This window comes from Lithobates pipiens, unplaced genomic scaffold (assembly GCF_037356315.1).
Source record: "Lithobates pipiens isolate NorthernLeopardFrog02 unplaced genomic scaffold, aLitPip1_a1.2 Scaffold_28, whole genome shotgun sequence".
NCBI lineage: Eukaryota > Metazoa > Chordata > Amphibia > Anura > Ranidae > Lithobates > Lithobates pipiens.
The window spans coordinates 81,729,452-81,782,605 of record NW_027507789.1 but is presented as its reverse complement, the minus strand read 5'-3'; the positions used below and the strand labels follow the sequence as shown (position 1 = coordinate 81,782,605).

The following is a 53,154-nucleotide window of genomic DNA, read 5'->3' as shown; positions in this document are numbered from 1 at the left end:
TCCACTGGCTGGTCTGCCTTGGGCGGGGAGGCCATTGGAGCCCTGTGTGACTACTCACCCGTTAATTGGCCCCTCGCTCGCCGAGATGGATAGTTTTTTTCATCTTTCCCACCTGACTAACTTCCCTTCTCCTATGACCCCAATTATTGGACATCCTAGATTCCCTCCGGGCCTGTCTGACCAGGCCTTTACCAGGCAAGCCCCGAAAGGGCTTCTGAGAGCAGCCCTATTTCTTGGACCCACGGGCTTGATTCCCATGGGGACCATACTGCTAGAGCAAGTACCTGTTGCATTGGATAGCTGGAGAGCTAGACAGCTAATCCATTTCCTCAGATCACTACCTAACCATTCGTTCTTCTCTAGCCAATTCCACCCCTTCGAGGAACTTTGCCTGGATGATGGCCCAATTCGTGGTTCCCTCTCTAGGTCCTACCAAATCCTGACAGACGCACAATCCTCCACGGATCCACCCTTCCTAGCTAAATGGAAAAGGGACTAACAAACTACATTCTCCAAACCACAGAAGGACAGAATACTCTTTTTCGCCCATAAGTCGTCACTCTGCAGTAAATATCAGGAGATCTCATATAAGCTGATCACACGCTGGTATCGTACACCGGTGGTGTTGGCCAAAATATTCCCCGGTCAATCTGACCGCTGCTGTCGCTGTGGGCAACAGATTGGCACCATTCTCCACATTTTCAGGGAATGCCCTAAATTACAAACATTCGGGCAGCCTGTCCTGAGACTCATCCACAAGTTCACAGACATTTCCTTAGCCAATGATCCCGCAGCAGTTCTTCTCAATCTAACTCCTATGTCGAGAAAGCGTTATCATAAGTCCTTACTTAAACATCTCCTCAATGCAGCTAGGGCCTGCATCCCAAGTCAGTGGAAAGAGCAATCTGCTCCAATGGTGACCCAGTGGTTCGCAAGGGTAAATGATATTGAACGAAAGGCAGACCTGACTGCCACAATGAGGGATAAAACGGAGGAGCATGGGAACAGATGGTTCTACTGGACCCAGTTTCGCTTTTCGGAAGAATACCTCCGCGAGACATAGCAAGCTCATGGTGATCGTTGGAGATCGCTGTTCCAAACGTTGGACAGCTGATGAGCTGGTGAGCCGAGGGCGTCTCTTGCTCCCTGGGAGGGGACCCCACCCGACCACACCCTATCCACTCTACCCAAGACACCCCCTTACCCCTTCTTTTCCTTTTCTGCCATTTCCTTCCCCAATCTTCTCTTTCCCCTTCTCCCTCCTTTCAGTTCTACTATTTCCCTTCTTAACTCAAAAAAGGGAAAAGAAAATGGTATGTTCCGACCCCATTTGACTACTACACAATACTCTTCCCCTATCTATGGATATCTAAACTCTTCGAGGGTAGCAGGGCTAGTATCAATAATATTTTAAGTGGTAGAGGATCCCAACGAGATGGAGCTTTAATCTCATCTTGATATGACCGCAAAGCTGTACACGTGCTATTCTCCTCAGACTTCTTACCATTGGCTCTGATATCCATGCAATATGATCGTTTGTTTATAACTATTTGTATCACACATTCTGTGAAGTTGCCTTTGCATTGTATGTCGCATACTACTAAATAAAAAAACAAAAAAAACAGAAGCCTATGGCACCTGGTATTCCCAGGCGGTCTCCCATCCAGGTACTAACCAGGCCCGACACTGTTTAGCATCCGAGATCAGACGAGATTGAGCGCTTTCAGGGTGATGGGGCCGTAGGTGATCTCTTCGGGCACTCTCAACCCTCTTGACAAATGCCAAGATGGTCACCTTGGGAAACAAGTGAAAAAAAAACAGGTCAATGTCAACAACATAAAAAGAAGAATACGGCACCTGGTATTCCAACGCCATCTCCCATCCAGGTACTAACTAGGCCCAACCCTTCTTAGCCTCAGAAAAGAGAAGAGATAGGGCTCTTTCAGGGTGATGCTGCTGTAAGCGATCTCTTTGGGCACTCTCAACCCTCTTGACAAATGCCAAGATGGTCACCTTGGGAAACAAGCAAAAAAAAGAAAACGAATCAACGCCAACAACATAAAAGAAGTCTACAATAACTGGTAATCCCAGGTGGTCTCCCATCCAGGTACTAACCAGGCCCGACTCTTCTTAGCCTCCAAGATCAGATGAGATTGGGTGCTTTCAGAGTGATGTGGCCATAGGCAATCTCTTCAGGCACTCTCAACCCTCTTGACAAACACCAAGATGGTCACTTTGGGAAATAAGCGAAAAAAAAACAGGTCAACGCCAACAACATAAAAAGAAGTCTACGACACCTGGTATTCCCAGGCGGTCTCCCATCCAGGTACAAACAAGGCCCGACTCTATTCGCCTCCAACATCAAACGAGATCGGGTGCTTTCAGGGTGATGTGCCCGTAGGCAATCTCTTCAGGCACTTTCAACCCTCTTGACAAATGCCAAGATGGTCACCTTAGGAAACAAGCAAAAAAATAAAAATAAGTCGGAAGCTAGAGACAATACGGCCCGAGTCCTCAATTTAATCCATGCGGCGCATGTACAGGGAGGGCCCTTGCTTATGCTGTCAACGGACGCGGAGGAGGCCTTTGACAGGGTGGCCTGGAACTTTATGCAGGCCACCCTGGAACATATAGGTCTTGGCCCCAACATGATGAGCTGGGTAATGTCGCTTTACTCCACGCCATCGGCAGCGGTACGGGTGACCGAGTGGTGCTCGGACTCTTTCCCCATCACTAATGGGACGAGGCAGGGGTGCCCTCTGTCTCCCCTAATTTTTATTCTGACACTGGAACCACTTATGTGTCACGTTCGGAATGACCCGAATATTACTGGCATATCCAAACCCTCGGCACAGCACAAAATTGCGGCGTACGCTGATGATCTAATTTTTTCCATCTCCAATCCACACATTTTGCTTCCCAAAATACTTGCGTCTCTACAGCGACACGGCAGCCTATCAAACTATAAAAACAATTGCGCCAAGTCGGCTGTATTGAATATATCGGTCCCGGATGGTGAGGCCAAGAGGCTCCGCTCCTCTTTTCCATTCTACTGGGCTGAAAAATCTATACGTTAACTGGGCGTTGACATCGCAGCCGATTTAGCGCAATTGTACCTGCTTGATTTTGTCCCTCTCCTGGATAGACTGAAATCTGATTTGGGAAACTGGCATGCTTTAACACTGACCTGGTTCGGGCGCTGTAATGCATTAAAAATGATGGCCCTCCCTCGGATCTTATACATGTTCCAGACATTACCGATCCGGTTACCCCCAATTTTTTTCAGACAACTGCAGGTGCTGCTCCGGGACTTTATTTTGGCGCGCAAACCGCCCAGAGCCCGTTTGCAATTGCTTGCCAGACCAAAGGACAAGGGGGGTCTGGGTCTCCCAGATCTCAGACAATACTACAGAGTGACTCTGCTAGCGAGAGTCGTTGATTGGCATTGTAATGGCCCACACAAGCAGTGGGTGGAGATGGAGATTGAGGATGGATCCATTCCCCTATTGACCTCCCCGTGGCTCCTGTCCTCCCTACCAAAAGACCTCAGAGGTCACCCCGTAGTGGGAGCTACGTTGGCTGTTGTGCGGAGGTTGTTCCGCTGCACACACATTGCTCCCCTGTCATCACCAATGACTCCGGTTATAGGTAATCCAGACTTCCCATCGGGATTTACCAACAAGAAACTGCGACAGTTGACACTGGTGGGGAAACAGCGTCTGGGAGAGGTGTGGCCCATGGGAAGGCTCCCGACCACGCAAACTGTCGCCGAGCTTTCTGACCCTCCGCTTGACTTGTTTAGTGCTTATCAACTTCGTCACTTTCTTCTGGCCATACAAAGGGCCCCCTACACTCCTAGAGACCTGACACCCTATAAATCCATCTGTCACAAAAGGGAACCTGTGCGACACACCCTCTCCCTTCTGTACAACCTATTGAGTAGTCAGGAGGAGGAGTCGACCCCCACCATTTATCCACAAATGGGAGAGGGACTTAGGCATCACATTTACCCCACAACAGATAGGGAAGATCCTGACCTTAGTACATAAAGCTTCCATCGCAAACCAATATCAAGATACAAGATAGTCTCACGCTGGTATAGAGTCCCATACCTTCTGAATAAAATGGATAGATCGATCCCGGATGTTTGTTGGAGGTGAAATTCAGATATGGGGACCATGGGACACCTTTTCTGGGCATGCCCGACCTTGAGGAACTTTTGGGTTCCCAGTAGCGTGCCTTCTACACTTGACCGAACAGCCTGTTCGAAAATACAAAAAAAACCCTCACGATGCAACTCCTGAATGCCGCCCGGGCCTGCATTCCCGCACTGTGGAGGCAGCCTCAGCCCCCATCCAAGGTGCTGTGGTATTCCAAAGTCAATCATATTCTCCGGATGGAAGAATTGACCGCCACCCTTCACAACACTGAAGAGGCATTTAGTGTTACATGAAGGCCCTGGAGGTATTTTACTGGTACTCGAGACTACATTCGGGAGGTGAGCAGTGCCTCCGTCCCAGAAAACGACTGAACATCTAACGTTTACCTACGTAGGCCATGTCTGCCCTGGGTGGCATTCCCCCCCTCCTTTTTGTCTTTATTTTTCTTTTTTTCCCCGTCGCCATCCCCCCACCTCCTCTCTCTCCGTCTTTGCACTCTCTTCTTCCCCCGTCCTCCCTTTTGACTATGCCTTGTCTCCTTACTAGCCTTCGGGACCCAGAAGAACCCCAGGGTTCTGGACATGACCGGCTCATATTTTACTCTGGTTCACGTAGGTCATGATAAGCTGGCTCGCTGTGGTCCCAGTTGTTCTCCATGATTACATTTGTCCGAACGGAGCTGCACTAGTTATACTGTACTACATGTCGGAGGTGGGGTTTCTCTATTTTCTGCATGAAACTGTAGGACTCCCCTCTGAGAACCCAGAGTTATTTGGCTGCCTATTTTTTGTTAGCATGTAATTGTGACCCTGGGTCATGCTGTATGGTTGACTGTTATATTTATGTTGTTCTACTTAATAAAAGAATAATAAAAATAAAGAAAATAAGTCAATGCCAACAACTTAAAACTAAAGCCTATGGCATCGAGAAATCCCAGGCGGTCTCCCATCCAGGTACTAACCATGTCCCAACCCTGCTTAGCCTCTGAGATCAAATGCATGCTCAACCCTCTTGACAAACCCAAAGATGGTCACCTTGGGAAACAAACAAAAAAAACAAGTCAACGCCAACAACATAAAAAGAAGCCTGCGGCATCTGGAAAACCCAGGCGGTCTCCCATCCAGGTACAAACCAGGCCCAACCCTGCTTAGCCTCTGAGACCAAACGAGATTGGGCGCTTTCAGGGTGTTGTGCCCATAGGCAATTTCTTTGTGCACTCTCAACCCTCTTGACAAATGCCAAGATGGTCACCTTGGGAAACAAGGGAAAAAAAACAGGTCAAAGCCAACAACATAAAAAGAATCCTACGGCATCCGGTATTCCCAGGCGATCTCCCAATCAAGACACTAACCAGACCAGATCCTTCTATGTCACCTGGTCTTTCCAGGCAGTCTCCCACCCAGGTACTAACCAGTCCTGATGCTCCTAAGCCTCTGAAATCAGACGAGATCGGGTGCTTTCAGTGTGATGTGGCCGTAAGCGTTCTCTTCAAGACACGCCCAACCCTCTTGACAAACGCCAAGATGGTCGCCTTGAGAAACAAGCGAAAAAAACAGTTCAAAGCCAACAACAAAAAAAGAAGTCTATGGCACCTGGTATTTCCAGGCGGTCTCCCATCCAGGTACTAACCAGGACCGACACTGTTTAGCCTCTGAGATCAGATGAGATTGGGCGCTTTCAGGGTGATGGGGCCGTAGGTGATCTCTTTGGGCACTCTCAACCCTCTTGTTAAACACCAAGATGGTCACCTTGGGAAACAAGCGAAAATAAACAGGTAAAAGCCAACAACATAAAAAGAAGCCTACGGCACCTGGTATTCACAGATGGTCTCCCATACAGGTATTAACCAGGCTGTACACTGCTAGGCCTCCGAGATCAGATGAGATTGTGCACTTTCAGGGTGATGTGGCCATAGGTGTTCTATTTAGACACTCTCAACCCTCTTGACAAATACCAAGATGGTTATCTTGGGAAACAAGTGAAAAAAAAAAGGTCAACGCCAACAACATAGACCCTGGCGGTCTCCCATCTGACCCAGACCCTGCTTAGCCTCTGAGATCGGGCGCTTTCAGGGTGATGTGACCTCAGGCGAACGCTTTGGGACATACTCAAAACTCTTGACTGATGCTAAAATGGTCACCTTGGGAAACAAGCGAAAGAAAAACAGGTCAAAGCCAACAATATAAAAAGATTCCTACGGCACCTTTAATTAGGTACTATCCAGGCCGGACCCTGCTTAGCCTCTGAGATCAGATGAGATCGGGCACTTTCAGGGGGATGTGGCCGTAGGAGATTTCTTTGGGCTCTCTCAGCCCTCTTGACAAATGCCAAGATGATCACCTTGGGAAACAAGCGGAAAAAAAAAACCATGTCAACGCCAACAACATAAAAAGAATGCTACGGCACCTGGTATTCCCAGTTGGTCTCCCATCCAGTTACTAATCAGGCCCGACAATGCTTAGCCTCCGAGATCAGACAAGATCAGGCACTTTCAAGGGGATGGGGCCATAGGCGATCTCTTCGGGCACTCTCAACCATCATGACAAACGCCAACATGGTCATCTTGGGAAACAAGCGAAAAAAAACAAGTCATTGCCAACATTGGAGGCTAAGCAGGGTTGGGCAATCAGTTTCCTTGCCTGAAATAGGCATCTCAGAACTGCCATCTGGCTACTTCCCGGGTTTCCAACTCCTTCAACTAATCCCAGGAGACAATACTTCGCCTCCATCCTGGTGGAGGTTCCAACCACCCGATCAATGGTTCCTGTCACCTCTGTCCAGTAGCGGATCAACTTCGGGCATCTCCAAAACATGTGCATCATGTCTCCCCCCATGTTCCCGCACCGGGGGCAACTTGCGTCCGGCCGTTCGGCCAAACTGAAAAAGTTTACGAGGAGCATAATAGGTTCTATATAATAAGAACAGATGTGACATCCTGTGTGAGGAGAGCCACAATTCACCACAGGCAGGATTCCTGTGGCCAATTATAGCTCAGGGGGGTTTAGTACACACCCCACACTATATAAGGCCGCCAGCATGGCGGCCTTGTATAGTGTGTTGCGGTGGTCAGGGAAAGAGGACGCTCTTTACTGCTTGGGAACCTAGCACTGTTACAGTGGGTGTTATGTGCCTCCTGCACAGTACACACCTGAAGCTACCCTTTATTACTGGTGTTCAATTTCTGCAATACATGCATCTGCAGTGCAGAAGTTAGAGTCGGTGTTGTGTGCCTCCTGCACAGTATACACCTTATTGCTGGTGTTCTGTTTCTGTAATACAGGAACCTAGTACTGTTACAGTGCTAGGGTGTACAGAGAAGCTGGTATATATAGAAGACTACAGCATACAGCAGAAAGGCTAGTGAATACAGAATACAGGTTTCGTGTATGTAGAGAGGCTTGAGTATACAGAGATGCTAGAGTAAACAGTGAGGCTGGGGTACACAGAGAGGCTAGTTTAAAGACAAATACAAAGATGTTAGTGTATATAGAGAGGTTAGTGTATAGAGAGAGTCGAGTGTATACAGAAAGGACAGTGCATATAGAGAAGCTAGTGTATACAGAAAGGGTATACATGAAAGCTGACATTCTATACAGAAGACTGGGTAGTGTATACAGAGAGTCTAGTGGGTACAGAAGACAGGCTGGTGTATTCTAGCTAGTTTTTACAGTCTAGTGTATACAGAAGACAGGCTGTGGTATACAGAGAGTTTAGTGTATTCAGAGAGTCTAGTGTATACAGTCGGCGAGTGTATACATAAGACTGGCTAGTTTACACAGTGTTTACAGAGATGCAAGGGTGTACAGAGAAGCTGGTATATATAGAAGACTACAGCATACAGAAGAAAGGCTAGTTAATACACAATACAGAAGACTCGTGTATGTAGATAGGCTTGAGTATACAGAGATGCTAGAGTAAACAGTGAGGCTGGGGTACACAGAGAGGCTAATTTAAAGAGAGGCTAGTATATACAAAGATGTTAGTGTATATAGAGAGGTTAATGTATAGAGAGGGTCGAGAGTATACAGAAAGGACAGTGCATATAGAGAAACTAGTGTATACAGAAGACAGGCTTGGGTATACATCAAAGCTGACAGTGTATACAGAAGACTGGGTAGTGCATACAGAGAGTCTATTGGGTAAAGAAGACAGGCTGGTGTATTCTAGCTAGTTTTTACAGTCTAATGTATACAGAAGACAGGCTGTGGTATACTGAGGGTTTAGTGTATTCAGAGAGTCTAGTGTACAGAGATGCAAGGGTGTACAGAGAAGCGAGAAGCTAGTATATATAAGGCTAGTGAATACAGGCTAGTGAATGCAGATAGGCTTGAGTATACAGAGATGCTAGAGTAAACAATGAGGCTGGGGTACACAGAGAGGCTAATTTAAAGAGAGGCTAGTATATACAAAGATGTTAGTGTATATAGAGAGGTTAGTGTATAGAGAGAGTCGAGTGTATACAGATAGGACAGTGCATATAGAGAGACTAGTGTATACAGAAGACAGGCTTGGGTATACATCCAAGCTGATAGTGTATACAGAAGACTGGGTAGTGTATACAGAGATTCTAGTGGGTACAGAAGACAGGCTGGTGTATTCTAGCTAGTGTTTACAGTCTAGTGTATACAGAAGACAGGCTGTGGTATACAGAGGGTTTAGTGTATTACAGAGATGCAAGGGTGTACAGAGAAGCTAGTATATATAAAAGACTACAGCATACAGAAGAAAGGCTAGTGAATACAGAATAAAGGCTGGCTTCTACGGAGAGGCTACCACTACGGAGATGCAGAACACTATCTAGGGTATATAGAGAGGCTAGATTATACAGAAAGGCTAGTGCATAGAGTGAAGCTATTGTATATAGAAGCCTGGTTAGTGTATACAGAGAAGCTAGTGTGTACAGAAAAAAGGCTAGACAGGCTATAAAGAGAGACAAGTTTTTACAGAAGACAGTTTGGGATGCAGAGATGCAGAAGACAGAGATGCTAGTTTATACAGAGAGACTAATGTATACAGAAGACAGGCTAGGGCATACAGAAGACAGAAGACGGGCTAGTGTATTCAGAACATAGGCTAGTGTATATCGAAGACAGGCTATTGTATGCAGAAGACCGGCTAGTGTAAACATGCTGGTGTATATAGAGTGGCTAGTGAATTTAGAGGGTAGGCTAAGTGATAACAGAAGACAATCTGGGCTATACAGAGACATTTCATCATTTCATCTAGCTCACATCTCTAATGGAGTTTGTCTCATTGCCATGTTATGCCTTTTCATTCACTTGATCGAACAGCCTGTTCGAAAATACAAAAAAAACCTCACGATGCAACTCCTGAATGCCGCCCGGGCCTGCATTCCCGCACTGTGGAGGCAGCCTCAGCCCCCATCCAAGGTGCTGTGGTATTCCAAAGTCAATCATATTCTCCGGATGGAAGAATTGACCGCCACCCTTCACAACACTGAAGAGGCATTTAGTGTTACATGGAGGCCCTGGAGGTATTTTACTGGTACTCGAGACTACATTCGGGAGGTGAGCAGTGCCCCCGTCCCAGAAAACGACTGAACATCTAACGTTTACCTACGTAGGCCATGTCTGCCCTGGGTGGCATTCCCCCCCTCCCTTTTTGTCTTTATTTTTCTTTTTTTCCCCGCCGCCATCCCCCCACCTCCTCTCTCTCCGTCTTTGCACTCTCTTCTTCCCCCGTCCTCCCTTTTAACTATGCCTTGTCTCCTTACTAGCCTTCAGGACCCAGAAGAACCCCAGGGTTCTGGACATGACCGGCTCATATTTTACTCTGGTTCACGTAGGTCATGATAAGCTGGCTCGCTGTGGTCCCAGTTGTTCTCCATGATTACATTTGTCCGAACGGAGCTGCACTAGTTATACTGTACTACATGTCGGAGGTGGGGTTTCTCTATTTTCTGCATGAAACTGTAGGACTCCCCTCTGAGAACCCAGAGTTATTTGGCTGCCTATTTTTTGTTAGCATGTAATTGTGACCCTGGGTCATGCTGTATGGTTGACTGTTATATTTATGTTGTTCTACTTAATAAAAGAATAATAAAAATAAAAAAAATAAGTCAATGCCAACAGCTTAAAACTAAAGCCTATGGCATTGAGAAATCCCAGGCGGTCTCCCATACAGGTACTAACCATGTCCCAACCCTGCTTAGCCTCTGAGATCAAATGCACGCTCAACCCTCTTGACAAACGCCAAGATGGTCACCTTGGGAAACAAACAAAAAAAACAAGTCAACGCCAACAACATAAAAAGAAGCCTGCGGCATCTGGAAAACCCAGGCGGTCTCCCATCCAGGTACAAACCAGGCCCAACCCTGCTTAGCCTCTGAGACCAAACGAGATTGGGCGCTTTCAGGGTGTTGTGCCCGTAGGCAATAGGCAATTTCTTTGTGCACTCTCAACCCTCTTGACAAATGCCAAGATGGTCACCTTTTGAAACAAGGGAAAAAAACCAGGTCAAAGCCAACAACAAAAAAAGAAGCCTATGGCACCTGGTATTTCCAGGCGGTCTCCCATCCAGGTACTAACCAGGCCCGACACTGTTTAGCCTCTGAGATCAGATGAGATTGGGCGCTTTCAGGGTGATGGGGCCGTAGGTGATCTCTTTGGGCACTCTCAACCCTCTTGTTAAGCGCCAAGATGGTCACCTTGGGAAACAAGCGAAAATAAACAGGTAAACGCCAACAACATAAAAAGAAGCCTACGGCACCTGGTATTCACAGATGGTCTCCCATACAGGTATTAACCAGGCCGTACACTGCTAGGCCTCCGAGATCAATGAGATTGTGCGCTTTCAGGGTGATGTGGCCATATGTGTTCTATTTAGACACTCTCAACCCTCTTGACAAATACCAAGATGGTTATCTTGGGAAACAAGTGAAAAAAAAAAGTTCAACGCCAACAACATAGACCCTGCCGGTCTCCCATCTGACCCAGACCCTGCTTAGCCTCTGAGATTGGGCGCTTTCAGGGTGATGTGACCTCAGGCGAACGCTTTGGGACATACTCAAAACTCTTGACTGATGCTAAAATGGTCACCTTGGGAAACAAGCGAAAGAAAAACAGGTCAAAGCCATTAATATAAAAAGATTCCTACGGCACCTTTAATTAGGTACTATCCAGGCCGGACCCTGCTTAGCCTCTGAGATCAGATGAGATCGGGCGCTTTCAGGGGGATGTGGAAATAGGAGATTTCTTTGGACTCTCTCAGCCCTCTTGACAAATGCCAAGATGATCACCTTGGGAAACAAGCGGAAAAAATAAACCATGTCAACGCCAACAACATAAAAAGAATCCTACGGCACCTGGTATTCCCAGTTGGTCTCCCATCCAGTTACTAATCAGGCCCGACAATGCTTAGCCTCCGAGATCAGACAAGATCAGGCACTTTCAAGGTGATGGGGCCATAGGCGATCTCTTCGGGCACCCTCAACCATCTTGACAAACGCCAACATGGTCATCTTGGGAAACAAGCGAAAAAAACCAAGTCATTGCCAACATTGGAGGCTAAGCAGGGTTGAGCAATCAGTTTCCTTGCCTGAAATAGGCATCTCAGAACTGCCATCTGGCTACTTCCCGGGTTTCCAACTCCTTCAACTAATCCCAGGAGACAATACTTCGCCTCCATCCTGGTGGAGGTTCCAACCACCCGATCAATGGTTCCTGTCACCTCTGTCCAGTAGCGGATCAACTTCGGGCATCTCCAAAACATGTGCATCATGTCTCCCCCCATGTTCCCGCACCGGGGGCAACTTGCGTCCGGCCGTTCGGCCAAACTGAAAAAGTTTACGAGGAGCATAATAGGTTCTATATAATAAGAACAGATGTGACATCCTCTGTGAGGAGAGCCACAATTCACCACAGGCAGGATTCCTGTGGCCAATTATAGCTCAGGGGGGTTTAGTACACACCCCCCACTATATAAGGCCGCCAGCGCGGCGGCCTTGTATAGTGTGTTGCGGTGGTCAGGGAAAGAGGACTATAGGCAGGGACAGTGTCTTTACTGCTTGGGAACCTAGCACTGTTACAGTGGGTGTTATGTGCCTCCTGCACAGTACACACCTGAAGCTACCCTTTATTACTGGTGTTAAATTTCTGCAATATATGCATCTGCAGTGCAGAAGTTAGAGTCGGTGTTGTGTGCCTCCTGCACAGTATACACCTTATTGCTGGTGTTCTGTTTCTGTAATACAGGAACCTAGTACTGTTACAGTGCTAGGGTGTACAGAGAAGCTGGTATATATAGAAGACTACAGCATACAGAAGAAAGGCTAGTGAATACAGAATACAGGTTTCGTGTATGTAGATAGGCTTGAGTATACAGAGATGCTAGAGTAAACAGTGAGGCTGGGGTACACAGAGAGGCTAGTTTAAAGACAAATACAAAGATGTTAGTGTATATAGAGAGGTTAGTGTATAGAGAGAGTCGAGTGTATACAGAAAGGACAGTGCATATAGAGAAGCTAGTGTATACAGAAAGGGTATACATGAAAGCTGACATTCTATACAGAAGACTGGGTAGTGTATACAGAGAGTCTAGTGGGTACAGAAGACAGGCTGGTGTATTCTAGCTAGTTTTTACAGTCTAGTGTATACAGAAGACAGGCTGTGGTATACAGAGAGTTTAGTGTATTCAGAGAGTCTAGTGTATACAGTCGGCGAGTGTATACATAAGACTGGCTAGTTTACACAGTGTTTACAGAGATGCAAGAGTGTACAGAGAAGCTGGTATATATAGAAGACTACAGCATACAGAAGAAAGGCTAGTTAATACACAATACAGAAGACTCGTGTATGTAGATAGGCTTGAGTATGCTAGAGTAAACAGTGAGGCTGGGGTACACAGAGAGGCTAATTTAAAGAGAGGCTAGTATATACAAAGATGTTAGTGTATATAGAGAGGTTAATGTATAGAGAGGGTCGAGAGTATACAGAAAGGACAGTGCATATAGAGAAACTAGTGTATACAGAAGACAGGCTTGGGTATACATCAAAGCTGACAGTGTATACAGAAGACTGAGTAGTGCATACAGAGAGTCTATTGGGTAAAGAAGACAGGCTGGTGTATTCTAGCTAGTTTTTACAGTCTAATGTATAAAGAAGACAGGCTGTGGTATACTGAGGGTTTAGTGTATTCAGAGAGTCTAGTGTACAGAGAAGCGAGAAGCTAGTATATATAAGGCTAGTGAATACAGGCTAGTGAATACAGAATACAGACTCGTGTAAGCAGATAGGCTTGAGTATACAGAGATGCTAGAGTAAACAATGAGGCTGGGGTACACAGAGAGGCTAATTTAAAGAGAGGCTAGTATATACAAAGATGTTAGTGTATATAGAGAGGTTAGTGTATAGAGAGAGTCGAGTGTATACAGATAGGACAGTGGATATAGAGAGACTAGTGTATACAGAAGACAGGCTTGGGTATACATGCAAGCTGACAGTGTATACAGAAGACTGGGTAGTGTATACAGAGATTCTAGTGGGTACAGAAGACAGGCTGGTGTATTCTAGCTAGTGTTTACAGTCTAGTGTATACAGAAGACAGGCTGTGGTATACAGAGGGTTTAGTGTATTACAGAGATGCAAGGGTGTACAGAGAAGCTAGTATATATAAAAGACTACAGCATACAGAAGAAAGGCTAGTGAATACAGAATAAAGGCTGGCTTCTACGGAGAGGCTACCACTACGGAGATGCAGAACACTATATATAGAGAGAGGGTATATAGAGAGGCTAGATTATACAGAGAGGCTAGTGCATAGAGTGAAGCTATTGTATATAGAAGCCTGGTTAGTGTATACAGAGAAGCTAGTGTGTACAGAAGAAAGGCTAGACAGGCTATAAAGAGAGACAAGTTTTTACAGAAGACAGTTTGGGGTATACAGAGATGCTAGTTTATACAGAGAGACTAATGTATACAGAAGACAGGCTAGGGCATACAGAAGACAGAAGACGGGCTAGTGTATTCAGAACATAGGCTAGTGTATATCGAAGACAGGCTATTGTATGCAGAAGACCGGCTAGTGTAAACATGCTGGTGTATATAGAGAGGCTAGTGAATTTAGAGGGTAGGCTAAGTGATAACAGAAGACAATCTGGGCTATACAGAGACATTTCATCATTTCATCTAGCTCACATCTCTAATGGATTTTGTCTCATTGCCATGTTATGCCTTTTCATTCTTATGCTAAATATAGATCACTACACGATTTTAATCATCCACATCAAGCATGCAATAAAACTATCATACATCAAAATAAACCATGTACTCTTTTGCTCTATTTTGCATATTTGTACCGGGACTGTATGTGTCATAGAGTAAGAATATAAAAGAATATAAAAGAGCCGAGCGCAGCGAGGCCAAGCCCGAAGCTCGCCTGCGAGGGGCCCTCTAATATTCACAACCCTATGTCCACTTGGATGGTGGGGCTACCACCTCCACTCACCGCGCATGAAAATCTCCGAAGCTTCGTCTGCTCCGTACTGCGCATGCGCAGTACGGCGCAGACACTATATCATGGCCGGACAGTATATGGCAGAACACCGGCACCAGTCAACCACCGGTGTCATGTGCGTCGCTGTGTAATATAGAGCAGGGTCCGGGAAGCCAATACCTCCCCGCAATTTCGGTCGCAATAGCATTGCCCTACCAATACGCATATGTTTTCCGCGCCAGAGGAACTTGATAAAGATTGAGCGAACCGCATGAAAGAAAGTCTGGGGTATTTTGATAGGTAAGGCTTGTAGTAGATACAGAAGTCGTGGCATTGCGTTCATCTTCAACACATTACAGCGTCCGAACCATGACAGAGCTAGTGGGTCCCATCTTTTAGGGTCCGCTGTAAGCCCATAGGCTTCTTTTTATGTTGTTGGCTTTGACCTGTTTTTTTTGCTTGTTTCTCAAGGCGACCATCTTGGCGTTTGTCAAGAGGGTTGGGCGTGTCTTGAAGAGAAAGCTTACGGCCACATCAACCTGAAAGCACCCGATCTCGTCTGATTTCAGAGGCTAAGCAGCGTCAGGCCTGGTTAGTACCTGGATGGGAGACTGCCTGGGAAGACCAGGTGCCACAGAAGGATCTGGTCTGGTTAGTGTCTTAATTGGGAGATCGCCTGGGAATACTGGATGCCGTAGGCTTCTTTTATGTTGTTGGCTTTGACCTGTTTTTTTTAGCTTGTTTCCCAAGGTGACCATCTTGGCCTTTGTCAAGAGGCTTCAGAGTGCCCAAAGAGAGTGCCTACGGCCAAATCACCCTGAAAGATCCCAATCTCATCTGATCTCGAAGGCTAAGCAGCGATGGGCCTGGTTAGTTCCTGGATGGGAGACAGCTTGGGAATACCAGGTGCCGTAGGCTTCTCATTATGTTGTCGGCGTTGACCTGTTTTATTTTCCCTTGTTTCCCAAGGTGACCATCTTGGCATGTGTCAAGAGGGTTGAGAGTGCACAAAGAAATTGCCTACGAGCACAACACCCTGAAAGCGCCCAATCTCGCTTGGTCTCAGAGGCTAAGCAGGGTTGGGCCTGGTTTGTATCTGGATGGGAGACCGCCTGGGTTTTCCAGATGCCGCAGGCTTCTTTTTATGTTGTTGGTGTTGACCTGTTTTTTTCGCTTGTTTCCCAAAGTGATCATCTTGGCATTTGTCAAGAGGGTTGAGAGTGCCTAAAGAGATCGCTTACAGCCACATCACCCTGAAAGCACCATATCTCTTCTGATCTCAGAGGCTAAGAAGGGTTGGGCCTAGTTAGTACTTGAATGGGAGACGGCCTTGGAATACCAGGTGCCGTATTCTTCTTTTTATGTTGTTGGCGTTGACCTGTTTTTTTTCGCTTGTTTCCCAGGGTGACTATATTGGCATTTTTCAAGAGGGATGAGAGTGCCCAAAGAGATTGCCTATGGGCACATCACCCTGAAAGCGCCCAATCTCCGCTGATCTCAGAGGCTAGAAAGGGCCGCGTCTTGTTAATACCTGGATGGGAGACCGCCTGGAAATACTAGGTGCGGTAGGCTTCTTTTTATGTTGTTGGTGTTGACTTGTTTTTTTTGTTTGTTTCCTAAGGTGACCATCTTGGCATTTGTCAAGAGGGTTGAGCGTGCCTGAAAAAATCTACTATGGCTGCATCACCCTGAAAGAGCCAAATCTCATTTGATCTCAGAGGCTAAGCAGGGTTGGGACCTGGTTAGTACCGGGATGGGAGACCGCCTGGGATTTCTCGATGCCATAGGCTTTTTTTTTAAGTTGTTGGCATTGACTTTTTTTTTTTTTTTGTTTTATTCTTTTATTAAGTATAAGTAGAACAACATAAATATAACAGTCAACCATACAGCATGACCCAGGGTCACAATTACATGGTAACAAAAAATAGGCAGCCAAATAACTCTGGGTTCTCAGAGGGGAGTCCTAGAGTTTCATGCAGAAAAGAGAGAAACCCCACCTCCGACATGTAGTACAGTATAACTAATGCAGCTCCGTTCGGACAAATGTAATCATGGAGAACAACTGGGACCACAGCGAGCCAGCTTATCATGACCTATGTGAACCAGAGTAAAATATGAGCCGGTCGTGTCCAGAACCCTGGGGTTCTTCTGGGTCCCAAAGGCTAGTAAGGAGACAAGGCATAGTGAAAAGGGAGGACGGGGGAAGAAGAGAGTGCAAAGACGGAGAGAGAAGAGGGGGGCGGGATGGCGGCGGGGAAAAAAAGAAAAATAAAGACAAAAAGGGAGGGGGGGAATGCCACCCAGGGCAGACTTGGCCTACGTAGGTAAACGTTAGATGTTCAGTCGTTTTCTGGGACAGGGGCGCTGCTCACCTCCCAAATGTAGTCTCAGGTACCAGTAAAATACCTCCAGGGCCTCCATGTATCACTAAATGCCTCTTCAGTGTTGTGAAGGGTGGCGGTCAATTCTTCCATCCGGAGAATATGATTGACTTTGGAATACCACAGCACCTTGGATGGGGGCTGAGGCTGCCTCCACAGTGTGGGAATGCAGGCCCGGGCGGCGTTCAGGAATTGCATCGTGAGGGTTTTTTTGTATTTTTGAACAGGCTGTTCGGTCAAGTGTAGAAGGCATGCTGCTGGGTTGTCTGCGATATCTACATTTCTGAGAGTTTTTATCGTCCCGGTCACCTCCACCCAAAAGTTCCTCAAGGCCGGGCATGCCCAGAAAATGTGTCCCATGGTCCCCGTATCTGAATTACACCTCCAACAAACATCCGGAATCGATCTATTCATTTTATTCAGAAGGTATGGGACTCTATACCAGCGTGAGACTATCTTGTATCCTGATTCTTGATATTGGTTTGCGATGGAAGCTTTATGTACTAATGTCAGGATCTTCCCTATCTGTTGTGGGGTAAATGTGATGCCAAATGCAATCTCCCATTTGTGGATAAATGGTGGGGTCGACTCCTCCTCCTGACTACTTAATAGGTTGTACAGGAGGGAGAGGGTGTGTTGCACAGGTTCCTTTTTGTGACAGATGGATTCATAGGGCGTCAGGTCTCTAGGAGTGTAGGGGGCCCTTTGTATGGCCAGAAGAAAGTGACGAAGTTGATAAGCATTAAACAAGTCAAGCGGAGGGTCAGAAAGCTCGGCGACGGTTTGCGTGGTCGGGAGCCCTCCCGAGGACCACACCTCTCCCAGACGCTGTTTCCCTACCACTGTCAACTGTCAACTGTCGCAGTTTCTTGTTGGTAAATCCCGGTGGGAAGTCTGGATTACCTATAACCGGAGTCATTGGTGACGGCAGGGGAGCAATGTGTGTGCAGCGGAACAACCTCCGCACAACAGCCAACGTAGCTCCCACTACGGGGTGATCTCTGAGGTCTTTTGGTAGGGAGGACAGGAGCCACGGGGAGGTCAATAGGGGAATGGATCCATCCTCAATCTCCATCTCCACCCACTGCTTGTGTGGGCCATTACAATGCCAATCAACGACTCTCGCTAGCAGAGTCGCTCTGTTGTATTGTCTCAGATCTGGGAGACCCAGACCCCCCTTGTCCTTTGGTCTGGCAAGCAATTGCAAACGGGCTCTGGGCGGTTTGTGCGCCCAAATAAAGTCCCGGAGCAGCACCTGCAGATGTCTGAAAAAGATTGGGGGTAACCGGATCGGTAATGTCTGGAACAAGTATAAGATCCGCGGGAGGGCCGTCATTTTGAATGCATTACAGCGCCTGAACCAGGTCAGTGTTAAAGCATGCCAGTTTCCCAAATCTATTCAGGAGAGGGACAAAATTAAGCGGGTACAATTGCGCCAAATCCGCTGCGATGTCAACGCCCAGGTAACGTATAGATTTTTCAGCTCAGTAGAATGGAAAAGCGGAGCGTAGCCTCTTGGCCTCACCATCCGGGACCGATATATTCAATACAGCCAAAGGTGCAATTGATTTTATAGTTTGATAGGCTGCCGTATCGCCGAAGAGTCGCGAGTATATTGGGAAGCGAAATGTGTGGATTGGAGACGAAAGAAATTAGATCGTCAGCGTACGCCGCAATTTTGTGGTGTGCCGAGGGTTTGGATATGCCAGTAATATTCGGGTCATTCCGAACGTGACAAATAAGTGGTTCCAGTGTCAGAATAAAAATTAGGGGAGACAGAGGGCACCCCTGCCTCGTCCCATTAGTGATGGGGAAAGAGTCCGAGCACTCTGAAAGCACCCAATCTCATCTGATCTTGGAGGCTAAGAAGAGTCAGGCCTGGTTAGTACCTGGATGGGAGACCACCTGGGAATACCAGTTATTGTAGGCTTCTTTTTATGTTGTTGGCCTTGATTTGTTTTTTTTTTTTTTCACTTGTTTCCCAAGGTGACCATCTTGGCATTTGTCAAGAGGGTTGAGAGTGCCCAAAGAGTTCGCTTACAGCAGCATCACCCTGAAAGAGCCCTATCTCTTCTCATCTCTGAGGCTAAGAAGGGTTGGGCCTAGTTAGTCCCTGGATGGGAGATGGCTTTGGAATACCAGGTGCCGTAGTCTTCTTTTTATGTTGTTGACATTGACCTGTTTTTTTTTCGCTTGTTTCCCAAGGTGACTATCTTGGCATTTGTCAAGAGGGTTGAGAGTGCCCAAAGAGATTGCCTATGGGCAGGGCCAGATTAAGAACATTGTGGGCCTGGTGCTGAGGATTTTGATGGGGCCTTTTATAAACAATAAATAAATAAAAATGCAAACTATTTTTTGTTATAACAAATTAAATGAAAGAGAGAGAGGGGATGAAAGAGGTGTGAGGGGTAAGGGAGGGAGGATGAGAGAGAAAGGGGGGGATGGGAGAAAGAGGGAATGACATCAACGCAGCCTGGCCAAGGCAAATGACGGAAGGCACAGAACCCAGAACGAAGACCGGGTGAAGATGGAAGTGCCCGGGCCCCGCCGGACTGATCACAGCACAGCACTGGAGGTCTGACAGGTAAGTGTACCCTAATGTGCTAATATGCTGGGCACACTTGTACATTATGGCATAACCTCCCCAAGGGCCTCTAAAAAGTAGTAATGTTAGAAAAGTTTACTACCGCTTTACTATCACCGGAGCCTCTCATGGGGCCCTACTGACCCTGTGGCCCTTGGGCAGTGCCTAAGTACATGGTTGTCAACATTTCAAATATATTTTAGGGTTGCTTTTTTTACAAGTGCTATATTTAGAGTAGCTGACATCCCCCGTGTTCCTCTATACATCACAATAGTCATTACAAAATAAAATAAGTACTAATAATGGGGCAGAACAAATATGAGGACTGTGAGATTTCCTTTAGTTGAACTGACAAAAGTGCCCATTCTAGAGCTGGTAACATTGAGGAACATATAATTTTAACATATAATTTTAAAGAACAGTTTTTTGTGGGTAAGAGGCATAAGGGAGGAGTGTGGATGGTATAAAAGTGGGAAGTATGTGCAGGTGAGGGAGAGGAATGTGGAAGTTCTAACAGTGGGCACTATGTACATGAGAGGAGTGCAGAGGGTATGGCAGAAGGCACTATGTACAGGAGAGGAGTGTGAAGGGTAAGACAGTGGGCAGTATGCACAGCAGAGGAGTGTAGAGGGTATGAAATTGGGCACTATGTATAAGAGAAGAGTGTGGAGGGTATGACAGTGGGCACTATGTACAGGAGAGTAGGACAGTAAGCAGTAATTACAGGAGAGGAGTGTGGAGGGAGGATATGACGGTGGGCACTATGTATAGGAGAGGAGTATGGAGGGTATGAAAGTTAGTAGTATGTACAGGAGTGGAGGGTATGATAGTGGGCACTATGTATAGGAGAGAAGTGTTGGAGGTATGGCAGTGGGCACTATGTATAGGAGAGAAGTGTTGGAGGTATGACAGTGGGCACTATGTATAGGAGAGGAGTGTGGAGGGTATGACAGTGAGTAGTATGTACAGGAGAGGAGTATGGAGGGTATAGCGGTGGGCACTATGTATAGGAGAGGAGTATGGAGGGTATGGCGGTGGGCACTATGTATAGGAGAGGAGTATGGAGGGTATGTCGGTGGGCACTGTATAGGAGAGGAGTGTGAAGGGTACGACAGTGGACACTATGTACAGGAGAGAAGTGTATGACAGCGGGCACTATGTATATGAGAGGAGTATGGAGGGTATGATAGTGAGTAGTATGTACAGGAGAGGAGTGTGGAGGGTATGACAGTGGGCACTATGTATAGGAGAGAAGTGTTGGAGGTATGGCAGTGGGCACTATGTATAGGAGAGAGGTGTTGGAGGTATGACAGTGGGCACTATGTATAGGAGAGGAGTGTGAAGGGTATGACAGTGAGTAGTATGTACAGGAGAGGAGTATGGAGGGTATAGCGGTGGGTACTATGTATAAGAGAGGAGTATGGAGGGTATGGCGGTGGGCACTATGTATAGGAGAGGAGTATGGAGGGTATGTCGGTGGGCACTGTATAGGAGAGGAGTGTGAAGGGTACGACAGTGGACACTATGTACAGGAGAGAAGTGTATGACAGTGGGCACTATGTACAGGTGAGGAGAGTGTAGGATATGACAGCGGGCGTTATGTATAAGAGAGAAGTGTGGAGGGTATGACAGTGAGCAGTATGTACAGGAGAGAAGTGTGGAGAGTATGACAGTGGACACTATGTATAGGAGAGAAGTGTGGAGAGTATGACAGTGGGCACTATGTATAGGAGAGAAGTGTGGAGAGTATGACAGTGGGCACTATGTATAGGAGAGAAGTGTGGAGAGTATGACAGTGGGCACTATGTATAGGAGAGAAGTGTGGAGAGTATGACAGTGGGCACTATGTATAGGAGAGAAGTGTGGAGAGTATGACAGTGGGCACTATGTATAGGAGAGAAGTGTGGAGGGTATGACAGTGGGCACTATGTATAGGAGAGAAGTGTGGAGAGTATGACAGTGGGCACTATGTATAGGAGAGGAGGATGAAGTAATCTGGGAAGGAAAAATGTAAAGGTTTGTGGAAGGATGTTTAGGGGCTGTGTAGTGGTTAAGCGGGCCAGACATGGATTGAAATTACACCAATTAGGCAGAGACCAGCCATAGTCGATCTATGTATGGGCTAGCTGGTTTTACACAAGTCAACCTATTAACCGACTTGAGTGCAACCAGCCTGTCAGGTTTTCCCCAAAATAATCAGTGCTGCCACCTATAGTTAGCAACACTAATCATTGTATTCACTGGCAGAACACAATAACACTGCGGGAGTGATTGAATAACACTGCGGTAGTGATTGCCCCATTCACAGGGCAGCAGGTAAGAGGGTGTGTGGGGACAGGCTGGGAGAGATACTAGTCAGTCCCTGGGTAGGCACCGGTTAGTATCAGAGCCAGATACACACAGGTTACATACGCCAAGATCATTAGAGCGAGAGCAATAATTCTAGCACTAGACCTCCTCTGTAACTCTAAACATGTAAACTGTAAAAAAATGTAAAGCATCGCTTAGTACACAACAAAAAATCGTCCTAACTTTAGTGTTTTTTTTTATGAATGAAACAGTTTCTTTCCAACATAAAAAGTTGCAAATACCACCATTTTATTCCATAGGGTCTCTGCTAAAACAATATATAATGTTTGAGGGTTCTGAGTAATTTTCTAGCATAAAAAAATGATGATTTTTACATGTAGGAGAGAAGTCTCAGAATGGGCCTGGTTGCCAAGGGGTTAATTATCATAAGTAATATACAAATAATTATTATGAGCTCTGTGAGTTCATCCTCTCAGTCTGCTGCAGAGTGTTCCAGCTTGTATTTATACTGCCGCTCTGTATGTAGCTTCTGACAGGCTGCGCAAGGAACCCTGTATCTCCGGAACCATAGATGATAGCAGCCCCATATTTTAACCAGTGCTGGGGTGGGTCTTTAGCTACATACCCACCAAATATGGGGTCTCTGTGACTCCTGGTCGCCGAGCTAAAATCCTCTAGGTCGATCTTTTTTTTTTTTTTTGATTTTTTTTTTTTTTGGGCAAATGGGCCTATCTTGAGAAAGGGGCCTGGAGCTGCAGCTCCAATAGCCCCTATGTTAATCCGGCCCTGCCTATGGGCACATAAGCCTGAAAGCGCCCGATCTCCTCTGATCTCAGAGGCTAAACAGGGTCGGGCCTTGCTAGTACCTGGATTGGAGACCACCTGGGAATACTAGGTGCTGAAGGCTTATTTTTATGTTCTTGGCGTTGACTTGTTTTTTTTTTTTGTTTGTTTACCAAGGTGACCATCTTGGTGTTTGTCAAGAGGGTTGAGAGTGCTTGAAGAGCTTGCCTATGGCCACATAACCCTGAAAGCACCAGATCTCGTCTGATCTCAGAGACTAAACAGTGTCGGGCCTTGTTAATACCTGGATGGGAGACCACCTGGGAATACTAGGTGCTGCAGACTTCTTCTCATGTTGTTGGCGTTGACTTGATTTTTTTGTTTGTTTCCCAAGGTGACCATATTGGCGTTAGTCAAGGTTGAGAGTGCCTGAAGAAATCTCCTACGGCCACACCACCCTGAAAGAGCCCAATCTCATCTGATCTCAGAGGCTAAGCAGGGTTGGGACCAGTTTAGTACCTGGATGGGAGACCGCCTGGGATTTCCAGATGCCGTAGGCTTCTTTTTATGTTGTTGCCGTTGACCTATTTTTTTCCGCTTGTTTCCAAGGTGACCATCTTGGTGTTTGTCAAGAGAGTTGAGAGTGCCTGAAGATATTGGCTACGGCCACATCACCCTGAATCTGTTCCATCTTGTCTGATATTGGAGGCTAAGCAGGGTCGGGCCTGGTTAATGCCTGGATGGGAGACCGCCTGGGAATACCAGGTGTCGTAAGCTTCTTTTTTTTTTCAAATATAATTTTTTCTCCAAATAGGGGAAGACGGTCCCCCGAGTACATAATGCAACAGAGAAATACAGAGCAAAAAGCAGCTGAACAATACTTGATACAGGTATATTCGCAACTGTGAGTCTGCCTTCCATCAATCACAATGATTCGAGGCACGGATAAAGTACTGTACCAAGATCCAGGGTCACACAAACCCCAGGTCCCTCCGGCATAATCCATCCAGAGGGGGGTGTGGGGCCGTCATTCCCAATTTTCCACTCTTTCCAAAAGAGAGAGGGGGTGGAGGGGGTGAGAGATAGGGGAGGAAGGCAGAAAAGAGAAGGGTTGAAAGATCAGAAAAGGAGAAGGGGGGACGAGACACGATGGCAGCCACTGTCCAAGGGGCCAGTCAAGGAAAGCTCAGAGCACTAAGGCGATAGCAGGCGACATCCTTCCAGCGAGAATATAAAGGTATTCCAGATGTCTCAGGTTTGTTTAAAAAATTCTTGTTTACCTTGTGATGTGAGGATCAAGTCCTCCATTTTTTTTAATGTCCTCTATTTTCTTAAGCCAGTGGGTAATGAAAGGGGGGGAACATTTTTTCCAATAGAGAGGGATGCAGGATTTCGCCGCATTTATCACATGCCGTAAAATTGATTTTTTTGTACTTCTTAATGGGAATCTGTGAATGGTGCAAGAGAAAGAATGCAGCCTCTTCCTGGATGGAGAAGTCTGTGAATTTTTGTGTTATGCATCGGAGCTCTGTCCAGAAGTCCACCAAGCTGAGGCAGGACCAAAATTTGTGCAGCAACGTGCCCTCTTCTTCTCCACACCTCCAGCATATGTTCGAGGAAGAGGGGAAACATTTCTGCAGCTTTGATGGTGTCAAATACCACCTGGTGAGAAGTTTAAAATTCGTCTCCTGTATCTTCGTGCACAGCGACATTTTGAGAGCCAAAGTGATAATGTGTTGTCTCTGTGCTGGGGAAAATTAGCAATTAAGGTCCTTTTCCCAGTTGGACAGACAGGTTAAGTGTGGGTAATCTGTTTGAGAGAGAATGTGGGCCAAAGGGCCTTTGCTCCTGCATAGAGTCTCAAACTCCGTCTGAGGGCGGGCGAACGTTTGAGGATTGGGGATGGAATGGAGAAAATGATGTCGTTGCGCAGCTCTCCAAAAAGGCAGTTGGAAAAGCCCTGTCGGATCTGTTAGGGTTGAGAAAGAAGGCCATTTTCCATCAATGACGAATTTAGACGCATTGTCAAGGTTGGAATTTCTAAGTGGGTCCCCAGTTCAAAGGTTGGATGGCCACGTATAGGGAATAGGGGGAAGTCAAAGACGTGAGTGTGTTTTGGGTAGCGATCAGGTGACTGACTTTCAACTAAGCCCCTATAGTGGGATGTGACATAAATTCTGTGGGTAAATACTTATAGCACCACATGGTGCTTCTTATCGGAATTTGGGAGTGAGCTTAGAAAGTTTGTTTCGATTCCAGTCCAATACACGCCCCAGATGGGAGGCCAGGTAGTAGCGTTGCAAGTTAGGGAGAACCAACACTCCCTGTTGTTTAGACAATGTCAGCTGTGACCGCTTAAGTCTGGGATTTTTGTGAGCCCAGTTAAATTGAGTGAGCAAGGATTGAACTTGCTTAAAAAACAGGACTGGAATCTGGATCAGGAGAGCTTGGAAAAGATAAGTAAATTTAGGGAGTATGTTCATTTTAATGAGATTGCATCTGCTGAACCAGGAATGGAGGCCAGAATGCCACCCGTGAAGCAAACTGCGGATCTTAGTGACAAGGGGTGGGGGGAAGTTCAACATAAACGTACGCGCGATGTCCGGTGGAATGTAAGTACGTGAGTATATTTTACTTATCCATGCCAGCATCCGTTCACTCAGACCTATATGGCGAAGGACCGAGAACATTAATGTCCATTTGACCCGATCAAAAGCCTTCTCGGCATCAGTACTCATGAAAAGACAAGGGGTCCCAGATGACTTTGCTTTACGGATCAGGGTAAGCACCTTAGTGGTGTTGTCCCTATTTTCCCTGGTGGGAATAAAACCTAACTGGTCAATATGTATAAGGGACTACAAGTGATGTGCCAATCACGTGGCGAGGAGTTAGAGAATAGTTTTAGGACCGAATTTTGGAGGGAAATGGGTCTGTAGCTCCCACATAGGCCCGGGTCTTTGCCCTCCTTAGGTATCAACGAGATGTGGGCTCTAAGAGTATCCTCAGGAAAATCCCCATTCGAGCTCAGAGTATTAAATAAATTCACCAAGCGCGGGCCGAGAATAGGGAGGAAGGTCTTAAAGTATTGTGCGGTATATCCGTCAGGGCCCGGAGCCTTACCCACCTTCGGAGGTCCCACAGCCGTCTGGACTTCTTCCAGTGTGATCGGGTCCTCCAAGTACTCCCGTGATTCCGATGAGAGGGTTGGTAGACCAGAACCGGTTACATATCTGTCTATATTGTCCTGTCCAGACCCTGAATCGGGCAGGTTGTAGAAAACAGAGTAACATTTTTCAAAGACTTCGACTATTTGGGTTGGGGTAGAGCCCTCTGGCCATTCTCATCTATCAACTGTGGTATGTAAGAGCCAGATTTCAACTCCTTTACCGACCTGGCTAAGATTTTTCTGCATTTGTCCTCTGACTCCTACGCCAGTTTACGACAAAACTGGAGTGCCGCTTTCGCTTTATAATGGAGTAGGACAGCAATATGGGTATGGAGTGTCCCCAATTCAATCTCTAAGGTCCGTAAGGGGGTATGTTTATGTTTCGCTTCCACAGAGGCAAGTTCACGAAACAGATTAGCAAGCTGTTCCTTCCGTGTTCGTTTGATGCGCGCCCCGTGCCTGATAAGTACCCTGCGGAGTACTGACTTGTGAGCCTCCCAAATTATCCCCGGGTCACAGTCCTGCTTTAGTTTTCTTGGAAATAAAGGTCCAATTCCCTGGTCACATCTGCTAAAACTTACGGTATCTGGAGGAGGCTCTCATTAAGGTGCCAGAATAGAGACCTAGGTGAGGGGTAGGGAGCGAGGAGCAAGAGGCAGAAGTATCAACCGATGGCGAAAGGGGACATTAAAGTCCCCACCTAATATCAATTGGCCCTCCCGAAAGTCACATAATCTGTGCAGGGTAGTTCTGAGGAACGTGTCTTGGTGATCATTGGGAGCGTACACAGTGGCAAATGTAAAAAGGCGCTCTCCAATGTGGCCCCTAAGAAAAAGATATTGGCCCCCAGGGTCCACCAGAGAATCCTGGAGAACCCAGGGGAGCCTGCTAGAGATCAGAATGGAGAGGAGGGGTTAGTAGAGTGGTAGACCTTAGGGAAGGATCTCGACCATAGAAAGGGGAGGCTAGTATTTTTAAAATGTGTTTCTTGTATAAAGGCCACATCAGTACAGGATGTGTTCAGTTCTCACAGGAGGATCCACCATTTTTCAGGGGAGTTCAGTCCCTTAACGTTTAGAGAGGTGACCTTGACTGAGTCTCCCATCGCTCCTCGGGGAAGGGGAGGGGGACGTCAGAGAAAAGCAAAGAAAGTTGAACCAAGGTAGGTTTTGGGTAGGTAATGCATGGCGGGAACTAAGGGGGAGAAAGGAAGGGCAAATGGAAGGAAAGGTAAAGGGAAAAAGAGGCCGGGCACCTCAACCCCAGGGGGAGAGGGAAATTAAGGGTTGTCCGCACTCAACAGTACAGGAAGGGTATACTAAAACAGCACAATTATGCTATAGCGCTTACCAGATGTACACTGGGTTTAAAGCGCTGTCCTACTTGGGTTATTGGGTAGACAGGTCGGAGAGGGAGCCCCCGAATCCTAGTCCCCCCAGTCCCGGCAGTGGTAAATGTCACGTCTGATACCGGTATGCAAATAAAAGACAATCAGTAACATCAAAGAAACAAAAAACAGTAGTATAACCAAAACAGAGGTAGAGCATATAACTGTCAGCACTGAGGGGTCTCCTCGGCTCACCCTAAACATAGGCATGCACGAGGGAGCCCGTCACAACAGAAAAGGCATCACAGAATGGGATTCAACCACCCCCGTCCCATACCCCTAAAGTACATGCAGTCCCCGAACAAATGCATTTCTCCCTTTGGCAGATTGTCCTCTCCTTACCCCCTCTCCCCCGTCCACGCCCCGGGGGGAAAAGGGGCAGGGAAGGGGGGAAAGGGGGAGTGGAAGGGGGAAAGGGGGAGTGTAAGGGGGAAAGGGGGAGGGAAAGGAGGGAAGGGAAGGGTGGTAAGGGAGGGAAGGGAGGGGGAAACAGAGGAGAGGGGACAAACATGCAGAAATGTCAAGTCCTTTAGCGCACTCCCACCAGCAAACACCCGGACCCCATAAATTTCAACTCCTCCCCTCCATGGTCACCACATCAAGATGAAAGAGGAGCAGCCCTGGTCGGTGCATGGAAAATCCGGCAGGCAAGGGGCTAGGGCCACCATCCCTCCATCCAATGGGAGACTTCACCCGAGCAGCAGTCCTGGGGCCCGCCAATTAGTGTCTCTCCTGCATCGCCATCGGGGGCTGTGTAGAGCATCCAGAGGGAGGCTGGGACCGCCCAAACAGTAAGGGGTAAATCCTCCAGGGGGGTCCAGAGTCACCCTGGAGGGAAGCAGTGTCTCGTACCAATAGGCTCAATAAATAAGTCATCCAGGGTCCCCGAAAGCTGCAGAAGGCAATGTCGGCAAAGAGTAGGTGGGAGCCAGAGGGGGGGACAAGGGGCGCATCCAGGGGGAGGGGACACATATGCGGGAATGTCAAGCCCTTCCAGTACAGCGCATTAGGTATCACTCAGACCCCCCAAAGTGCAACTCCCCCATCTAAGGTGAAGACTCCAGAAGGGAAGATGAGCCGCCCTGGTCTGTACATGAAAGAACCTGCTGCCAAGGGGTTGGGGCCATCATCCCTTCCTCCAATGGGAGATGCCACCGGAATGACAGCCCCGTGTCCTGTCAAGTGGTGCCCCTCTGACAATGTCGTTGTGGTATATGTGGAGCATCCAGGGAGAGGCAGGGACCACCCACACAGTGAGGGGTAAAGCCTCCAAGGAGGACCGGTGTCAGACAGGAGGATAGCGGTGTCTTGTACAAGTTGGTTAATTAGACAAGTCATCCAGTGTGTTCCTGTGAGCAGCGGAAAGAAAGGTCAGTAAGGATTATGAAAGGGTGGGGGCCAGGGAGTGCATAAAACTGCCACCAGATGACCGGGGCAAAGAGGGCAAGGGGATGAAACTCAGATCTGGTAGGTGGGGGCGGGGGTGAGGAGTGTCCCTCATATTACTCACGTTGGCCATACCTTGAAGCTGAGCGCTCTGCATACCCAGGACGTTCTTCTGTATAATCTAGCCTATCTGTATACATTAGCCTGTCTTTTGTACACATTAGTCGGTCCTCTGTATACACTAGTCTGTCTGTATACACTAGTGTATACAGATAAGCTAGATTATACAGAAGAACGTCCTGGGTATGCAGAGATGGAGGCTAGGGTATACAGAGAGAGAGGCTAGAGTATGCATACTTGCTAGTGTATACAGACGGACTAGTGTATACAGTAGACCGGCTAGTTTATATAGGGAGGCTAATGTGTGCAAAAGACAGGCTAGTGTATACAAATAGGCTAGATTATAGAGAAGAACATCTTGGGTATGCAGAGAGAGAATCTGGGTTACACAGAGAGGCTGGTGTATGCAGACTTGCTAGTGTATACAGACGGACTAGTGTATAGAGAGGCTTGGGTATACAGAGAGCTAATGTATAAAGAGCAGCTAGTGTATACAAAAGACATCCAAGGGTATACAGAGAGACTCGTGTATGCAGAAGACCGGCTAGTTTATACAGAGAGGCTAAAGTGTACAAAACACAGGCTAGATTATACAGAAGAACGTCCTGGGTATGCAGAGATGGAGGCTAGGGTATACAGAGAGAGAGACTGCGTTACACAGAGAGGCAGGAGTATGCAGACTTGCTAGTGTATACAGATGGACTAGTGTATACAGTAGCCCGGCTAGTTTATACAGAGAGGCTAATGTGTACAAAAGACAGGCTAGTGTATACAGATAGGCTAGATTATACATAAGAAGGTCCTGGTTATGCAAGAGATGGAGGCTAGGGTATGCAGAGAGAGAGGCTTGGTTACACAGACTTGCTAATGTATACAGACGGACTAGTGTATACAGAGGACCGGCTAGTTTATATAGAGAGGCTAATGTGTACAAAAGACAGGCTAGTTTATACAGATAGGCTAGATTATACAAAAGAACGTCCTGGGTATGCAGAGATGGAGGCTAGGGTATACAGAGAGAGAGTGAGGCTGGGTTACACAGAGCGGCAGTAGTATGCAGACTTGCTAGGGTATACAGAGAGAGAGGCTAGAGTATGCATACTTGCTAGTGTATACAGGCGGACTAGTGTATACAGAAGACCGGTTAGTTTATACAGAGAGGCAAATGTGTACAAAAGACAGGCTAGTGTATACAAATAGGCTAGATTATAGAGAAGAACGTCCTGGGTATGCAGAGATGGATGGCTAGTGTATACAGATAGGCTAGATTATACAGATAGGCTAGATTATACAGAAGAACGTCCTGGGTATGCAGAGATGGAGGCTAAGGTATACAGAGAGAGAGGCTAGAGTACGCATACTTGCTAGTGTATACAGATGGACTAGTGTATACAGAGGACCGGCTAGTTTATACAGAGAGGCTAATGTGTACAAAAGACAGGCTAGTGTATAAAAATAGGCTAGATTATAGAGAAGAACGTCCTGGGTATGCAGAGAGAGAAGTTGGGTTACAAAGAGAGGCTAGTGTATGCAGACTTGCTAGTGTATACCGGTGGACTAGTGTATACAGAGAGGCTTGGGTATACAGAGAGCTAATGTATAAAGAGATGCTAGTGTATACCGACGGACTAGTGTATACAGAGGACCGGCTAATTTATACAGAGAGGTTAATGTGTACAAAAGACAGGCTACTTTATACAGATAGGCTAGATTATACAGAAGAACGTCCTGGGTATGCAGAGATGGAGGCTAGGGTATACAGAGAGAGAGAGCGAGGCTGGGTTACACAGAGACGCAGGAGTATGCAGACTTGCTAGTGTATACAGATGGACTAGTGTATACAGTAGACCGGCTAGTTTACACAGAGAGGCTAATGTGTACAAAAGACAGGCTAGTGTATACAGATAGGCTAGATTATACAGAAGAAGGTCCTGGTTTATGCAAGAGATGGAGGCTAGGGTATGCAGAGAGAGAGGCTTGGTTACACAGACTTGCTAGTGTATACAGACGGACTAGTGTATACAGAGGACCGGCTAGTTTATACAGAGAGGCTAATGTGTACAAAAGACAGGCTAGTGTATACAGATAGGCTAGATTATACAGAAGAACGTCCTGGGTATGCAGAGATGGAGGCTAGGGTATACAGAGAGAGAGGCTAGAGTATGCATACTTGCTAGTGTATACAGGCGGACTAGTGTATACAGAAGACCGGTTCGTTTATACAGAGAGGCTAATGTGTACAAAAGACAGGCTAGTGTATACAAATAGGCTAGATTATAGAGAAGAACGTCCTGGGTATGCAGAGAGAGAAGTTGGGTTACAAAGAGAGGCTAGTGTATGCAGACTTGCTAGTGTATACCGGTGGACTAGTGTATACAGAGAGGCTTGGGTATACAGAGAGCTAATGTATAAAGCGATGCTAGTGTATACCGACGGACTAGTGTATACAGAGGACCGGCTAGTTTATACAGAGAGGTTAATGTGTACAAAAGACAGGCTACTTTATACAGATGGGCTAATGTGTACAAAAGACAGGCTAGTGTATACAGATAGGCTAGATTATACAGAAGAAGGTCCTGGTTTATGCAAGAGATGGAGGCTAGGGTATGCAGAGAGAGAGGCTTGGTTACACAGACTTGCTAGTGTATACAGATGGACTAGTGTATACAGAGGACCGGTTAGTTTATACAGAGAGGCAAATGTGTACAAAAGACAGGCTAGTGTATACAAATAGGCTAGATTATAGAGAAGAACGTCCTGGGTATGCAGAGATGGATGGCTAGTGTATACAGATAGGCTAGATTATACAGATAGGCTAGATTATACAGAAGAACGTCCTGGGTATGCAGAGATGGAGGCTAAGGTATACAGAGAGAGAGGCTAGAGTACGCATACTTGCTAGTGTATACAGATGGACTAGTGTATACAGAGGACCGGCTAGTTTATACAGAGAGGCTAATGTGTACAAAAGACAGGCTAGTGTATAAAAATAGGCTAGATTATAGAGAAGAACGTCCTGGGTATGCAGAGAGAGAAGTTGGGTTACAAAGAGAGGCTAGTGTATGCAGACTTGCTAGTGTATACCGGTGGACTAGTGTATACAGAGAGGCTTGGGTATACAGAGAGCTAATGTATAAAGAGATGCTAGTGTATACCGACGGACTAGTGTATACAGAGGACCGGCTAATTTATACAGAGAGGTTAATGTGTACAAAAGACAGGCTACTTTATACAGATAGGCTAGATTATACAGAAGAACGTCCTGGGTATGCAGAGATGGAGGCTAGGGTATACAGAGAGAGAGAGCGAGGCTGGGTTACACAGAGACGCAGGAGTATGCAGACTTGCTAGTGTATACAGATGGACTAGTGTATACAGTAGACCGGCTAGTTTACACAGAGAGGCTAATGTGTACAAAAGACAGGCTAGTGTATACAGATAGGCTAGATTATACAGAAGAAGGTCCTGGTTTATGCAAGAGATGGAGGCTAGGGTATGCAGAGAGAGAGGCTTGGTTACACAGACTTGCTAGTGTATACAGACGGACTAGTGTATACAGAGGACCGGCTAGTTTATACAGAGAGGCTAATGTGTACAAAAGACAGGCTAGTGTATACAGATAGGCTAGATTATACAGAAGAACGTCCTGGGTATGCAGAGATGGAGGCTAGGGTATACAGAGAGAGAGGCTAGAGTATGCATACTTGCTAGTGTATACAGGCGGACTAGTGTATACAGAAGACCGGTTCGTTTATACAGAGAGGCTAATGTGTACAAAAGACAGGCTAGTGTATACAAATAGGCTAGATTATAGAGAAGAACGTCCTGGGTATGCAGAGAGAGAAGTTGGGTTACAAAGAGAGGCTAGTGTATGCAGACTTGCTAGTGTATACCGGTGGACTAGTGTATACAGAGAGGCTTGGGTATACAGAGAGCTAATGTATAAAGCGATGCTAGTGTATACCGACGGACTAGTGTATACAGAGGACCGGCTAGTTTATACAGAGAGGTTAATGTGTACAAAAGACAGGCTACTTTATACAGATAGGCTAGATTATACAGAAAAACGTCCTGGGTATGCAGAGATGGAGGCTAGGGTATACAGAGAGAGAGAGCGAGGCTGGGTTACAGAGAGAGGCAGGAGTATGCAGACTTGCTAGTGTATACAGATGGACTAGTGTATACAGTAGACCGGCTAGTTTACACAGAGAGGCTAATGTGTACAAAAGACAGGCTAGTGTATACAGATAGGCTAGATTATACAGAAGAAGGTCCTGGTTTATGCAAGAGATGGAGGCTAGGGTATGCAGAGAGAGAGGCTTGGTTACACAGACTTGCTAGTGTATACAGATGGACTAGTGTATACAGAGGACCGGCTAGTTTATACAGAGAGGCTAATGTGTACAAAAGACAGGCTAGTGTATACAGATAGGCTAGATTATACAGAAGAACGTCCTGGGTATGCAGAGATGGAGGCTAGGGTATACAGAGAGAGAGGCTAGAGTATGCATACTTGCTAGTGTATACAGGCGGACTAGTGTATACAGAAGACCGGTTAGTTTATACAGAGAGGCAAATGTGTACAAAAGACAGGCTAGTGTATACAGATAGGCTAGATTATACAGATAGGCTAGATTATACAGAAGAACGTCCTGGGTATGCAGAGATGGAGGCTAAGGTATACAGAGAGAGAGGCTAGAGTACGCATACTTGCTAGTGTATACAGATGGACTAGTGTATACAGAGGACCGGCTAGTTTATACAGAGAGGCTAATGTGTACAAAAGACAGGCTAGTGTATACAAATAGGCTAGATTATAGAGAAGAACGTCCTGGGTATGCAGAGATGGAGGCTGGGTTACACAGAGAGGCTAGTGTATGCAAGCTTGCTAGTGTATACAGACGGACTAGTGTATACAGTAGACCAGCTAGTTTATACAGGGAGGCTAATGTCTACAGAAGACCGGCTAGTGTATACACATAGGCTAGATTATAGAGAAGAACGTCCTGGGTATGCAGAGATGGAGGCTAAGGTATACAGAGAGAGAAGTTGAGTTGCAAAGAGAGGCTAGTGTATGCAGACTTGCTAGTGTATACCGGTGGACTAGTGTATACAGAGAGGCTTGGGTATACAGAGAGCTAATGTATAAAGAGATGCTAGTGTATACAAAAGACAACCAAGAGTAGACAGTGAGGCTCGTGTATACAGAAGACCGGCTACAGAGAAGCTAATTTGTACAAAAGACAGGCTAGTGTATACAGATAGGCTAGATTATACAGAGGAAGGTCCTGGGTATGCAGAGATGTAGGCTAGGGAATCCAGAGACTGTGTTACACAGAGAGGCTAGAGTATGCAGAAGACCGGCTATTTTTTTTTACAGATAGGCTTGTGTATACAGAAGACAGTCTGGGGAATTCAGTGAGGCTAGTGTATGCAGAGAGGCTGGGACACCGAGACTATTGTAAAAAGAAGGCAGGCTAGTGTATATAGATTACGGGCACCTGTATACAGAAGACAGAGAGGCTAGTCTATATTGAGTGGCTGGTGTACACAGAGAGATTAATGTATACAGAAAAGCTAGCGTGTAAAGAAGACAGGACTTTATTTTTTGCTAATGCAACTACTTTTGAAACATATAAAGTGCTTTTTTCATATTTTGGTGCTGTTAAAAAGTGGTGTGTTGTCAGTGGTGATATCAATGTGACAGTTAATGTGGAGAACTACAACTATTCAAAATATTTGTTAGACATTTGACTACTACAAAATACTCTTCCCCTATCTATGGATATCTAAACTCTTCGAGGGTAGCAGGGCTAGTATCAATAATATTTTAAGTGGTAGAGGATCCCAACGAGATGGAGCTTTAATCTCATCTTGATATGACCGCAAAGCTGTACACGTGCTATTCTCCTCAGACTTCTTACCATTGGCTCTGATATCCATGCAATATGATCATTTGTTTGTAACTATTTGTATCACACATTATGTGAAGTTGCCTTTGCATTGTATGTCGCATACTACTAAATAAAAAATAAAAAAAACAGAAGCCTATGGCACCTGGTATTCCCAGGCGGTCTCCCATCCAGGTACTAACCAGGCCCGACACTGTTTAGCATCCGAGATCAGACAAGATTGGGCGTTTTCAGGGTGATGGGGCCATAGGTGATCTCTTCGGGCACTCTCAACCCTCTTGATAAATGCCAAGATGGTCACCTTGGGAAACAAGCAAAAAAAAGAAAACGAATCAACGCCAACAACATAAAAAAAAGCCTACAATAACTGGTAATCCCAGGTGGTCTCCCATCCAGGTACTAACCAGGCCCGACTCTTCTTAGCCTCCAAGATCAGACGAGATTGGGTGCTTTCAGAGTGATGTGGCCATAGGCAATCTCTTCAGGCACTCTCAACCCTCTTGACAAACACCAAGATGGTCACTTTGGGAAATAAGCGAAAAAAAAACAGGTCAACGCCAACATCATAAAAAGAAGTCTACGACACCTGGTATTCCCAGGCGGTCTCCCATCCAGGTACTAACAAGGCCCAACTCTATTAGCCTCCAACATCAAACGAGATCGGGTGCTTTCAGGGTGATGTGCAAGCAGGCAATCTCTTCAGGCACTTTCAACCCTCTTGACAAACGCCAAGATGGTCACCTTGGGAAACAAGCAAAAAAATATAAATAAGTCGGAAGCTAGAGAAAATACGGCCCGAGTCCTCAATTTAATCCATGCGGCGCATGTACAGGGAAGGCCCTTGCTTATGTTGTCAACGGACGCGGAGAAGGCCTTTGACAGGGTGGCCTGGCACTTTATGCAGGACACCCTGGAACATATAGGTCTTGGCCCCAACATGATGAGCTGGGTAATGTCGCTTTACTCCACGCCGTCGGCAGCGGTACGGGTGACCGAGGGGTGCTCGGACTCTTTCCCCATCACTAATGGGACGAGGCAGGGGTGCCCTCTGTCTCCCCTAATTTTAATTCTGACACTGGAACCACTTATGTGTCACGTTCGGAATGACCCGAATATTACTGGCATATCCAAACCCTCGGCACACCACAAAATTGCAGCGTACGCTGACGATCTAATTTTTTCCGTCTCCAATCCACACATTTTGCTTCCCAAAATACTTGCGTCTCTACAGCGACACGGCAGCCTATCAAACTATAAAAACAATTGCGCCAAGTCGGCTGTATTGAATATATTGGTCCCGGATGGTGAGGCCAAGAGGCTCCGGTCCGCTTTTCCATTCTACTGGGCTGAAAAATCTATACGTTAACTGGGCGTTGACATTGCAGCGGATTTAGCGCAATTGTACCTGCTTAATTTTGTCCCTCTCCTGGATAGACTGAAATCTGATTTGGGAAACTGGCATGCTTTAACACTGACCTGGTTCGGGCGCTGTAATGCATTCAAAATGATGGCCCTCCCTCGGATCTTATACATGTTCCAGACATTACCGATCCGGTTACCCCCAATTTTTTTCAGACAACTGCAGGTGCTGCTCCGGGACTTTATTTGGGCGCGCAAACCGCCCAGAGCCCGTTTGCAATTGCTTGCCAGACCAAAGGACAAGGGGGGTCTGGGTCTCCCAGATCTCAGACAATACTACAGAGTGACTCTGCTAGCGAGAGTCGTTGATTGGCATTGTAATGGCCCACACAAGCAGTGGGTGGAGATGGAGATTGAGGATGGTTCCATTCTCCTATTGACCTCCCCGTGGCTCCTGTCCTCCCTACCAAAAGACCTCAGAGGTCACCCCGTAGTGGGAGCTACGTTGGCTGTTGTGCGGAGGTTGTTCCGCTGCACACACATTGCTCCCCTGCCATCACCAATGACTCCGGTTATAGGTAATCCAGACTTCCCACCGGGATTTACCAACAAGAAACTGCGACAGTTGACAGTGGTGGGGAAACAGCGTCTGGGAGAGGTGTGGCCCACGGGAGGGCTCCCGACCACGCAAACTGTCGCCGAGCTTTCTGACCCTCCGCTTGACTTGTTTAGTGCTTATCAACTTCGTCACTTTCTTCTGGCCATACAAATGGCCCCCTACACTCCTAGAGACCTGACACCCTATAAATCCATCTGTCACAAAAGGGAACCTGTGCGACACACCCTCTCCCTCCTGTACAACCTATTGAGTAGTCAGGAGGAGGAGTCGACCCCACCATTTATCCACAAATGGGAGAGGGACTTAGGCATCACATTTACCCCACAACAGATAGGGAAGATCCTGACCTTAGTACATAAAGCTTCCATCGCAAACCAATATCAAGATACAAGATAGTCTCACGCTGGTATAGAGTCCCATACCTTCTGAATAAAATGGATAGATCGATCCCGGATGTTTGTTGGAGGTGAAATTCAGATATGGGGACCATGGGACACCTTTTCTGGGCATGCCCGACCTTGAGGAACTTTTGGGTTCCCAGTAGCGTTTCAACACAGATTCCGAAAATTGCCGAGCATGAACGGCGCCTGCGCACTGAGTCCAGGTTCTATCCCCACTATCCAAGTGGACATAGAGTAAGAATATAAAAGAGCCGAGCGCAGCGAGGCCAAGCCCGAAGCGTGGCGAGCGAAGCTCGCCTGCGAGGGGCCCTCTAATATTCAAAACCCTATGTCCGCTTGGATGGTGGGGCTACCACCTCCACTCACCGCGCAGGTGCCGTTCAGCTTCGGAGATTTTCCGAAGCTTCGTCTGCTCCATACTGTGCATGCACAGTACGGCGCGGACACTATATCATGGCCGGACAGTATATGGCAGAACACCGGCACCAGTCAACCACCGGTGTCATGTGCGTCGCTGTGTAATATAGAGCAGGGTCCGGGGGCCAATACCTCCCCGCAATTTCGGTCGCAATAGCATTGCCCTACCAATACGCATATGTTTTCCGCGCCAGAGGAACTTGATAAAGATTGAGCGAACCGCATGAAAGAAAGTCTGGGGTATTTTGATAGGTAAGGCTTGTAGTAGATACAGAAGTCGTGGCATCGCGTTCATCTTCAACACATTACAGCGTCCGAACCATGACAGAGCTAGTGGGTCCCATCTTTTAAGGTCCGCTGTAAGCCCATAGGCTTCTTTTTATGTTGTTGGCTTTGACCTGTTTTTTTTTTGTTTGTTTCTCAAGGTGAGCATCTTGGCGTTTGTCAAGAGGGTTGGGCGTGTCTTGAGGAGAACGCTTACGGCCACATCAACCTGAAAGCACCCGATCTCGTCTGATTTCAGAGGCTAAGCAGCGTCAGGCCTGGTTAGTACCTGGATGGGAGACTCCCTGGGAAGACCAGGTGCCATAGAAGGATCTGGTCTGGTTAGTGTCTTGATTGGGAGATCGCCTGGGAATACTGGATGCCGTAGGCTTCTTCTTATGTTGTTGGCTTTGACCTGTTTTTTTTAGCTTGCTTCCCAAGGTGACCATCTTGGCCTTTGTCAAGAGGCTTCAGAGTGCCCAAAGAGAGTGCCTACGACCAAATCACTATACTATATATCTATATCTATAATAATAAATAATATTTTTAGTTATTATATATAAGATACTATATAGGTGATTTGGCCGTAGGCACTCTCTTCGGGCACTCTGAAGCCTCTTGACAAAGGCCAAGATGGTCACCTTGGGAAACAAGCTAAAAAAAACAGGTCAAAGCCAACAACATAAAAAGAAGCCTACGGCATCCAGTATTCCCAGGCGATCTCCCAATCAAGACACTAACCAGGGGGGCGTGGCCTAGGCATGAAGGAGTGAGGACACTCTTTTCCGGAGCTCCCGATCCGTGACCCCTCCGCACCCCTTTACCACAGTCTGGTCGCATATTTTGGCATCGCCGACATCCCCGCGCTTCGGCGGAACACAGCCAGCCGAGCGGGGTCCGCCGCTGCTGCCATGGACAGGTACTTGGTCCCGCTGCAGCCTCCGGCCTCCACGCCGGATCCAGCCAAGATGGCGCCCGCGGCCTCCGGCGCTCCAGGACACGCGGCACAGAGGGAAGGTGAGCAGACTGCTATGCAGGGACACGACATGCCCCCGTTCTCCCCGCCTAGTGACTTGTCCCCGTGTCTCCCCCGCTCACTGTCCATGGCCTCGCTTGACAGCCCGGACCATAGCGGCCTGCCACCCTGGTTCCCTCACAACTCCCAACTGTCCCAGAGACCCTCCCGCAGTGGAAGCCTCATCCCAGGACCGAATGGCCAGGCTGCTCTCGCCTCAGACACACAGGGGGACCCACCGCTGCCACCAGCACCGGCATTATTGGGGGACAAGGCCATCCTAGCTTTACTCCAAAACCTTCCCACTAAAGCAGACTTTAGCTGTATGGCAGCCAGGATTGAAACGACCTTGCGACATGAAATCGCAGGGGTCAAACGTGACGTGTCGGCTACGAACGAGCGGGTGACCACCCTGGCATCGGATGTGACCTCCCTGACCACTGATGTTTCTGGCCTGCAAGCCGCACATGATACCCTTGCTGACAGAGTGGCACAGTTGCAACTCCTAGTGGATGACCTTGAGAATCGCAACCGCAGACGCAACATCAGGATCAGAGACTTGCCCGAAGCCACTGGCCAGGCAGACCTCAAAGCCACAGTTACAGCTATATTTAACGCCTGTCTGGACCGCGCTGCTGACACAGTAATAGCCATTGATAGAGTCCACAGGACCCTGGGCCCCAGGAGCCCCACAGAGAACCGGCCACGTGACGTTTTATGCTGTCTCCACAATTACTCAGTTAGGGAGGATGTCCTGCAAGCGTCGTGGCGCAAAGGCAGCATTGATTTTGACGGGGCCCAAGTCACCCTTCTGCCAGATGTATCCCGCAAGACCTTCCAGATGAGACGCTGTCTGCGACCCCTTCTGGAACACCTAACTGAACGGAGGATTCCATACAAGTGGGGCCATCCGTTTCACCTTATAGTGCGCAAAAATGGGAGGCCCCTTGCGCTACGACACCCTTCGGAGGTCCCGTCCTTTCTGGAGGCTTTGGGCCTGCCCTCGGTTCAGGTCCCCGACTGGTTGGCTCCTGTTGTCCCCCAGGGAGCAGTGGCCCCGACGAACAACCCCTCAACCAGGCCACAGAGAGTGAGACGCCACCGTCGATCCCAACGTCAGAGATCGCAGGCCCCTCAAGATCGTGAACCCTGAGAGAGTACAGTAATTTTCCGTTATTCCTGTGTTATACCCTTTTTTTTTTGTTTTCTTTTTCTCTACCAACATAGACGGCTGGAGTATCCAGCTTTGTGTTGTTTACCATGCCACGGGCCATTGTTCCCAGCGCCCCCGCTAGGGGAGAGGAAGGACATTGGAAGAACAGAGTTGGACACTGCGCTTCCTGGACGAAGCCCTGAGTTATTGGCGGTACTGTTCACCATTCTCGTTACTGTTTATCTACAGGTGCCCTAGTCTCGGCGCTCTTTGTGTTTTTGGACTGCCTGGTGGTGCCCCCCGGGTGCCCCTGGGCGGCGTTCCCGCTCCCTCCCCCTCTCCTCCTCCCCCCCCCCCTTTTTTTCCTTTTTTTTTTTTCTGGGGGAGGGGGAGGGGTGGGTGCCTGGGTGGTATAAAGTTATCTATACTCTGTGTTGAAAAGTTTAATATGTTGGTCTAATTATGCACTGTTCTACTGTTGTTAACTGCCCGATACCTGCTGCAGTGATGTTCTATAATGCGTTTGATGTCGTAGTTAAGATGCCAAAGAAGCTCCGTGCACGCCCGATTGCGACTGCATGGACCATGGGATGCTGGAGGGGTACTGCACCGACGAGTTCCTCCCTCTGCAGTGCCTTACCTCTTCCCCCACTAGGCCCCTCTGCCCTAACCGGCAGGTTCTCTCCGATAGGAGCTTTAGCAATTCCCCGATCTATCCCCACCCCTCCTACCCTCCTCCTCCCTACTAACTCCGGACCTTCTCCGCTTCGTTACTGCTTTTCCTTTTTCTCCTCCTCTTCCTCTGTGCTTGAACTCTATATCTACTACTGACTCTGGTGGGGACCGCCGGCCGGGTACCACTGCCGTCATGGCCCTGAAGCTGGTTTCCTGGAATGTGAAAGGGCTGAATGTGCCTGAAAAAAGGTCCAGCTGCCTGACAGAATTGTGGCGGATGAAGCCCCAAATAGTTTTCCTCCAGGAGACCCATTTCAGGACAGACCAAATACCACGGCTTTATAGTAAGCACTTCCCCCTGGCCCACCACAGCACGTCCCCTACTTCCAAATCGAGAGGAGTGTGTGTTCTTGCTAAAAACTTGCCGTGGCGCCTGTTAGCTGTCCAAGCCGATAGTGAAGGGAGATATCTCTTCATTAAGGGAACTCTCCACTCGCAAACTTTTACTCTTGCCAACCTATACATGCCGAATGTGGACCAGCTGCCGGCCTTAGAAGCATGCTTGGATGCCCTGGCTGCATTCTCAGAGGGTACTTTGATCGTTGGGGGGGACTTTAACCTCACCTTGGAGCCCCGCAGAGACTCATCATCGGGCACCTCTGCGATTTCTGCGAGAACGCGTTCACACATAAGAGACCTGCTACACTCCCACCGACTGATCGATGTGTGGCGTACGCTTCACCCACAGGATAGGGACTATACGTTCTTTTTCACCGCTCATGGTTCTTACTCACGTATAGATATGTTTTTAGTCACCCACAATGCTATCCCGGCGGTCACAGACGCTCAGATAGGCCACATAGCCCTGTCTGACCATGCCCCGATTTCTTTGATGCTGAAGCTACAACAGGAGTCGCGTGGTCAGTCCTGGTGGAGACTGAACGAGTCTCTCCTGAAGGACCCTGAGACCCACGCAGACCTGCTTAGGGAATTAGAAAGTTACTTTGATCATAACCGTGATTCTGTTTCCAACCCCCTCATGTTATGGGCGGCTCATAAATGCTACATTAGAGGCATTCTTATTAAACATGGTCATAGACTCAAAGTGGCCAAAACTGAGGCTCTCTCCAAACTTATTGCCAAGTTGCATGCGTGTGAACAACGACACAAATCCCAGCCGACTGCTGCGCTGGAGGTAGAGGTGAGAGATCTTAGAGAACAAATCAGAGATTTCTCTCTCTTTCAGGCTAGAACCAGACTCATGTGGGTCCGCAGGACGTATTATGAATATGGAGACAAGTGTAGTAGGTCCCTAGCGAACTCCCTGCGTGCCCAACGCAACGCGTCCTTCATTCCAACCATAACCTCCCCTTCGGGTGCCAAGCTTCATGATTCACGGGAGATAGCGGAGTGTTTCCGATCTTTCTATGAAGCCCTTTATAACTTGCACCCCCGGGACTCAGGAGACGCCCTCCAGGCCGGCACAGCGGCCATTGACGAGTACCTAGCTTCGGCAAACCTCCCGTCGCTGACACAGGAAGAGATAGAGCTTCTCTCGCAACCTATCTCCCCGGAGGAATTGTCGGCAGCGTTAAGAGACTCACCCAAGGGCAAGGCACCAGGCCCAGATGGGTTTACGGTCCCTTATTATAAGGCCTTCCTCTCCCTGTTGTCCACGCCGTTTGTGTCAGCTTTTAACGCCCTATTGGAGGGCCAGACCTTTCCACCGGAGCTGTTGCAGGCAAGCATCTCGGTCATACTCAAGCCGGAGAAGGATCCGCTTCTCTGTGCGAACTACAGGCCCATCTCCTTATTAAACAGCGACCTTAAGCTCTTCACTAAGATACTGGCGGAGCGGTTGGCGCCCATTCTCCAACGCCTGATACCTCTGGATCAGGTGGGGTTTATTCGTAACAGGGAAGCCCGAGACAACACTACCAGGACAATCAATGTTATAGAACGCGCCAGACGCCTTAAACTACCGATTATGTTGCTCTCTGTGGACCCAGAAAAAGCGTTTGACAGGGTGAGCTGGCCTTTTTTGCTAGCCACCCTGCGAAGCTTGGGTGTACCCCCCCATGCTTTCATGGGTTACAGCTCTTTACTCGTCACCGACGGCGATGGTTAGGGTCAATGGGTTTGCCTCGTCGCGTTTCACTATTGGCAATGGAACGAGGCAGGGATGCCCGTTGTCCCCCCTTTTGTTTGTCCTATCGCTTGAACCCTTGCTGCACCACATCAGGCAGAACATAGACATCAAGGGCCTGGACAGCCCCTCACACCACCATAAGGTCGCAGCCTTTGCAGATGACCTCTTGTTCTATGTCTCGGAGCCTCACATTACATTGCCGAATCTCTTAGCGGAAATAAGACGATATGGCACCCTGTCAAATTTTAAAATTAACTTACAGAAATCGGAAGCACTCAACGTCTCCCTGTCTACCAACGCCCAGACGAGTCTAAGCACTAATTTTCCCTTTCGTTGGGCAACTGGGGCTATACAATATCTGGGTACCAAGGTTCCCCCGGACCCACATCTGATTTTCCAATTAAATTTCCAGCCGCTTCTAAAAAATTTTGCCATAGATCTAGAGAGGTGGTCAAAGTTGGCGACCTCTTGGTTTGGGAGATGCAATGTGCTCAAAATGAATGTAATGCCCAGACTCTTGTACCTATTACAAGCCTTACCGATAAAAATCCCCCAATCATTTTTTAAAGCCATGCGCTCCATCTTTATTCGATACGTATGGCAGGGCAGGCCTCCAAGACTCAGCCGAACATTACTGCTCAGATCAAAAGACAAGGGAGGGATTGGCCTCCCAGATCCGGCATGGTACTATACGGCGGTGCACATGAACAGAGTAGTTGACTGGTGCAGACACCTGAAGGATAAGCTGTGGGTTCGTCTGGAGCGTGAATCCGTACCATTTCCAGGTTTGCCCTGGAGTGGACCGGGCTGGTCGGGAGCGACGCGGGCACACCCACTCATTGAGCAAACGTTACAAGAGCTAGACAGATATTTTACCCTGACGGGCGTGCCCAGTTTCCCTTCGCCCATGACTCCTATTATTGGACACCCACGCTTTGAACCCGGCATGACGGAAAAGTCTTTCCGCCTCGACCCTGACCGGGACTTTGTGCGGGCCTCTTCTTTTCTTGGCCCTAGGATGTGGACAGCGGTCTCCACTATGTACGAGGCGTTAGCAACCACGGCCCTGGGACAGTGGAAGCTTGCCCAACTCTCCCACTTCTTGAAATCTTTGTCAAACAGTGGCGAATTCCGCAGACCCCTAACATCGTTTGAGGAGGTATGCTCAGGAGAGGGACCGACCCGAGGGTCTCTTTCCCTGTCATATCGCATCCTACTGGACCAACTCTCCCAGGGTAACCTGGTGTTCGTGGAAAAATGGGAGCGAGACCTGCATGTCCGGCTCTCGCCAGACCAGAAGAACCGCGCGCTTCTTTTTGCGCACAAGTCATCCCTATGTAGTAAATACCAGGAAATAGCTTATAAAATTTTGACCCGATGGTACAGGACCCCCACTGTCCTGGCGGCTATGTTTCCCGGTCACAGCCCTTTGTGCTGGAGATGCGGTGAACAAGCCGGCACGTTACTACATATCTTTTGGGAATGCCCTCAACTGGCCCATTTCTGGAGACAGGTTCTCAATATCATTTATGACCTCACGGCTATTGATCTCCAGAACAACCCAGCTGCGATCTTCCTCAATCTGACTCCACTCTCGAGCAAGAAGTACCATAAATCTCTCTTAAAACATCTTCTGAGTGGGGCCAGGGCATGTATACCTAGCATGTGGAAACAGCAGGCCGCTCCACTGGTGTCTCACTGGTTTGCAAGAGTTTGCGACATCTACCGTATGGAACAGCTCACATCAGCGTTAGGCGACAGGGAGGAAGAGCACACTGCTCGTTGGTTGTCGTTGGTTGTCTTGGAGCCCCCCATCCCCTTCTCCTGCCCATTTGCTCCCCCCTCTTTCCCTACCCCCTAACTCCCAAGTATAATTAAAATACATGGTGATTGCAAGGATCTTTTCGTTTTGTTCCCTCGATTTCCCAGCCAGGGGTTGGCGGCCCTCGGGGTGGTCCCGGCTGAGCTCTTTGACCAATAGAATGAAGGTGACCGATGTTAGAGGCCCCTCAGTCTGGGCCTTGAGGGGGATCGCCCCGCGGACTGCCCTGGTTTATAAGTAGACACTGGGGTGCCAGATCATTAGAGTGGGATAATTTGCTGGCCTAGCCACGGCTGGGGCTGCTGCTGACATAAGTTGTTAGGTTTCCCCCGGTCCCCCACGAAGTATTAACTATGTATTTTTGTTAACCTGGAAAACTGAGGGATCTATGTCTTTTACAGTTTGTCTCTGTATTACCTGCAATCCGTAAATAAAGAATTTAAAAAAAAAAAGACACTAACCAGACCAGATTCTTCTATGGCACCTGGTCTTCCCAGGGAGTCTCCCATCCAGGTACTAACCAGGCCTGACGCTGCTTAGCCTCTGAAATCAGACGGCATCGGGTGCTTTCAGGTTGATGTGGCCGTAAGCGTTCTCTTCAAGACACGCCCAACCCTCTTGACAAATGCCAAGATGGTCGCCTTGAGAAACAAGCAAAAAACAACATAAAAAGAAGCCTATGGGCTTACAGCGGACCTTAAAAGATGGGACCCACTAGCTCTGTCATGGTTCGGACGCTGTAATGTGTTGAAGATGAACGCGAGGCCACGACTTCTGTATCTACTACAAGCCTTACCTATCAAAATACCCCAGACTTTCTTTCATGCGGTTCGCTCAATCTTTATCAAGTTCCTCTGGCGCGGAAAACATATGCGTATTGGTAGGGCAATGCTATTGTGACCGAAATTGCGGGGAGGTATTGGCTTCCCGGACCCTGCTCTATATTACACAGCGACGCACATGACACCGGTGGTTGACTGGTGCCGGTGTTCTGCCATATACTGTCCGGCCATGATATAGTGTCCGCGCCGTACTGCGCATGCGCAGTATGGAGCAGACGAAGCTTCGGAAAATCTCCGAAGCTGAACGGCGCCTGCGCGGTGAGTGGAGGTGGTAGCCCCACCATCCAAGCGGACATAGGTTTGTGAATATTAGAGGGTCCCTCGCAGGCGAGCTTTGCTCGCCACGCTTCGGGCTCGGCCTCGCTGCGCTCGGCTCTTTTATATTCTTACTCTATGTCCACTTGGATAGTGGGGATAGAACCTGGACTCAGTGCGCAGGCGCCGTTCATGCTCGGCAATTTTCTGAATCTGTGTTGCTGTGTACTGCGCATGCGCAGTACACAGCGGACACTATCCAATGGGGGACCATATGTGATAAGACACCGGCATGGGGAACTGAAGCTATGGGTCAAGCTAGAGCAGGAGATGGCGCGGGTTCCACTGGCTGGTATGCCTTGGGCGGGGAGGCCATTGGAGCCCTGTGTGACTACTCACCCGTTAATTGGCCCCTCGCTCGCCGAGATGGATAGTTTTTTTCACCTTTCCCACCTGACTAACTTCCCTTCTCCTATGACCCCAATTATTGGACATCCTAGATTCCCTCCGGGCCTGTCTGACCAGGCCTTTACCAGGCAAGCCCCGAAAGGGCTTCTGAGAGCAGCCCTATTTCTTGGACCCACGGGCTTGATTCCCATGGGGACCATACTGCTAGAGCAAGTACCTGTTGCATTGAATAGCTGGAGAGCTAGACAGCTAATCCATTTCCTCGGATCACTACCTAACCATTCGTTCTTCTCTAGACAGTTCCACCCCTTCGAGGAACTTTGCCTGGATGATGGCCCAATTCGTGGTTCCCTCTCTAGGTCCTACCAAATCCTGACAGACGCACAATCCTCCACGGATCCACCCTTCCTAGCTAAATGGAAAAGGGACTTACAAACTACATTCTCCAAACCACAGAAGGACAGAATACTCTTTTTCGCCCATAAGTCGTCACTCTGCAGTAAATATCAGGAGATCTCATTTAAGCTGATCACACGCTGGTATCGTACACCGGTGGTGTTGGCCAAAATATTCCCCGGTCAATCTGACCGCTGCTGTCGCTGTGGGCAACAGACTGGCACCATTCTCCACATTTTCTGGGAATGCCCTAAATTACAAACATTCTGGCAGCCTGTCCTGAGACTCATCCACAAGTTCACAGACATTTCCTTAGCCAATGATCCCGCAGCAGTTCTTCTCAATCTAACTCCTATGTCGAGAAAGCGTTATCATAAGTCCTTACTTAAACATCTCCTCAATGCAGCTAGGGCCTGCATCCCAAGTCAGTGGAAAGAGCAATCTGCTCCAATGGTGACCCAGTGGTTCGCAAGGGTAAATGATATTGAACGAATGGAAGACCTGACTGCCACAATGAGGGATAAAACATGGGAACAGATGGTTCTACTGGACCCAGTTTCGCTTTTCGGAAGAATACCTCCGTGAGACATAGGCCGCGTACACACGCGCGGACTGTTCGCCCAACCTTGTCCGCTGAACAGTGTTTGGGCGGACAGTCCGCTCGTGTGTGGGGCTTCAGCGGACAGTTTCAGCGGACAGTTGGCCGAACAAGGTCTTACGGAAATTCCGAAAAACTGTCCGCTGAAACAAGGTTTCAGCGGACTGTTCGCTCGTGTGTAGGCTTGTTCGGCCAACTAAGTTCCGCGCATACTCAGAAAGAATTTACAGGGCGGAAGCGCTCGGTCTTGTAAAACTAGTGTTCGGATTGAAGCTAGCATATTCGTCATGCTGCTAATTTTGTGGTTTTTTTTAATATAGCCCGTTCTTTTCTTCTTCGTAATGCAAGAAAAGTGAAGTAGCTTTGCTGCTTATATTCACACAGAGTTATACTACATGTTTTTATTCATCCTCATCCTATGATTAATCTTCCAATTATATCAAAAATATATTCCTAATTTATATAAAAAGAAAAAAAATATATTATATATATATATATATATATATATATATATATATATATATATATATATATATATATATATATATATATATATATATATATATATATATATATATATATATATATATATATATATATATATATATATATATATATATATATATATATATATATATATATATATATATTTTTTTTTTTTTTTATATATATATATATATATATATATTTTTTTTTTTATATATATTTATTTTTATATATATATATATATATTTAGTTATTTCAGGAAAAAAAAAAAATCTATTACTATATATTTTTTGGAACTACTATTTTTTTTTTTTTTTTTTTTTTTGTGTGGGGGGTTTGAAACAAGATGGACTTTCATTTTTTTGGGACAAGCAGGACTATGCAAGTAGAGATAGATAGATAGATAGATAGATAGATAGATAGATAGATAGATAGATAGATAGATAGATAGATAGATAGATAGATAGATAGATACCCAAACCATCATTTTAGCCTACACATGATTGCATGTTCAAAATCAGCAGAGCTTCCCCTCATTTCAAATGTTAAGCCTCAAATTTACAGCGACTGCACTTCCAAGTGCACTTGCAGTGCTTTAAAAATTGCACTTGAAGTTAGCATATTTACATGAACGTGTGTTTTGTAAATAACCCCCAGAGTTTTTTGACATGTATCTGCCTACTCACAAATAAACTTTGTTTTTTTTAACCCAAAATTATACAAAAATATTGATAAAAAAAAAAAAAAAAGAAAACATACAATTTTTTTTTTTAAATCAAAAATTTTTATTTTTCCTCATAACCAAAATAAATTAAGAGGGAGGCAACACTGGAGACAATTTTGACGTTTGTGAAGCCTTTTGTCCCCCAGGCACACATCAAGTGAGTGGACACCAAAATTCCGAACCTGCGTAGCATGTACATAGGGAGCACAACCAGGTCCTAGAATCCCAAAGACCAGGAACAGCAGCAGATGAGATCTATGTCCCCAGACTGTGGTACTACAACAGCCTGCGTCTTCTTTCAGAGCAGACTGAAGCCAGGCAGTCACTTGTGACTCTTCCGTCTAGCCTTCCCTCCACGCTTCGCTGGAGGCTGTGCCTCTGGTGGTGGAGTTGTGGTAGGAGGAGGAGGAGGAGGAGGAGGAGGAGGAGGAGGAGGAGGAGGAGGAGCATTAGGGTCTGTTTTGTAGAGCTTCGTGGTGGGTGTGAGCTCACCCTTCAGACCCAGCTGTATGGCATCAAAGAAGATTGCCTCACACATGTCTCTTTGGGGTTTGTCCATTTCCTGGAGCTTGCTAGCCAGATAAGTGGCATAGGCCTCCTGCGGATTGGGGGGTTTGGTCAAAATCTGGGTGGCTTGCCGTATCAGCACCAAGGACTCCTCCTCTGTACGGCACATCCTCCTGGGCCTTTTGCTGGCTAAGCGGAGGGGAGGGACCTGGCTCTCAGTCCTACTCCTGCTGGGCCCAGCTAGCTCCTGCGTGTGGCTGGTCCCGGCCTCCTCCTCCATACCACTGGTCCCGGCCTCCTCCTGGGTGAGCTCATCCTGTGTAAAAAAACAAAGCAATCAATAACTAAAATATGTCTATATTTAGAAATCATCAATCACTAACAATTTTACAGTTCTCACTTGCAAATACATTTGTCTTGAAATACAAAAGGCTATCATTTTGACACCATCATTTGTCCATCAGTTCATTAAGATTTGAGCCACATTTGTGTAAACTACTGTATCCTTCTATCTAATTTAATTTGTGATGAAATCCTAGATTTGGAAGCAATTCAAACATTGAACTTGACATCATTAATATTTGAGCAATCCAAACGTTAGAAACTAAAATATACCTGGCTCCAGCTGGGCGCATCAACCTCGTCCAGCAAGGAAGGGTCTGGATCTTCCAGGGATGGCTCACCTGAGGCGGAGGGAAGGGTGGAGGGACGGGTAGACGGAAGAGTCGAAAGTGACGGCCTGGCTTCTGACGTGTCATCCAGAAAACGCAGCCTGTCATAATACCACAGCCTAGGTACATAGACCTGACCTGCTGCTGATCCTGATGTTTGGGACTCTAGGATCTTTCGTTGCTCCCGCCTATACGCGCTACGCAGGTTCTGAATTTTGTTGCTCACAAAGGTAGTGTCTGCCTGGGGGAGTCGGGTTTTCACAAACGCCAAAACTGTCTCCAGTGTCTTCTTCCGGGCAGAACGGATTGGGTATTGGGGGTGTTTTGTATCCCACAGATTGCTGTGGGACTCCACTAGATCTATAAAGGTGGAGAGGAAGGCCTCCTCTTTAAAGGGGTCTGCACTATACTTTTGCATTTTCTGGGAAAAAAAAAAAAAAATAGTCAGACCAAATGCACACTATATTGTGACAATGTAGGCGAGACACACACTACTACACACGCTACCCCCCCCCCCACACACACACACACACACACTACCCCTCCCACACACACACACCCCCACACACACTACCCCTCCCACCCCCACACACACTACCCCTCCCACACACACACACCCCCACACACACTACCCCTCCCACACACACACACTACCCCTCCCACACACACACACCCCCACACACACTACCCCTCCCACCCCCACACACACTACCCCTCCCACACACACACACCCCCACACACACTACCCCTCCCACACACACACACTACCCCTCCCACACACACACACCCCCACACACACTACCCCTCCCACACACACACACCCCCACACACACTACCCCTCCCACCCCCACACACACTACCCCTCCCACACACACACACCCCCACACACACTACCCCTCCCACACACACACACACTACCCCTCCCACACACACACACCCCCACACACACTACCCCTCCCACACACACACACACACCCCCACACACACTACCCCTCCCACACACACACACCCCCACACACACTACCCCTCCCACACACACACACACACCCCCACACACACTACCCCTCCCACACACACCCCCCCCACCCCCTAAACACCCACCCCCACACTACCACACAAAACACCAAGCCCACTCAACCACCAACCCACATAGAAATCAATTAAACATCAATAAGAATAAAATTCAATATGGATATCCCTAACGCAGGCTTTAAATTAACCGAAAATAATGACAAATGACAACTATCTTACCGTCGCGTGTAGCACTCGCTGCTCCCGTTCGGACAAGCGTACGGCCTCGTGGTACCGCTTTATACGCGGCGCATGCGCTCTGGCTCCGCCTGCGTCGCCCGCCCCTGACGTTCCTTGCGACCGTGTTTCCCCGCCCCTTTTACCCTCCTTCCGCTGTGGGTGTATGAGAGTGGAAAATGGCGGATGCAAGCTCAATTAGCAGCGTGAGCAGCGCGGAGGAAAGCCGTGGGCCCCAAGCAAGGAGGAGATATAAGGCCACCAATATGGCGTTCGAAGAGATGGTGGAGATGGTAGCTATCCTTCAAAGGGAGGATTATGATGGGGAACATGGTCCTTACCCAAAACCCAACATAAGAAAAAGCGCCATCTTGGACGAGGTGGTCACCACCTTGGAGTCAAAATTCGGGGTACGGAGAGGAAAGGACCAGCTGCGGAAAAGATGGTCGGACATCAAGTCCAGGGAGCCGGACCAATATGACCGCATCAAAAAGGTCCTGAAAAAAAGTGAGTAAACTCCGCGTTTTTCGTGACTGTCGGACATAATCGTTTGATTTGATCGTAATCGTTCGTGTAGATAGTGTATGTAAAACTGGCGTATTTGAGCGTAATCGTACGTATAGATAGTGTATGTAAAACTGGCGTATTTGAGCGTAATCGTACGTATAGATAGTGTATGTAAAACTGGCGGATTTGATCGTAATCGTACGTATAGATAGTGTATGTAAAACTGGCGGATTTGATCGTAATCGTACGTATAGATAGTGTATGTAAACCTGGCGGATTTGATCGTAATCGTTCATGTAGATAGTGACTGAACCTCTGGCGGATCGTAATCGTTCGTGTAGGTTGTTTATGGTAAATAGGTAAATAGCATGAATTTGTGTATGGTGTAAATTTATCTGGTGTTGGATTAGATTTTAATTAGTTTTTTTTTTGTATTGTTCATGATAAACTGAATTGTCACGCTCAGTTTATAAGATATAAATTTTTAATAAAGTTTCATAAATTTATTCAGTGCAATGTAGACTCAATTAAAAAAATGAGATAGATAGATAGATAGATAGATAAAATGCTGGTTCAACAGCTGGACTAGGAAACTTTTATAAGTGTAGTTTTGGCCTTCATAGAACATTTTTGACATAATCACACACAGGTACTCCAGGCGTTGATTCGAGTGTGTCCGTCTGTGAAACTTGGACAAAAGATATACAGTATCACAGTTTGGTTAAAGGCTAGGTTCACATTGCTGCAATGTACGAGATCAAATGTGATTTGCACCGCACTGCAGTGCAAATCACATGTGATCTCTGTGTGATGTGATTTCAGCCATGCATATAGTATGGCTGAATTTACATCGCATCCGGACCAAACTTGTACATGGCCCTTTTTTGAGTCCACAGCCAAATCGGATCACATGGATGTTCACACCATGTGGTCCGATTCCTGTCCGAGTTTAAAGATTGCACTGTGATATGAGAACTAATTTGGAGGTGTCAATAAAACTTTACACTGATACTCCCAGCAGGTCACATAGGGCAGTGCGAACTCCGCATGCGATGCGTGAAACCACAGTAGATTTGCAGCGTTCGCACATCGCAGCAGTCTGAACACAACCTTAACTGTAAAAAAGTAATTTTAAGGATGTATTAAACTAGGATCTTGTAATAAGCAACTAATAATTTTACACCACTTCAAACCAATGTTTCATATTCAAATTTCTGAACTCAAATATCACTATGCTTAAAGGTATTTTTTTTTTTTTTTTTTTTTTTCATTCTCATAGGCAAACAAAGACTCAGACAAGAGGCGGAGCAGCCCAGGACCCCCCGACCTCGCCAGCCTGATTGGGCAATTAGCCCCAGCCCCAGCCCCAACCCCAGCCCTGCATCGGTATTGGAGCTGCCCAGTCCTGTGTCTGCGAGGGAGCTACGGAGCTCGGTATCCTCCGCTGGCCCAAGCTCCGTAGCTCCACTGGATGAGCCGAGCCCAGGGCTAGATGTGGAGGAGAGTGAAAGTGAGTGTCTGACAACCCAGCTTAAGCTAAACAATTAATGGCTGTATATGTTAACCATTTTTTTTTTCTACACATGTTTTTAGGTGATGATCTGGTTGTGGTAGCCGAGCCATTTACATCGGACAGTGCCCACAGGCTGATAGGGCAGATTATGGCCTGGAATGCCAGGATCGACATCATGGAGCGCAACATCCAGGCCATGCAACAAGAGCTGGTCCCTATGAGGCAGGAAATGAAGGACATGATTGATGTTTTAGGGAGAATATAAGCCCCTTTTCCCCTAAACCACAATCGATCATGTCCTTCATTTCCTTGCCCAAAAGTTTTTAAGGTTGTTACAAGATTTTTATAGGCCAAATTTTGAAGATGCACACGGTGTGTCAACATGTGCTATGTGCCATCAGAGGATCGCAATGGATGCATTTGGTGTTTGCAAACCCTTCCTCCTTCTAGTATGAGAGAGGAAGGGATTGCACACACCAAACAC

General features: G+C 47.3%; 9 pseudogenes; 2 read left to right on the top strand and 7 right to left on the bottom strand.

Annotated features, from left to right (window-relative positions):
- Positions 1-1,626: 1,626 nt before the first annotated feature.
- LOC143937434 (5S ribosomal RNA) lies at positions 1,627-1,745 on the bottom strand (annotated as a pseudogene).
- Positions 1,746-2,066: 321 nt separating this feature from the next.
- Positions 2,067-2,185, bottom strand: LOC143937710 (5S ribosomal RNA; annotated as a pseudogene).
- Positions 2,186-5,740: 3,555 nt separating this feature from the next.
- On the bottom strand, positions 5,741-5,859 carry LOC143937207 (5S ribosomal RNA; annotated as a pseudogene).
- Positions 5,860-10,659: 4,800 nt separating this feature from the next.
- On the bottom strand, positions 10,660-10,778 carry LOC143936427 (5S ribosomal RNA; annotated as a pseudogene).
- A 694-nt stretch (positions 10,779-11,472) lies between these two features.
- Positions 11,473-11,591, bottom strand: LOC143936817 (5S ribosomal RNA; annotated as a pseudogene).
- A 3,820-nt stretch (positions 11,592-15,411) lies between these two features.
- LOC143936534 (5S ribosomal RNA) lies at positions 15,412-15,530 on the top strand (annotated as a pseudogene).
- Positions 15,531-23,110: 7,580 nt separating this feature from the next.
- Positions 23,111-23,230, top strand: LOC143936582 (5S ribosomal RNA; annotated as a pseudogene).
- Positions 23,231-34,774: 11,544 nt separating this feature from the next.
- On the bottom strand, positions 34,775-34,893 carry LOC143937453 (5S ribosomal RNA; annotated as a pseudogene).
- A 103-nt stretch (positions 34,894-34,996) lies between these two features.
- Positions 34,997-35,115, bottom strand: LOC143937483 (5S ribosomal RNA; annotated as a pseudogene).
- Positions 35,116-53,154: the final 18,039 nt, after the last annotated feature.